Source organism: Anomaloglossus baeobatrachus, chromosome 2 (genome assembly GCF_048569485.1).
Source record: "Anomaloglossus baeobatrachus isolate aAnoBae1 chromosome 2, aAnoBae1.hap1, whole genome shotgun sequence".
Classification (NCBI taxonomy): Eukaryota; Metazoa; Chordata; class Amphibia; order Anura; family Aromobatidae; genus Anomaloglossus; species Anomaloglossus baeobatrachus.
Window position 1 is genome coordinate 342,546,440 of NC_134354.1, and position 61,193 is coordinate 342,607,632.

General features: G+C 41.4%; 14 non-coding genes across 14 annotated transcripts; all 14 read left to right on the forward strand.

Annotated features, from left to right (window-relative positions):
- The first annotated feature begins 19,427 nt into the window (after positions 1-19,427).
- Positions 19,428-19,500, forward strand: TRNAV-CAC (transfer RNA valine (anticodon CAC)). The gene has a single exon. It is a non-coding gene; the product is annotated as a tRNA-Val (tRNA).
- Positions 19,501-20,163: 663 nt separating this feature from the next.
- TRNAG-ACC (transfer RNA glycine (anticodon ACC)) lies at positions 20,164-20,236 on the forward strand. The gene has a single exon. It is a non-coding gene; the product is annotated as a tRNA-Gly (tRNA).
- A 4,341-nt stretch (positions 20,237-24,577) lies between these two features.
- Positions 24,578-24,650, forward strand: TRNAV-AAC (transfer RNA valine (anticodon AAC)). The gene has a single exon. It is a non-coding gene; the product is annotated as a tRNA-Val (tRNA).
- Positions 24,651-25,762: 1,112 nt separating this feature from the next.
- TRNAV-CAC (transfer RNA valine (anticodon CAC)) lies at positions 25,763-25,835 on the forward strand. The gene has a single exon. It is a non-coding gene; the product is annotated as a tRNA-Val (tRNA).
- A 3,536-nt stretch (positions 25,836-29,371) lies between these two features.
- TRNAV-AAC (transfer RNA valine (anticodon AAC)) lies at positions 29,372-29,444 on the forward strand. Its single transcript has one exon. It is a non-coding gene; the product is annotated as a tRNA-Val (tRNA).
- A 1,143-nt stretch (positions 29,445-30,587) lies between these two features.
- TRNAV-CAC (transfer RNA valine (anticodon CAC)) lies at positions 30,588-30,660 on the forward strand. Its single transcript has one exon. It is a non-coding gene; the product is annotated as a tRNA-Val (tRNA).
- A 415-nt stretch (positions 30,661-31,075) lies between these two features.
- On the forward strand, positions 31,076-31,148 carry TRNAV-AAC (transfer RNA valine (anticodon AAC)). Its single transcript has one exon. It is a non-coding gene; the product is annotated as a tRNA-Val (tRNA).
- A 1,157-nt stretch (positions 31,149-32,305) lies between these two features.
- On the forward strand, positions 32,306-32,378 carry TRNAV-CAC (transfer RNA valine (anticodon CAC)). Its single transcript has one exon. It is a non-coding gene; the product is annotated as a tRNA-Val (tRNA).
- A 1,630-nt stretch (positions 32,379-34,008) lies between these two features.
- Positions 34,009-34,081, forward strand: TRNAV-CAC (transfer RNA valine (anticodon CAC)). The gene has a single exon. It is a non-coding gene; the product is annotated as a tRNA-Val (tRNA).
- Positions 34,082-35,581: 1,500 nt separating this feature from the next.
- Positions 35,582-35,654, forward strand: TRNAV-AAC (transfer RNA valine (anticodon AAC)). The gene has a single exon. It is a non-coding gene; the product is annotated as a tRNA-Val (tRNA).
- A 921-nt stretch (positions 35,655-36,575) lies between these two features.
- TRNAV-CAC (transfer RNA valine (anticodon CAC)) lies at positions 36,576-36,648 on the forward strand. The gene has a single exon. It is a non-coding gene; the product is annotated as a tRNA-Val (tRNA).
- Positions 36,649-37,658: 1,010 nt separating this feature from the next.
- Positions 37,659-37,731, forward strand: TRNAV-CAC (transfer RNA valine (anticodon CAC)). Its single transcript has one exon. It is a non-coding gene; the product is annotated as a tRNA-Val (tRNA).
- Positions 37,732-38,395: 664 nt separating this feature from the next.
- On the forward strand, positions 38,396-38,468 carry TRNAV-AAC (transfer RNA valine (anticodon AAC)). Its single transcript has one exon. It is a non-coding gene; the product is annotated as a tRNA-Val (tRNA).
- A 1,395-nt stretch (positions 38,469-39,863) lies between these two features.
- On the forward strand, positions 39,864-39,936 carry TRNAV-AAC (transfer RNA valine (anticodon AAC)). Its single transcript has one exon. It is a non-coding gene; the product is annotated as a tRNA-Val (tRNA).
- Positions 39,937-61,193: the final 21,257 nt, after the last annotated feature.

The following is a 61,193-nucleotide window of genomic DNA, read 5'->3' on the forward strand; positions in this document are numbered from 1 at the left end:
TTTTTCCAAAAATTGGGCCACACAGACACCCACCCCATCAGTGGCAGCACTTGGGCCCTAGTTGCAAACAGGATGTTTTGATTTGCATCAAGCACATTCAAAAATACGCCATTCTTATCCGTCCCCAGGATGACACCGGGGTAGGTAGCAAAGTATTTCCTGATCCCAGCTCTGTTCATCTTGGCTTCTTTTAAAAACACATCAAGCAAGGGTTACTCCAAGCGGAGTCTCCCTTTTTTCCAAAAATTGGGCCACACAGACACCCACCCCATCAGTGGCAGCACTTGGGCCCTAGTTGCAAACAGGATGTTTTGATTTGCATCAAGCACATTCAAAAATACGCCATTCTTATCCGTCCCCAGGATGACACCGGGGTAGGTAGCAAAGTCTTTGCTGATCCCAGCTCTGTTCATCTTGGCTTCTTTTAAAAACACATCAAGCAAGGGTTACTCCAAGCGGAGTCTCCCTTTTTTTCCAAAAATTGGGCTACACAGACACCCACCCCATCAGTGGCAGCACTTGGGCCCTAGTTGCAAACAGGATGTTTTGATTTGCATCAAGCACATTCAAAAATACGCCATTCTTATCCGTCCCCAGGATGACACCGGGGTAGGTAGCAAAGTCTTTGCTGATCCCAGCTCTGTTCATCTTGGCTTCTTTTAAAAACACATCAAGCAAGGGTTACTCCAAGCGGAGTCTCCCTTTTTTCCAAAAATTGGGCCACACAGACACCCACCCCATCAGTGGCAGCACTTGGGCCCTAGTTGCAAACAGGATGTTTTGATTTGCATCAAGCACATTCAAAAATACGCCATTCTTATCCGTCCCCAGGATGACACCGGGGTAGGTAGCAAAGTCTTTGCTGATCCCAGCTCTGTTCATCTTGACTTCTTTTAAAAACACATCAAGCAAGGGTTACTCCAAGCGGAGTCTCCCTTTTTTTCCAAAAATTGGGCCACACAGACACCCACCCCATCAGTGGCAGCACTTGGGCCCTAGTTGCAAACAGGATGTTTTGATTTGCATCAAGCACATTCAAAAATACGCCATTCTTATCCGTCCCCAGGATGACACCGGGGTAGGTAGCAAAGTCTTTGCTGATCCCAGCTCTGTTCATCTTGGCTTCTTTTAAAAACACATCAAGCAAGGGTTACTCCAAGCGGAGTCTCCCTTTTTTCCAAAAATTGGGCCACACAGACACCCACCCCATCAGTGGCAGCACTTGGGCCCTAGTTGCAAATAGGATGTTTTGATTTGCATCAAGCACATTCAAAAATACGCCATTCTTATCCGTCCCCAGGATGACACCGGGGTAGGTAGCAAAGTCTTTGCTGATCCCAGCTCTGTTCATCTTGGCTTCTTTTAAAAACACATCAAGCAAGGGTTACTCCAAGCGGAGTCTCCCTTTTTTTCCAAAAATTGGGCCACACAGACACCCACCCCATTAGTGGCAGCACTTGGGCCCTAGTTGCAAACAGGATGTTTTGATTTGCATCAAGCACATTCAAAAATACGCCATTCTTATCCGTCCCCAGGATGACACCGGGGTAGGTAGCAAAGTCTTTGCTGATCCCAGCTCTGTTCATCTTGGCTTCTTTTAAAAACACATCAAGCAAGGGTTACTCCAAGCGGAGTCTCCCTTTTTTTCCAAAAATTGGGCCACACAGACACCCACCCCATCAGTGGCAGCACTTGGGCCCTAGTTGTACACTTCACAGCTACATTTGCATCAATCACATTCAAAAATACCCCATAATTAACCGTCCCCAGGATGACACCGGGGTAGGTAGCAAAGTCTTTGCTGACCCATGACTTGTTCATCTTGGCTTCTTTTAAAAACAATGTAAGCAAGGGTTACTCCAAGCGGAGTCTCCCTTTTTTCCAAAAATTGGGCCACACAGACACCCACCCCATCAGTGGCAGCACTTGGGCCCTAGTTGCAAACAGGATGTTTTGATTTGCATCAAGCACATTCCAAATCCACAAGCATTTACTCTCCCCAGGATGACACAGGGGTAGTAAATTCCTTCTGGATCCATGACTTGTTCATTTTGATGAACGTCAGTCTGTCCACATTGTCACTGGACAGACGCGTGCGCTTATCTGTCAGCACACACCCAGCAGCACTGAATACACGTTCAGAGACAACGCTGGCAGCTGGACACGACAGAATCTCCAAGGCGTAACTGGAGAGCTCTGGCCATTTTTCTATGTTTGAAGCCCAAAAGGAGCAAGGCTCCAGTTGCACAGTCATGGCATCGATGTTCATTTGGAGATACTCCTGTATCATCCTCTCCAGCCGTTGAGTATGTGTCAGACTTGTTGTCTCTGGTGGCCTTGCAAAAGAGGGTCTAAAAAAATTATGAAAAGATTCCATAAAATTGCTGTTACCGGCACCAGATACGGTCCTACTGGTACGGGTAGACTGGTGAAGATGACGAGACCGTCCCATGTTTGTCAAGTTACAACTGGGAGATTCCCTCCCTGCACCTGCACGGTTGTTTGGTGGAAAAGCCGAGCTAAGATCGAGTAACAGCTTCTGCTGATACTCCTGCATACGTGCGTCCCTTTCTATGGCTGGAATTATGTCACAAAATTTGGACTTGTACCGGGGATCTAATAGTGTGGCAATCCAGTAGTCATCATCACTTCTAATTTTGACAATACGACTGTCATGTTGGAGGTAGTGCAACAAAAAGGCACTCATGTGTCTTGCGCAGCCATGCGGACCAAGTCCACGCTGTGTTTGTGGCATAGAGGTGCTACCCGTTCTTTCTACCTCTGACATCTCCCCCCAACCTCTTTCAACTGAAATTTGACCAAGGTCTCCCTCATCCGCTGAGTCTTCCATGTGCATGGACAGTTCGTCCTCCATTTCTTCATGTTCTCCTGCACCTTGCTCAACATTTCGCCTGCTACTATGCGCCCTTGTCGATCCCTGTTCCCCATGGTCCCATGCCTGCTGCGTTGGTGATGATGAACGTCTGGACCTTGGTGATGTTGTTGTCCCTTGCACATATGAATCCTCCTGTAGTTCCTCCCCTTCATGTTGTCCCACCCCCTGACTCCGAATAGTGTTTAGCGTGTGCTCCAGCATGTAAATGACTGGAATCGTCATGCTGATAATGGCATTGTCAGAGCTAAACATATTCGTCGCCATGTCGAAACTGTGCAGAAGGGTGCATAAGTCCTTGATCTGAGACCACTCCATCAGGGTGATCTGCCCCACCTCTGCATCTCGTTGGCCCAGGCTATACGTCATGACGTATTGCACCAGGGCTCTGCGGTGCTGCCACAGTCGCTGTAACATGTGGAGAGTTGAATTCCAGCGTGTCGCCACATCGCATTTCAGGCGATGAACCGGCAGGCCGAAAGACTTCTGTAGCGATGCAAGTCGCTCAGCTGCGGCGCTTGAACGCCGGAAGTGAGCAGACAGTTTTCGTGCCCTGTTCAGAAGGCCATCTAGGCCGGGATAGTGTGTTAAAAATTGCTGCACGACAAGGTTCAACACGTGAGCCATACAAGGTACGTGTGTCACCTTGCCCAGGCGAAGGGCCGCACCCAGGTTTGCAGCATTGTCGCACACGGCCTTACCAGGCTGCAGGTTGAGTGGAGACAACCATTTATTAAACTCGGACCGCAGAGCTGACCACAACTCCTCAGCTGTGTGACTCTTATTACCAAGACATGTCAAGCTAAAGACCGCCTGATGCCGTTGCGCTCGGCTGCCAGCATAGTAATGAGGCGTGCGTGATTCCTTCTGCGCAGTGAGAACGCTGGTGGCCTGACCAGGCAGGCTTGGGGCGGAGGTGGAGGACCCAGATGAGGTGGAGGATGCAGAAGCTGTGGCGGAACTTGGACAGACAGAGGATTGACACACAAGTCGTGGGGACGGCAAGACTTGTGCAGCAGACCCTTCACCATCTATCACCATAGTTACCCAGTGCCCAGTCAGCGACATGTAACGTCCCTGTCCATGCTTACTGGTCCAAGTATCGGTGGTGAAATGCACCCGTTCACACACAGAGTTTCTCAAGGAAGCGGTGATGTTGTGTGCGACATGCTGGTGTAGCGCGGGCACACCTTTCTTAGAGAAGTAGTGGCGACTAGGCATCTGGTACTGGGGCACAGCGACAGACATAAGGTCTCTAAAATCCTGTGTGTCCACTAGGCAGAAAGGCAGCATTTCGGTAGCCAACAGCTTACAGAGGGATAGAGTCAACCTCTTAGCTTTGTCATGGGTCGGAGGAAGTGGCCTTTTATTTGACCACATCTGAGGGACAGAGATCTGGCTGCTGTGTGTAGACGGTGTTGAGTAGGGTGTCCCTGGAAAAATGCAGGTTTGTGAGGAAAGTGCAGGCGGAGACATGATGTTGCCTTCATCCAACGTTGGTGCTATCGATGTCTGAGAGAGCTGTACACACTCACTTGTTTCCCCTTCCAAACCAACTGACGACCTTACAAGCAAACTGCCTGTTGCGGTTACAGTGGTGGAAGTTTTGCGTGGAAAAACAGGTGTGACAGCTGTCCCCACAGTCCTAGAAGATGAAGAGCGCGCGGATGCACTGGAAGGGGCGGGCGGTGGATGGTTCGCTCCGCTAGCCGGCATTGCAGCACGGTGAGCTTCCCACCGGGACTTATGATATTTATTCATGTGACGATTCATGGAAGAAGTTGTCAAACTGCTGAGATTTTGACCTCTACTAACAGAATCATGACAAATGTTACATATCACATGAGTTGGGCGATCTTTTTCGATGTGAAAAAAGGCCCAGGCTAGGCAAGGCTTAGAGGCCATGCGACCTGTTGATCCACCCCGAATAATGCTCATAGGCAGAGTGGTGGCTGAGGATGCAGTTGTAGACGTGCTACCAGTGCTCCGACTCTGTCCAGGAAGGCGCAAGGTAACTTCGTCATCGGTTACATCATCCTCCACCGCCTCTGTTGACCTCCTCGAGTGCCTGACTGGGGGTTGACAGTAGGTGGGATCTAGAACGTCATCATCAATTGTTGTGTTCGCACTCCCCTCCCCCTCAGACCGAGCCTCTTCTTGCCCTGACCGAATATTTAAGTTGTCATCCCAATCGGGTATCTGCGTCTCATCTTCATCAGTATGTTCCTCATTGTCAATAACCACAGGTGTTACAGTTTGTGACAAAGGGTCAACATTATGCTCAGAAACTTGGTCCTCACGGCCTGAATCTGAGTCACAAAGGTTCTGGGCATCACTGCAGACCATTTCCTGTTCTGTACTCACTGTAGCTTGGGAGCAGACCTCTGATTCCCAGGCTATAGTGTGACTGAACAGCTCTGCAGACTCAGCCATCTCAGTTCCACCATACTGTGCAGGGCTGATGGAGACTTCAGAGCTGGGAGAAATCAAGTGTGATTGGGATGACAACTCAGAGGAATGGTGTTTTTTGGATGCGGTACTTGAAGTGGCTGAGAGGGCACTTGTTGGACCACTTGAGATCCATTCAAGCATTTTCCTTTTTTGCCCATCATCTACCTTTGTTCCTCTTGTTCGTGTCCGTAAAAAAGGGAGCACATCGGATTGTCCACAATAAGTAGTAGACATCTTACTTTTGCTAGTAGATGGTCTATCTTCAGCAGATGATAATGGAGCTTTGGCACCTTCCCCACTGACAAAACCTTTTTTGCCTTTTCCACCACGCCTCTTCCCCTTTCCACCAGCATCTGTCATTTTGCCACTCATGTTGATTGCGACAAGATTGTGGACTGAAAATGTGGTAGTAAAAATTGAGAGGTGGTGAAGATTGCAGTGGTGGTCTAGCTTTATTAACAGCAGAATAATAAAGAATAAATATCCCTGACAATGTAACTTAGTTATAATTCGTTGGAGTGTGCAACGCAGGCAGATGCGCTCTGCAAATGTCTTGGCACTAGTAGGACTATAGCAAAGTCCAATAGCCACGTATAGGATGCCACTAGGTACACTGAGTGTGCGCTAGTATAATGGCTTAGTTATAATTAGTTGGAGTGTGCAACGCAGGCAGACGTGCTGCAAATGTCTTGGCACTAGTGGGACTATAGCAAAGTCCAATAGCCACGTATAGGATGCCACTAGGTACACTGAGTGTGTGCTAGTATAATGGCTTAGTTATAATTAGTTGGAGTGTGCAACGCAGGCAGACGTGCTGCAAATGTCTTGGCACTAGTGGGACTATAGCAAAGTCCAATAGCCACGTATAGGATGCCACTAGGTACACTGAGTGTGTGCTAGTATAATGGCTTAGTTATAATTAGTTGGAGTGTGCAACGCAGGCAGACGTGCTGCAAATGTCTTGGCACTAGTGGGACTATAGCAAAGTCCAATAGCCACGTATAGGATGCCACTAGGTACACTGAGTGTGTGCTAGTATAATGGCTTAGTTATAATTAGTTGGAGTGTGCAACGCAGGCAGACGTGCTGCAAATGTCTTGGCACTAGTGGGACTATAGCAAAGTCCAATAGCCACGTATAGGATGCCACTAGGTACACTGAGTGTGTGCTAGTATAATGGCTTAGTTATAATTAGTTGGAGTGTGCAACGCAGGCAGACGTGCTGCAAATGTCTTGGCACTAGTGGGACTATAGCAAAGTCCAATAGCCACGTATAGGATGCCACTAGGTACACTGAGTGTGTGCTAGTATAATGGCTTAGTTATAATTAGTTGGAGTGTGCAACGCAGGCAGACGTGCTGCAAATGTCTTGGCACTAGTGGGACTATAGCAAAGTCCAATAGCCACGTATAGGATGCCACTAGGTACACTGAGTGTGTGCTAGTATAATGGCTTAGTTATAATTAGTTGGAGTGTGCAACGCAGGCAGACGTGCTGCAAATGTCTTGGCACTAGTGGGACTATAGCAAAGTCCAATAGCCACGTATAGGATGCCACTAGGTACACTGAGTGTGTGCTAGTATAATGGCTTAGTTATAATTAGTTGGAGTGTGCAACGCAGGCAGACGTGCAGCAAATGTCTTGGCACTAGTGGGACTATAGAAAAGTCCAATAGCCACGTATAGGATGCCACTAGGTACACTGAGTGTGTGCTAGTATAATGGCTTAGTTATAATTAGTTGGAGTGTGCAACGCAGGCAGACGTGCTGCAAATGTCTTGGCACTAGTGGGACTATAGCAAAGTCCAATAGCCACGTATAGGATGCCACTAGGTACACTGAGTGTGTGCTAGTATAATGGCTTAGTTATAATTAGTTGGAGTGTGCAACGCAGGCAGATGTGCTGCAAATGTCTTGGCACTAGTGGGACTATAGCAAAGTCCAATAGCCACGTATAGGATGCCACTAGGTACACTGAGTGTGTGCTAGTATAATGGCTTAGTTATAATTAGTTGGAGTGTGCAACGCAGGCAGACGTGCTGCAAATGTCTTGGCACTAGTGGGACTACAGCAAAGTCCAATAGCCACGTATAGGATGCCACTAGGTACACTGAGTGTGTGCTAGTATAATGGCTTAGTTATAATTAGTTGGAGTGTGCAACGCAGGCAGACGTGCTGCAAATGTCTTGGCACTAGTGGGACTATAGCAAAGTCCAATAGCCACGTATAGGATGCCACTAGGTACACTGAGTGTGTGCTAGTATAATGGCTTAGTTATAATTAGTTGGAGTGTGCAACGCAGGCAGACGTGCTGCAAATGTCTTGGCACTAGTGGGACTATAGCAAAGTCCAATAGCCACGTATAGGATGCCACTAGGTACACTGAGTGTGTGCTAGTATAATGGCTTAGTTATAATTAGTTGGAGTGTGCAACGCAGGCAGACGTGCTGCAAATGTCTTGGCACTAGTGGGACTATAGCAAAGTCCAATAGCCACGTATAGGATGCCACTAGGTACACTGAGTGTGTGCTAGTATAATGGCTTAGTTATAATTAGTTGGAGTGTGCAACGCAGGCAGACGTGCTGCAAATGTCTTGGCACTAGTGGGACTATAGCAAAGTCCAATAGCCACATATAGGATGCCACTAGGTACACTGAGTGTGTGCTAGTATAATGGCTTAGTTATAATTAGTTGGAGTGTGCAACGCAGGCAGACGTGCTGCAAATGTCTTGGCACTAGTGGGACTATAGCAAAGTCCAATAGCCACGTATAGGATGCCACTAGGTACACTGAGTGTGTGCTAGTATAATGGCTTAGTTATAATTAGTTGGAGTGTGCAACGCAGGCAGACGTGCTGCAAATGTCTTGGCACTAGTGGGACTATAGCAAAGTCCAATAGCCACGTATAGGATGCCACTAGGTACACTGAGTGTGTGCTAGTATAATGGCTTAGTTATAATTAGTTGGAGTGTGCAACGCAGGCAGACGTGCTGCAAATGTCTTGGCACTAGTGGGACTATAGCAAAGTCCAATAGCCACGTATAGGATGCCACTAGGTACACTGAGTGTGTGCTAGTATAATGGCTTAGTTATAATTAGTTGGAGTGTGCAACGCAGGCAGACGTGCTGCAAATGTCTTGGCACTAGTGGGACTATAGCAAAGTCCAATAGCCACGTATAGGATGCCACTAGGTACACTGAGTGTGTGCTAGTATAATGGCTTAGTTATAATTAGTTGGAGTGTGCAACGCAGGCAGACGTGCAGCAAATGTCTTGGCACTAGTGGGACTATAGCAAAGTCCAATAGCCACGTATAGGATGCCACTAGGTACACTGAGTGTGTGCTAGTATAATGGCTTAGTTATAATTAGTTGGAGTGTGCAACGCAGGCAGACGTGCTGCAAATGTCTTGGCACTAGTGGGACTATAGCAAAGTCCAATAGCCACGTATAGGATGCCACTAGGTACACTGAGTGTGTGCTAGTATAATGGCTTAGTTATAATTAGTTGGAGTGTGCAACGCAGGCAGACGTGCTGCAAATGTCTTGGCACTAGTGGGACTATAGCAAAGTCCAATAGCCACGTATAGGATGCCACTAGGTACACTGAGTGTGTGCTAGTATAATGGCTTAGTTATAATTAGTTGGAGTGTGCAACGCAGGCAGACGTGCTGCAAATGTCTTGGCACTAGTGGGACTACAGCAAAGTCCAATAGCCACGTATAGGATGCCACTAGGTACACTGAGTGTGTGCTAGTATAATGGCTTAATTATAATTAGTTGGAGTGTGCAACGCAGGCAGACGTGCTGCAAATGTCTTGGCACTAGTGGGACTATAGCAAAGTCCAATAGCCACGTATAGGATGCCACTAGGTACACTGAGTGTGTGCTAGTATAATGGCTTAGTTATAATTAGTTGGAGTGTGCAACGCAGGCAGACGTGCTGCAAATGTCTTGGCACTAGTGGGACTATAGCAAAGTCCAATAGCCACGTATAGGATGCCACTAGGTACACTGAGTGTGTGCTAGTATAATGGCTTAGTTATAATTAGTTGGAGTGTGCAACGCAGGCAGACGTGCTGCAAATGTCTTGGCACTAGTGGGACTATAGCAAAGTCCAATAGCCATGTATAGGATGCCACTAGGTACACTGAGTGTGTGCTAGTATAATGGCTTAGTTATAATTAGTTGGAGTGTGCAACGCAGGCAGACGTGCTGCAAATGTCTTGGCACTAGTGGGACTATAGCAAAGTCCAATAGCCACATATAGGATGCCACTAGGTACACTGAGTGTGTGCTAGTATAATGGCTTAGTTATAATTAGTTGGAGTGTGCAACGCAGGCAGACGTGCTGCAAATGTCTTGGCACTAGTGGGACTATAGCAAAGTCCAATAGCCACGTATAGGATGCCACTAGGTACACTGAGTGTGTGCTAGTATAATGGCTTAGTTATAATTAGTTGGAGTGTGCAACGCAGGCAGACGTGCTGCAAATGTCTTGGCACTAGTGGGACTATAGCAAAGTCCAATAGCCACGTATAGGATGCCACTAGGTACACTGAGTGTGTGCTAGTATAATGGCTTAGTTATAATTAGTTGGAGTGTGCAACGCAGGCAGACGTGCTGCAAATGTCTTGGCACTAGTGGGACTATAGCAAAGTCCAATAGCCACGTATAGGATGCCACTAGGTACACTGAGTGTGTGCTAGTATAATGGCTTAGTTATAATTAGTTGGAGTGTGCAACGCAGGCAGACGTGCTGCAAATGTCTTGGCACTAGTGGGACTATAGCAAAGTCCAATAGCCACGTATAGGATGCCACTAGGTACACTGAGTGTGTGCTAGTATAATGGCTTAGTTATAATTAGTTGGAGTGTGCAACGCAGGCAGACGTGCTGCAAATGTCTTGGCACTAGTGGGACTATAGCAAAGTCCAATAGCCACGTATAGGATGCCACTAGGTACACTGAGTGTGTGCTAGTATAATGGCTTAGTTATAATTAGTTGGAGTGTGCAACGCAGGCAGACGTGCTGCAAATGTCTTGGCACTAGTGGGACTATAACAAAGTCCAATAGCCACGTATAGGATGCCACTAGGTACACTGAGTGTGTGCTAGTATAATGGCTTAGTTATAATTAGTTGGAGTGTGCAACGCAGGCAGACGTGCTGCAAATGTCTTGGCACTAGTGGGACTATAGCAAAGTCCAATAGCCACGTATAGGATGCCACTAAAAAACACTTAGTGTGTGCAAGTATAATGGCTTAGTTATAATTAGTTGGAGTGTGCAACGCAGGCAGATGCGCTCTGCAAATGTCTTGGCACTAGTGGGACTATAGCAAAGTCCAATAGCCACGTATAGGATGCCACTAGGTACACTGAGTGTTTGCTAGTAAAATTGCTTAGTTTAAAAAAGTTGTAGTGTGCAATGCAGGCAGACGTGCTGCAAATGTCTTGGCACTAGTGGGACTATAGCAAAGTCCAATAGCCACGTATAGGATGCCACTAGGTACACTGAGTGTGTGCTAGTATAATGGCTTAGTTATAATTAGTTGGAGTGTGCAACGCAGGCAGACGTGCTGCAAATGTCTTGGCACTAGTGGGACTATAGCAAAGTCCAATAGCCACGTATAGGATGCCACTAGGTACACTGAGTGTGTGCTAGTATAATGGCTTAGTTATAATTAGTTGGAGTGTGCAACGCAGGCAGATGCGCTCTGCAAATGTCTTGGCACTAGTGGGACTATAGCAAAGTCCAATAGCCACGTATAGGATGCCACTAGGTACACTGAGTGTTTGCTAGTAAAATTGCTTAGTTTAAAAAAGTTGTAGTGTGCAATGCAGGCAGACGTGCTGCAAATGTCTTGGCACTAGTGGGACTATAGCAAAGTCCAATAGCCACGTATAGGATGCCACTAGGTACACTGAGTGTGTGCTAGTATAATGGCTTAGTTATAATTAGTTGGAGTGTGCAATGCAGGCAGACGTGCTGCAAATGTCTTGGCACTAGTGGGACTATAGCAAAGTCCAATAGCCACGTATAGGATGCCACTAGGTACACTGAGTGTGTGCTAGTATAATGGCTTAGTTATAATTAGTTGGAGTGTGCAACGCAGGCAGACGTGCTGCAAATGTCTTGGCACTAGTGGGACTATAGCAAAGTCCAATAGCCACGTATAGGATGCCACTAGGTACACTGAGTGTGTGCTAGTATAATGGCTTAGTTATAATTAGTTGGAGTGTGCAACGCAGGCAGACGTGCTGCAAATGTCTTGGCACTAGTGGGACTATAGCAAAGTCCAATAGCTACATATAGGATGCCACTAGGTACACTGAGTGTGTGCTAGTATAATGGCTTAGTTATAATTAGTTGGAGTGTGCAACGCAGGCAGACGTGCTGCAAATGTCTTGGCACTAGTGGGACTATAGCAAAGTCCAATAGCCACGTATAGGATGCCACTAGGTACACTGAGTGTGTGCTAGTATAATGGCTTAGTTATAATTAGTTGGAGTGTGCAACGCAGGCAGACGTGCTGCAAATGTCTTGGCACTAGTGGGACTATAGCAAAGTCCAATAGCCACGTATAGGATGCCACTAGGTACACTGAATGTTTGCTAGTATAATGGCTTACTTAGAATGAGTTGGAGTGTGCAGAGGACAAGAGGGTACAGTGGCAGGATTGTGGTGCTCTGGGTAGAGGAATGGAAGCCTGCCTTTCTATTCCCTCCTAATGGTGAAATGCAGGGAGGAAATCCCTGACCTGGGCTACACAGACGCTGTTGCTGTTTGCAGGACCTGTCACTTATGGCTCTCTGACCCTGCCGCTTTGAGCCCTTAAAAGGACTGCTAGAATGTGCTCTCCCTAAGCTGTCTAACGCTGTGTATGCAGCTCATACAGCTGTATCGGCTATAGGACTCAGGAGGACGGAGCTGCGACACTGATGTCTGACACCAAAGACGCAGAAGGCAGATAATGGCGTTCGTGAAGAAAATGTCCGGTTTTATAATGCAGGGACATGTGACATGCAGATCCTATCACACATGCCGTTGCTTCTCTGGCTCAAAGTCCACTTAGGTGTGTGTGTGTCTGTGATTGGCTGACATGCTGGCCCGCCCCACAAGACGCGCGCGCTTAGGGAAGGAAGACAAGAAAAAAAAAATGGCGATCGCCATTATAGAAACAGCAGTGATCTGAAGGCGCTGTTCACGCACACTATACACTGAAATGTGATAATAGTTTGATTCACAGAGTGACTTACACTATTACAGCAGAAACCAAGCTAGGATTTAGCTGTTTTTTGGCTGCTAGAACCGTTCTCGAACGTTTCTAGAACTATCGAGCTTTTGCAAAAAGCTCGAGTTCTAGTTCGATCTAGAACATGCCCCAAAATCACTCGAGCCGCGAACTGGAGAACCACGAACCACGAACCGCGCTCAACTCTACTGCTTAACACTGGTTCAATCCCCAGTAAAAGCAATCTGTTCTTGGTGTTGAAATAATACCCTATCAAACTACAATATATGAAGTTCTTGTATTTGTTTCCGAATGATGGGATGTTTTGGCTTCCATCACCAACAGAACTAAGAATTTTTTTTTTTTTGCAGGATTTCACAGGTTTCATAGTGTAGCTGTCATCACGTCTGCTTCACACGCAGAAGGTCCTGGGTTCAATCCCCAGTGAAAACAATCTGTTTTCGCTGTTGAAGTAATTTGCTGTCAACCTGTAATATATAAAATTCTTGGTTTCGTTGCCAAATGACAATACATTTTGGCTTCCATCACAAAGAGAACTACTATTTTGGGTTTCTTTTTTATTGTCCAGAAAACATAATCGCATATTATAAAAATCCTGTTTGTTTCAAAATATATAGCTTCCATAAATACAAAAGCTAACGACTAAACTGTGTAGAAAAAAGTAACACAATCAATGTAAACTTCAATTTAAGCAATATCCCTTTGTAGGAATAAAACTGGTAAAATATGTAATAAAAATTGTAAATGTTTCATTACCAAAAATACTTTCCTTCAGCAATAAAAAGGCCCCATCAGTCACAATTCTGCTCTGCTAGCCAATACACAGTAACTTTTCATCAGGTTTCATAGTGTAGTGGTCATCATTAGAGATGAGCGAACCGGTCGCGGTTCGGCTCGAGGTCGGTTCGTCAAACGTTCGACGAACCAAACTCGAACCAATAGGCTATAATGGGAGGCAATCACAAACACATAAAAATGCATTATAAATGTACACAAACAGTTAATAAACATTGCCATAACACTTACCGGTCCTCGCGATTTCTTCTGCACTCTGTCTCCTGTCGCTATTCCATCCGATGATCGCTGAATCCTCCCGGTGACGGCACTGCCAGCAGAGATGCAGGACCTATCATGACGTCAAAATAGCCATGTGACCAGTCACGTGGCTATTATCTCATTGGCTACAGACTGGTCACATGACTATGACACGTCATGTAGGACCTGCGAGTGCATCTCTCCGGTACACGGTGCACATATGTGTATCGCCGTGTACCGGCGACATGCTCTAGCACACGGTCGACTCCCCGTTCCGTTAGGGACCAGCTGACACAGCCGGTCATTAACGGAGATCACCGTTGCCATAGCAACGCAGTTAGCGGTGACGTCACCGCTAACCGCGGCTCCGAGAGCACCGTTGCTATGGTAACGCGTCTGTCAGCGTTACCGCTGTTACCGCTGACAGCCAGCAGCACTGATCTCTCACTGAGTGAAGGCTGCACGCTGCTTCCCGATTGTAGTGATAATTGTACTGAGGATGAGGTTCCCCAGCCCCAAGTGATGGGCTGGTGCACCTCATGCTCACTACAATCGTCACTACTACTACACTAGAAAGAAAGAAGACAAAAGAGCAGGATCGTGGAGGGCTGACAGGGGGTAATAAAGATGGAGTCTCTAATGTGTCTGTGTATTTATTTCTATTAAAGTATTTTTTCTCTGTGTGGTGTTTTTTTTTAACCCTTTATTGGAGATTCTTAATGGCCGGGTCAAACGTGCCTGACATTAAGAATCTCTGGCTTAATACTGGCTAGTAAAACAAAGCCAGTATTAACTCATGATTACCCAACAAGCCACCCGGCTCCAGGGCTGTTGGAAGAGTTGGATACAGCGCCAGATGATGGCGCTTCTATGAGAGCGCCATTTTCTGGGATGGCTGCGGACTGAAATCCGCAGCAGAGGCGCCCAGAAACCTCGGGCTAACCTGTGCTGCGGATTCCAATCCCCAGCTGCCTAGTTGTACCCGGCTGGACACAAAAATGGGGCGAAGCCCACGTCATTTGTTTTTTAATTATTTCATGAAATAAGTGAAATAATTAAAAAAAAACCGGGCTTCCCTATATTTTTCGTTCCCAGCCGGGTACAAATAGGCAACTGGGGGTTGGAGGCAGCCCGTGGCTGCCTGCTGTACCTGGCTAGCATACAAAAATATGGCGAAGCCCACGTCATTTTTTTGGTGGGCAAAAAAATTCTGCATACAGTCCTGGATGGAGTATGCTGAGCCTTGTAGTTCTGCAGCTGCTGTCTGCTCTTCTCCATACAGACAGACAGCAGCTGCAGAACTACAAGGCTCAGCATACTCCATCCAGGACTGTATGCAGAAGTTTTTTGCCCCCTGAAAAAATTATGTGGGCTTCGCCATATTTTTGTATGCTAGCCAGGTAAAGCAGGCAGGTACGGCTGCCCCCAACCCCCAGTTGCCTATTTGTACCCGGCTGGGAACCAAAAATAAAGGGAAGCCCTTTTTTTATTATTTCATGAATTTCATGAAATAATTAGAAAACAAATGACGTAGGCTTCGCCCCATTTTTGTGTCCAGCCAGGTACAACTAGGCAGCTGGAGATTGGAATCCGCAGCACAGGTTGGCCTGAGCTTTCTGGGCCCCACTGCTGCGAATTGCAGTCTGCAGCCGCCTCAGAAAATGGCATTTTCATAGAAGTGCCATCTTCTGGCGCTGTATCCAACTCTTCCAGCACCTGCCTGCTATACCTGGCTAGCATACAAAAATATGGCGAAGCTCACATCCTTTTTTTGTAGTTTTTTGGCAAAAAAAATAAAAAATGCTTCCCTGGATTTTCCATTGCCAGTGAAGGTAACACCAAGCAGTGGGGGTTAGCAGCCAGTAGCTGCTTGGATTACCCTTACCTAGCAATACAAAAAATGCAGCGGGAGCCCATATATATATTTTTTAATTATTTATTTAAATAACTAAAAATAAAATGGGCTTCCCTGTATTTTGATTGCTGGACATCACAGTGCTGTAAAAATAAATCTTTAAAAAAATGACGTAGCGCTCCGCGGTATTTTTGATTCTCAGCGCAGATAAAGCAGACAGCTATGGGTTGCCACCCCCATCTGCCTGCCGTTACCTTGGTTGGCAATCAAAATACAGGGAAGCCCATTAATTTTTTCTATTTAAAAAATAGTTAAAAAAAAAAATGACGTTGGGTCCCCCCATTTTTGATAGCCAGCTAGGGTAAAGCAGACGGCTGGAGCCTGAAAACCACAGCTGCCAGCTTTACCGTGGTTGGGGATCCAATGTGGAGGTCCCCTCAGGCTCTTTTTTATAATTATAAATATTAATAATTACACAATAAAAGTAGGGTCCCCCCCAAATTGGATCACCAGCCAAGGTAAAGCGGACAGCTGTGGTCTGGTATTCTCAGGGTGGGAAGGTCCATAGTTATTGGGCCTTCACAGTCTAAAAATAGCAGGCCACAGGCACCCCAGAAGTGGCGCATCCACTAGATGCGCCAATCCTGGCGCTTCACCCCAGCTCATCCCGTGCCCTGGTGCAGTGGCAAACGGGGTAATAAATCGGGTTGATACTAGCTGTAAAGTAACCTGAGATCAAGCCCAGCAGTTTGTGATGTCATGGCGTCTATTAGATTATCAACATCATAAACTGTCAGTACTAACAAAAAAAAAAAATCGACAAAAGAAATTTATTTGAAAAATCAGTCCCCAAAACATTTCCTCTTTCACCAATTTATTGTAAGAAAAAAAATAAAGGGGTCCCACGACGACTCTGGACCGTCTAGAATATGGGGGGGACACTTAGGGAACGTATCCCCCATTTTCTAGGAGTGCGGACCCTTCATGTGAGGAGTGTGGGTGCAATGAATCTGCACTCACTCTTCTCGGGTCCACAGCAGCAGAGTCCATGTCGTAATGGTTGCTACCAAAGCTGCAATGCCCTGCTCATGAGGTAAGGGCATGCCTAATCAGGAGAACTACTGTAGAGGAAGCTCTGCTCACTGGTATATAGGTGCTCAGAGGTAATAATAGATAAAATTAGTGAGTAACCTCGGCACTCTAAATCTCCCAGACTAAGTCAGTAAGTCACAACGGATAGTAATGCAAAATCACTCTTTATTGGTCCGTATTAAGAAAAAAATTTTTTTCATAAGCATATATGTTTTTGTCCAAAACAAGTTACAAATGACGTTTCGGCCTGAGCCTTCGTCAGATTGGACTTATCTGCATGTAATCATGAAAAATGACAATAATCAGTATCACATAAGAGTGAGAGAACAATAACATAAACTCGAACAATGTAGAGGTACAATTGGGATGCAGCAAAAAAAATGCAACACAGCAAGAAATGAAACACATGATACAAATGTCATAATACAGTACAAGGACAATATAGTAATGACAAATATGGGGTCAGAGTAGGTTTAGACAGCTCTGGTACGAAAGATGTCAATCATAAAGTAACATGTGCAGTAGGTGTAGAGCTACAGTATGCATGGCAGAGCTAATGGGTAGACCGACCATAGAAAAAGAACGGAGAAAAAGTGGAGAAAAAGTGGAGAAAAAATGGAGAGAAAAATGGAGAAAAAGTGGAGAAAAAGTGGAGAAAAAATGGAGAAAAAGTGGAGAAAAAGTGGAGAAAAAGTGGAGAAAAAGTGTAGAAAAAATGGAGAAAAAAGTGGAGAAAAAGTGGAGAAAAAGTGGAGAAAAAAATGGAGAACGAGTGGAGAAAAAGTGGAGAAAAAGTGGAGAAAAAGTGGAGAAAAAAATGGAGAAAAAATGGAGAAAAAGTGGAGAAAAAGTGGAGAAAAAAAAGTGGAGAAAAAGTGGAGAAAAAGTGGAGAAAAAGTGGAGAACAAAATGGAGAAAAAGTGGAGAAAAAGTGGAGAAAAAGTGGAGAAAAAGTGGAGCACCCTTTGGTGCCTTTCATGTGGCACTAAGGGGTGCTTAGCTTTGTATTTAGCCAAAAAAATGAAAAAAAAAATGACGTAGGGTTCCCCCTAGTTTTGTAGCCAGCTAGGGTAAAGCAGACGGCTGCAGCCTGCAGACCACAGCTGGCAACCTCACCTTGGCTGGTAATCCAAAACTGAGGGCACCCCACGCTGTTATTTTAAATTAAATAAATAATTAAAAAAAAAACACGTAGGGGTCCCCCAAAATTGGATCACCAGCCAAGGTAAAGCAGACAGCTGGGGCCTGATATTCTCAGACTAGGGAGGTCCATGGTTATTGGACTCTCCCCAGCCTAAAAATAGCAGGCCGCAGCCGCCCCAGAAGTGGTGCATCCATTAGATGCGCCAATCTTGGTGCTTCGCGCCAGCTCATCCTGCGCCCTGGTGCGGTGGCAAACGGGGTAATATATGGGGTTAATACCAGATGTGTAATGTCACCTGGCATCAAGGCCTGGGGTTGGTGAGGTCAGGCGTCTATCAGATACCCGACATCACCAACCCAGTCAGTAATAAAAAAAAATAGACTACAAACACATTTTTATTTGAAAAAACACTCCCCAAAACATTCCCTCTTTAACAAATTTATTAGAATGAAAAACAATTCCAGGTCTGGTGTAATCCAAGGGGTTGCCATGACGATCCACACTGTCCCAGTCAATGAAGAGCAGGATGTTCCCCATTGGCTGGGAGAGCAGTGCAGTGACCTGAGCTAACATCAATGGGTCAGCCCAGGTCACTGCAGGGCATAACAAGTGCTGCTGTCAGCGAGGTACATTACCTGCACTGATCTCCAGCACACTGACAGCCCCTGTCACTGAGTTCAATGACCGGCGCCTTCACACCAAGTATCGCGAGAGGCCCGTGACGTCACCACTAGTCAATCTCGGGTTGGAAGCGAGAGAAGGTGATGTGACAAGCAGCAGGCATGGAGGACAGTGACAGCGCTGAGGTCGGGATGGTGGGACTTCATCACCGCAGGTAAGCCGAGCGGGACCGTGTGTGTGTGTGTGTGTGTACGTGTGTACAATACATGCCGCGGGCAGGAGGGGGCGGAGCGAGCTGAGCGGGGAAGTGTGGGCTTCCTGCACGTAACTAGGATAAACATCGGGTTACTAACCAAAGCGCTTTGGTTGGATACCCGATGTTTATCTTGGTTACCAGCTTCTGGCAAGCTGCCAGCGATGGCTCTTGCACACTGTAGCTGTAAAAAGCCCTGCTTTTTGCTGCTAGAACCGTTCTCGAACGTATCTAGAACTATCGAGCTTTTGCAAAAAGCTCGAGTTCTAGTTTGATCTCGAACAGCCCCCAAAATCACTCGAGCCTAGAACTGGAGAACCTCGAACCTCGAACCGCGCTCAACTCAAGTCATCACGTCTGCTTAACACGCAAAAGGTCCTGAGTTTAATCCCCAGTAAAACCAATCTCTTCTTAGTGTTGAAATAATACCCTATCTAACTACAATATATGAAGTTCTTGGCTTTGTTGCCGAATAACGGGATGTTTTGGCTTCCATCACCAACAGATCTACGATTTTTTTTTTTTTGCCCTGGCGGTCAAAACTCGTCTCTAATTGCCATTGCTTTGCAGGATTTCACAGGTTTCATAGTGTAGTGGTAAGCACGTCTGCTTTACACGCAGAAGATCCTGGGTTCAAACCCCCGTGAAACCCATCTGTCCTTTGTGTTGAAATAATATCCTATCAACCTGCAATATATTAAGTACTTGGCTTTGTTGCCGAATAACAGGATGTTTTGGCTTCCATCACCAACAGAACTACGAATTATTTTTTTTTTCCCCTGGCGGTCAAAACTCGTTTTCAATTGCCATTGCTTTGCAGGATTTCACAGGTTTCATAGTGTAGTGGTCATCACGTCTGCTTCACACGCAGAAGGTCCTGGGTTCAATCCCCAGTGAAACCAATCTGTTTTCGCTGTTGAAGTAATTTGCTATCAACCTGTAATATATAAAATTCTTGGTTTCGTTGCCAAATGACAATACATTTTGGCTTCCATCACAAAGAGAACTACTATTTTGGGTTTCTTTTTTATTGTCCATTTTAGCAGAAAACATAATCCCATATTATAAAAATCCTGTTTGTTTAAAAATATATAGTTCCCATAAATACAAAAGCAAACGACTAAACTGTGTAGAAAAAAGTAACACATTCAATGTAAACTTCATTTTAAGCAATATCCCTTTGTAGGAATAAAACTGGTAAAATATGTAATAAAAATTGTAAATGTTTCATTACCAAAAATACTTTCCTTCAGCAATAAAAAGGCCCCGTCAGTCACAATTCTGCTCTGCTAGCCAATACACAGTAACTTTTCATCAGGTTTCATAGTGTAGTGGTCATCACGTCTGCTTAACACGCAGTAGGTCCTGGGTTCAATCCCCAGTGAAACCAATCTCTTCTTGGTGTTGAAATAATACCCTATCCAACTACAATATATGAAGTTCTTGGCTTTGTTGTTAAATAACAGGATGTTTTTGCTTCCATCACCAACAGAACTTTGAATTTTTTTTTTTTTCCCTGGCGGTCAAAATCGTCTCCAATTGCCATTGCTTTGCAGGATTTCACAGGTTTCATAGTGTAGTGGTCATCACGTCTGCTTACCATGCAGAAGGTCCTGGGTTCAATCCCCAGTGAAACCAATCTGTTCTTGGTGTTGAAATAATACCCTATGCAACTACAATATATGAAGTTCTTGGCATTGTTGCCGAATGACGGGATGTTTTGGCTTCCATCACCAATAGAACTACGAATTATTTTTTTTTTTCCCTGGTGGTCAAAACTCGTCTCTAATTGCCATTACTTTGCAGGATTTCACAGGTTTCAAAGTGAAGTAGTCATCACGTCTGCTTCACACGTAGAATGTCCTTGGTTCAATCCCCAGTAAAGACAAGCTGTTTTCGCTGTTGAAGTAATTTGCTATCAACCTGTAATATCTAAAATCCTTGCTTTCGTTGCCAAATGACAATACATTTTGGCTTCCATCACAAAGAACTACGATTTTGGCTTTCTTTTTTATTGACCATTTTAGCAGAAAACATAATCCCATATTATAAAAATCCTGTTTGTTTTAAAATATATAGTTCCCATAAATACAAAAGCAAACGACTAAACTGTGTAGAAAAAAGTAACACATTCAATGTAAACTTCAATTTAAGCAATATCCCTTTGTAGGAATAAAACTGGTAAAATATGTAATAAAAATTGGAAATGTTTCGTTACCAAAAATATTTTCCTTCAGCAATAAAAAGGCCCCGTCAGTCACAATTCTGCTCTGCTAGCCAAAACACAGTAACTTTTCATTAGTATTCATAGTGTAGTGGTCATCACGTCTGCTTAACACGCAGAAAGTCCTGGGTTTAATCCCCAGTAAAACCAGTCTGTTCTTGGTGTTGAAATAATACCCTATCCAACTACAATACATGAAGTTCTTGGCTTTGTTGCCGATTGACTGGATGTTTTAGCTTTCATAACCAACAGAACTACGAATTTTTTTTTTTTCCTGGCAGTCAAAACTCGTCTCTAATTGCCATTACTTTGCTGGATTTCACAGGTTTTAAAGTGTGGTGGTCATCAAGTCTGCTTCATATGCAGAACGTTCTGGATTCAATACCCAGTTAAACCAATCTGTTTTCGGTGTTGAAGTAATTTCCTATCAACCTGTAAAGTATGAAATTCTTGGTTTCGTTGCCAAATGACAATACATTTTGGCTTCTATCACAAGGAGAACTACGATTTTGGGTTTCTTTTTTATTGAACATTTTAGCAGAAAACATAATCCCATATTATAAAAAAACCTGTTTGTTTTAAAATATATAGTTCCCATAAATACAAAAGCAAACGACTAAACTATGTAGAAAAAAGTAACACATTCAATGTAAACTTCAATTTAAGCAATTTCCCTTTGTAGGAATAAAACTCGTAAAATATGTAATAAAAATTAGAAATGTTTCATTACCAAAAATACTTTCCTTCAGCAATAAAAAGGCCCCGTCAGTCACAATTCTGCTCTGCTAGCCAATACACAGTAACTTTTCATCAGGATTCATAGTGTAGTGGTCATCGTGGCTGCTTAACACGCAGAAGGTCCTGGGTTTAATCCCCAGTAAAAGCAATCTGTTCTTGGTGTTGAAATAATACCCTATCCAACTGCAATACATGAAGTTTCTGGCTTTGTTGCCGAATGACGGGAATGTTTTAGCTTCCATAACCAACAGAACTACGAATTTTTTTTTTTTCCTGGCAGTCAAATTTCGTCTCTAATTGCCATTCCTTTGCAGGAATCACAGGTTTTAAAGTGTGGTTGTCATCAAGTCTGCTTCATATGCAGAACGATCTGGGTTCAATACCCAGTGAAACCAATCTGTTTTCGGTGTTGAAGTAATTTCCTATCATCCTGTAAAGTATGAAATTTTTGGTTTTGTTGCCAAATGACAATACATTTTGGCTTCTATCACAATGAGAACTACGATTTTGGGTTTCTTTTTTATTGAACATTTTAGCAGAAAACATAATCCCATATTATAACAATCCTGTTTGTTTCAAAATTTATAGTTCCCATAAATACAAAAGCAAACGATTAAACTGTGTAGAAAAAAGTAACACATTCAATGTAAACTTCATTTTAAGCAATATCCCTTTGTAGGAATAAAACTGGTAAAATATGTAATAAAAATTGTAAATGTTTCATTACCAAAAAAACTTTTCTTCAGCAATAAAAAGGCCCCGTCAGTTACAATTCTGCTTTGCTTGCCAATACACAGTAACTTTCCAGAAGGTTTCATAGTGTAGTATTCATCACGTCTGCTTAACACTGGTTAAATCCCCAGTAAAAGCAATCTGTTCTTGATGTTGAAATAATACCCTATCAAACTACAATATATGAAGTTCTTGGCTTTGTTGCCGAATGATGGGATGTTTTGGCTTCCATCACCAACAGAACTAATAATTTATTTTTTTTCCCCTGGCGGTCAAAACTCGTCTCTAATTGCCATTACTTTGCAGGATTTCACAGGTTTCAAAGTGTAGTAGTCATCACATCTGCTTCACACGCAGAATGTCCTGGGTTCAATCCCCAGTAAAGACAAGCCGTTTTCGCTGTTGAAGTAATTTGCTATCAACCTGTAATATCTAAAATCCTTGCTTTCATTGCCAAATGACAATACATGTTGGCTTCCATCACAAAGAGAACTACTATTTTGGGTTTCTTTTTTATTGTCCATTTTAGCAGAAAACATAATCCCATATTATAAAAATCCTGTTTGTTTAAAAATATATAGTTCCCATAAATACAAAAGCAAACAACTAAACTGTGTAGAAAAAAGTAACACATTCAATGTAAACTTCAATTTAAGCAATATCCCTTTGTAGGAATAAAACTGGTAAAATATGTAATAAAAATTGTAAATGTTTCATTACCAAAAATACTTTCCTTCAGCAATAAAAAGGCCCTGTCAGTCACAATTCTGCTCTGCTAGCCAATACACAGTAACTTTTCATCAGGATTCATAGTGTAGTGGTCATCATGTCTGCTTAACACGTAGAAGGTCATCACGTCTGCTTAACACGCAGAAGGTACTGGGTTTAATCCCCAGTAAAACCAGTCTGTTCTTGGTGTTGAAATAATACCCTATCCAACTGCAATACATGAAGTTCTTGGCTTTGTTGCCGAATGACGGGATGTTTTAGCTTCCATAACCAACAGAACTACGAATTTTTTTTTTTCCTGGCAGTCAAATTTCGTCTCTAATTGCCATTACTTTGCAGGAACCACAGGTCTTAAAGTGAGGTGGTCATCAAGTCTGCTTCATATGCAGAACGTTCTGGGTTCAATACCCAGTGAAACCAATCTGTTTTCGGTGTTGAAGTAATTTCCTATTAACCTGTAAAGTATGAAATTCTTGGTTTCGTTGCCAAATGACAATACATTTTGGCTTCTATCACAAGGAGAACTACGATTTTGGGTTTCTTTTTTATTGAACATTTTAGCAGAAAACATAATCCCATATTATAACAATCCTGTTTGTTTCAAAATTTATAGTTCCCATAAATACAAAAGCAAACGTTTAAACTGTGTAGAAAAAAGTAACACATTCAATGTAAACTTCAATTTAAGCAATATCCCTTTGTAGGAATAAAACTGGTAAAATATGTAATAAAAATTGGAAATGTTTCATTACCAAAAACACTTTTCTTCAGCAATAAAAAGGCCCCATCAGTTACAATTCTGCTCTGCTTGCCAATACACAGTAACTTTCCAGAAGGTTTCATAGTGTAGTAGTCATCACGTCTGCTTAACACTGGTTCAATCCCCAGTAAAAGCAATCTGTTCTTGGTGTTGAAATAATACCCTATCAAACTACAATATATGAAGTTCTTGGCTTTGTTGCCGAATGATGGGATGTTTTGGCTTCCATCACCAACAGAACTAATAAGTTTTTTTCCCCTGGCGGTCAAAACTCGTTTTCAATTGCCATTGCTTCGCAGGATTTCACAGGTTTCATAGTGTAGTGGTCATCACGTCTGCTTCACCCGCAGAAGTTCCTGGGTTCAATCCCCAGTGAAACCAATCTGTTTTCGCTGTTGAAGTAATTTGCTATCAACCTGTAATATATAAAATTCTTGGTTTCGTTGCCAAATGACAATACATTTTGGCTTCCATCACAAAGAGAACTACTATTTTGGGTTTCTTTTTTATTGTCCATTTTAGCAGAAAACATAATCCCATATTATAAAAATCCTGTTTGTTTAAAAATATATAGTTCCCATAAATACAAAAGCAAATGACTAAACTGTGTAGAAAAAAGTAACACATTCAATGTAAACTTCAATTTAAGCAATATCCCTTTGTAGGAATAAAACTGGTAAAATATGTAATAAAAATTGTAAATGTTTCATTACCAAAAATACTTTCCTTCAGCAATAAAAAGGCCCCGTCAGTCACAATTCTGCTCTGCTAGCCAATACACAGTAACTTTTCAGCAGGTTTCATAGTGTAGTGGTCATCACGTCTGCTTAACACGCAGAAGGTCCTGGGTTCAATCCCCAGTGAAACCAATCTCTTCTTAGTGTTGAAATAATACCCTATCCAACTACAATATATGAATTTCTTGGCTTTGTTGCCGAATAACAGGATGTTTTGTCTTCCATCACCAACAGAACTTTGAATTTTTTTTTTTTTCCCTGGCGGTCAAAACTCGTCTCCAATTACCATTGCTTTGCAGGATTTCACAGGTTTCATAGTGTAGTGGTTATCACGTCTGCTTAACACGCAGAAGGTCATGGGTTCAATCCCCAGTGAAACCAGTCTCTTCTTGGTGTTGAAATAATACCCTATCCAACTGCAATACATGAAGTTCTTGGCTTTGTTGAGGAATGACGGGATGTTTTAGCTTCCATAACCAACGGAAGTACGAATTTTTTTTTTTTCCTGGCAGTCAAATTTCGTCTCTAATTGCCATTTTTTTGCAGGAATCACAGGTTTTAAAGTGTGGTGGTCATCAAGTCTGCTTCATATGCAGAATCTGTTTTCGGTGTTTAAGTAATTTCCTATCAACCTGTAAAGTATGAAATTCTTGGTTTCGTTGCCAAATGACAATACATTTTGGCTTCTATCACAAGGAGAACTACGATTTTGGGTTTCTTTTTTATTGAACATTTTAGCAGAAAACATAATCCCATATTATAACAATCCTGGTTGTTTCAAAATTCATAGTTCCCATAAATACAAAAGCAAACGATTAAACTGTGTAGAAAAAAGTAACACATTCAATGTAAACTTCAATTTAAGCAATATCCCTTTGTAGGAATAAAACTGGTAAAATATGTAATAAAAATTGTAAATGTTTCATTACCAAAAACACTTTTCTTCAGCAATAAAAAGGCCCCATCAGTTACAATTCTGCTCTGCTTGCCAATACACAGTAACTTTCCAGAAGGTTTCATAGTGTAGTAGTCATCACATCTGCTTAACACTGGTTCAATCCCCAGTAAAAGCAATCTGATCTTGGTGTTGAAATAATACCCTATCAAACTACAATATATGAAGTTCTTGGCTTTGTTGCCGAATGATGGGATGTTTTGGCTTCCATCACCAACAGAACTAATAACTTTTTTCCCCTGGCGGTCAAAACTCGTTTTCAATTGCCATTACTTTGCAGGATTTCACAGGTTTCATAGTGTAGTGGTCATCACGTCTGCTTCACACGCAGAAGGTCCTGGGTTCAATCCCCAGTGAAACCAATCTGTTTTTGCTGTTGAAGTAATTTGCTATCAACAGGATTTCACAGGTTTCATAGTGTAGTGGTCATCACGTCTGCTTAATACGCAGAAGGTCCTGGGTTTAATCTCCAGTAAAACCAGTCTGTTCTTGGTGTTGAAATAATACCCTATCCAACTGCAATACATGAAGTTCTTGGCTTTGTTGCCGAATGACGGGATGTTTTAGCTTCCATAACCAACAGAACTACGAATTTTTTTTTTTCCTGGCAGTCAAATTTCGTCTCTAATTGCCATTACTTTGCAGGAATCACAGGTTTTAAAGTGTGGTGGTCATCAAGTCTGCTTCATATGCAGAACGTTCTGGGTTCAATACGCAGTGAAACCAATCTGTTTTCGGTGTTGAAGTAATTTCTTATCAACCTGTAAAGTATGAAATTCTTGGTTTCGTTGCCAAATGACAATACATTTTGGCTTCTATCACAAGGAGAACTACGATTTTGGGTTTCTTTTTTATTGAACATTTTAGCAGAAAACATAATCCCATATTATAACAATCCTGTTTGTTTCAAAATTTATAGTTCCCATAAATACAAAAGCAAACGATTAAACTGTGTAGAAAAAAGTAACACATTCAATGTAATCTTCAATTTAAGCAATATCCCTTTGTAGGAATAAAACTGGTAAAATATGTAATAAAAATTGTAAATGTTTCATTACCAAAAACACTTTTCTTCAGCAATAAAAAGGCCCCATCAGTTACAATTCTGCTCTGCTTGCCAATACACAGTAACTTTCCAGAAGGTTTCATAGTGTAGTAGTCATCACATCTGCTTAACACTGGTTCAATCCCCAGTAAAAGCAATCTGATCTTGGTGTTGAAATAATACCCTATCAAACTACAATATATGAAGTTCTTGGCTTTGTTGCCGAATGATGGGATGTTTTGGCTTTCATCACCAACAGAACTAATAATTTTTTTTCCCCTGGCGGTCAAAACTAGTTTTCAATTGCCATTGCTTTGCAGGATTTCACAGGTTTCATAGTGTAGTGGTCATCACGTCTGCTTCACACGCAGAAGGTAATGGGTTCAATCCCCAGTGAAACCAATCCGTTTTCGCTGTTGAAGTAATTTGTTATCAACAGGATTTCACAGGTTTCATAGTGTAGTGGTCATCACGTCTGCTTAACACGCAGAAGGTCATGGGTTTAATCCCCAGTAAAACCAGTCTGTTCTTGGTGTTGAAATAATACCCTATCCAACTGCAATACATGAAGTTCTTGGCTTTGTTGCCGAATGACGGGATGTTTTAGCTTCCATCACCAACAGAACTACGAATTTTTTTTTTTTCCTGGCAGTCAAATTTCGTCTCTAATTGCCATTACTTTGCAGGAATCACAGGTTTTAAAGTGTGGTGGTCATCAAGTCTGCTTCATATGCAGAACGTTCTGGGTTCAATACCCAGTGAAACCAATCTGTTTTCGGTGTTGAAGTAATTTCCTATCAACCTGTAAAGTATGAAATTCTTGGTTTCGTTGCCAAATGACAATACATTTTGGCTTCTATCACAAGGAGAACTACGATTTTGGGTTTCTTTTTTATTGAACATTTTAGCAGAAAACATAATCCCATATTATAACAATCCTGTTTGTTTCAAAATTTATAGTTCCCATAAATACAAAAGCAAACGATTAAACTGTGTAGAAAAAAGTAACACATTCAATGTAATCTTCAATTTAAGCAATATCCCTTTGTAGGAATAAAACTGGTAAAATATGTAATAAAAATTGTAAATGTTTCATTACCAAAAACACTTTTCTTCAGCAATAAAAAGGCCCCATCATTTACAATTCTGCTCTGCTTGCCAATACACAGTAACTTTCCGGAAGGTTTCATAGTGTAGCAATCATCACGTCTGCTTAACACTGGTTCAATCCCCAGTAAAAGCAATCTGTTCTTAGTGTTGAAATAATACCCTATCAAACTACAATATATGAAGTTCTTGGCTTTGTTGCCGAATGATGGGATGTTTTGTCTTCCATCACCAACAGAACTAATAATTTTTTTCCCCTGGCTGTCAAAACTCGTTTTCAATTACCATTGCTTTGCAGGATTTCACAGGTTTCATAGTGTAGTGGTCATCACGTGTGCTTCACACGCAGAAGGTCCTGGGTTCAATCTTTTTTATTGAACATTTTAGCAGAAAACATAATCCCATATTATAACAATCCTGTTTGTTTCAAAATTTATAGTTCCCATAAATACAAAAGCAAACGATTAAACTGTGTATAAAAAAGTAACACATTCAATGTAATCTTCAATTTAAGCAATATCCCTTTGTAGGAATAAAACTGGTAAAATATGTAATAAAAATTGTAAATGTTTCATTACCAAAAACACTTTTCTTCAGCAATAAAAAGGCCCCGTCAGTTACAATTCTGCTCTGCTTGCCAATACATAGTAACTTTCCAGAAGGTTTCATAGTGTAGTAGTCATCACGTCTGCTTAACACTGGTTCAATCCCCAGTAAAAGCAATCTGTTCTTGGTGTTGAAATAATACCCTATCAAACTACAATATATGAAGTTCTTGGCTTTGTTGCCGAATGATAGTATGTTTTGGCTTCCATAACCAACAGAACTAATAATTTTTTTCCCCTGGCGGTCAAAACTCGTTTTCAATTGCCATTGCTTTGCAGGATTTCACAGGTTTCATAGTGTAGTGGTCCTCACGTCTGCTTCACATGAAGAAGGTCCTGGGTTCAATCCCCAGTGAAACCAATCTGTTTTTGCTGTTGAAGTAATTTGGTATCAACAGGATTTCACAGGTTTTATAGTGTAGTGGTCATCACGTCTGCTTAACACGCAGAAGGTCCTGGGTTTAATCCCCAGTAAAAACCAGTCTGTTCTTGGTGTTGAAATAATACCCTATCCAACTGCAATACATGAAGTTCTTGGCTTTGTTGCCGAATGACGGGATGTTTTAGCTTCCATAACAAACAGAACTACGAATTTTTTTTTTTCCTGGCAGTCAAATTTCGTCTCTAATTGCCATTACTTTGCAGGAATCACCGGTTTTAAAGTGTGGTGGTCATCAAGTTTGCTTCATATGCAGAACGTTCTGGGTTCAATACCCAGTGAAACCAATCTGTTTTCGCTGTTGAAGTAATTTGCTATCAACCTGTAATATATAAAATTCTTGGTTTCGTTGCCAAATGACAATACATTTTGGCTTCCATCACAAAGAGAACTACTATTTTGGGTTTCTTTTTTATTGTCCATTTTAGCAGAAAACATAATCCCAAATTATAAAAATCCTGTTTGTTTAAAAATATATAGTTCCCATCAATACAAAAGCAAACGACTAAACTGTGTAGAAAAAAGTAACACATTCAATGTAAACTTCAATTTAAGCAATATCCCTTTGTAGGAATAAAACTGGTAAAATATGTAATAAAAATTGTAAATGTTTCATTACCAAAAATACTTTCCTTCAGCAATAAAAAGGCCCCGTCAGTCACAATTCTGCTCTGCTAGCCAATACACAATAACTTTTCATCAGGTTTCATAGTGTAGTGGTCATCACGTCTGCTTAACATGCAGAAGGTCCTGGGTTCAATCCCCAGTGAAACCAATCTCTTCTTGGTGTTGAAATAATACCCTATCCAACTACAATATATGAATTTCTTGGCTTTGTTGCCGAATAACAGGATGTTTTGTCTTCCATCACCAACAGAACTTTGAATTTTTTTTTTTTTTCCCTGGCGGTCAAAACTCGTCTCCAATTGCCATTGCTTTGCAGGATTTTACAGGTTTCATAGTGTAAAGGTTATCACATCTGCTTAACACGCAGAAAGTCCTGGGTTCAATCCCCAGTGAAACCAGTCTCTTCTTGGTGTTGAAATAATACCCTATCCAGCTGCAATACATGAAGTTCTTGGCTTTGTTGCCGAATGACGGGATGTTTTAGCTTCCATAACCAACGGAACTACGAATTTTTTTTTTTTCCTGGCAGTCAAATTTCGTCTCTAATTGCCATTACTTTGCAGGAATCACAGGTTTTAAAGTGTGGTGGTCATCAAGTCTGCTTCATATGCAGAACGTTCTGGGTTCAATACCCAGTGAAACCAATCTGTTTTCGGTGTTGAAGTAATTTCCTATCAACCTGTAAAGTATGAAATTCTTGGTTTCGTTGCCAAATGACAATACATTTTGGCTTCTATCACAAGGAGAACTACGATTTTGGGTTTCTTTTTTATTGAACATTTTAGCAGAAAACATAATCCCATATTATAACAATCCTGTTTGTTTCAAAATTTATAGTTCCCATAAATACAAAGGCAAACGATTAAACTGTGTAGAAAAAAGTAACACATTCAATGTAAACTTCAATTTAAGCAATATCCCTTTGTAGGAATAAAACTGGTAAAATATGTAATAAAAATTGTAAATGTTTGATTACCAAAAATACTTTCCTTCAGCAATAAAAAGGCCCCATCAGTTACAATTCTGCTCTGCTTGCCAATACACAGTAACTTTCCCGAAGGTTTCATAGTGTAGCAATCATCACGTCTGCTTAACACTGGTTCAATCCCCAGTAAAAGCAATCTGTTCTTGGTGTTGAAATAATACCCTATCAAACTACAATATATGAAGTTCTTGGCTTTGTTGCCGAATGATGGGATGTTTTGGCTTCCATCACCAACAGAACTAATAATTTTTTTCCCCTGGCTGTCAAAACTCGTTTTCAATTGCCATTGCTTTGCAGGATTGCACAGGTTTCATAGTGTAGTGGTCATCACGTCTGCTTCACACGCAGAAGGTCCTGGGTTCAATCCCCAGTGAAACCAATCTGTTTTCGCTGTTGAAGTAATTTGCTATCAACCTGTAATATATAAAATTCTTGGTTTCGTTGCCAAATGACAATACATTTTGGCTTCCATCACAAAGAGAACTACTATTTTGGGTTTCTTTTTTATTGTCCATTTTAGCAGAAAACATAATCCCATATTATAAAAATCCTGTTTGTTTAAAAATATATAGTTCCCATTAATACAAAAGCAAACGACTAAACTGTGTAGAAAAAAGTAACACATTCAATGTAAACTTCAATTTAAGCAATATCCCTTTGTAGGAATAAAACTGGTAAAATATGTAATAAAAATTGTAAATGTTTCATTACCAAAAATACTTTCCTTCAGCAATAAAAAGGCCCCGTCAGTCACAATTCTGCTCTGCTAGCCAATACACAGTAACTTTTCATCAGGTTTCATAGTGTAGTGGTCAGCACGTCTGCTTAACACGCAGAAGGTCCTGGGTTCAATCCCCAGTGAAACCAATCTCTTCTTGGTGTTGAAATAATACCCTATCCAACTACAATATATGAATTTCTTGGCTTTGTTGCCGAATAACAGGATGTTTTGTCTTCCATCACCAACAGAACTTTGAATTTTTTTTTTTTTCCCTTGCGGTCAATACTCGTCTCCAATTGCCATTGCTTTGCAGGATTTCACAGGTTTCATAGTGTAGTGGTTATCACGTCTGCTCAACACGCAGAAGGTCGTCGGTTCAATCCCCAGTGAAACCAGTCTCTTCTTGGCGTTGAAACAATACCCTATCCAACTGCAATACTTGAAGTTCTTGGCTTTGTTGCCGAATGACGGGATATCTTAGCTTCCATAACCAACGGAACTACGAATTTTTTTTTTTTCCTGGCAGTCAAATTTCGTCTCTAATTGCCATTACTTTGCAGGAATCACAGGTTTTAAAGTGTGGTGGTCATCAAGTCTGCTTCATATGCAGAACGTTCTGGGTTCAATACCCAGTGAAACCAATCTGTTTTCGGTGTTGAAGTAGTTTCCTATCAACCTGTAAAGTATGAAATTCTTGGTTTCGTTGCCAAATGACAATACATTTTGGCTTCTATCACAAGGAGAACTATGATTTTGGGTTTCTTTTTTATTGAACATTTTAGCAGAAAACATAATCCCATATTATAACAATCCTGTTTGTTTCAAAATTTATAGTTCCCATAAATACAAAAGCAAACGATTAAACTGTGTAGAAAAAAGTAACACATTCAATGTAAACTTCAATTTAACCAATATCCCTTTGTAGGAATAAAACTGGTAAAATATGTAATAAAAATTGTAAATGTTTCATTACCAAAAATACTTTCCTTCAGCAATAAAAAGGCCCCGTCAGTCACAATTCTGCTCTGCTAGCCAATACACAGTAACTTTTCATTAAGATTCATAGTGTAGTGGTCATCACTTCTGCTTAACACGCAGAAAGTCCTGGGTTTAATCCCCAGTAAAAGCATTCTGTTCTTGGTGTTGAAATAATACCCTATCAAACTACAATATATGAAGTTCTTGGCTTTGTTGCCGAATGACGGGATGTTTTAGCTTCCATAACCAACAGAACTACGAATTTTTTTTTTTTCCTGGCAGTCAAAACTCGTTTTCAATTGCCATTGCTTTGCAGGATTTCACAGGTTTCATAGTGTAGTGGTCATCACGTCTGCTTCACACGCAGAAGGTCCTGGGTTCAATCCCCAGTGAAACCAATCTGTTTTTGCTGTTGAAGTAATTTCCTATCAACCTGTAATATATAAAATTCTTGGTTTCGTTGCCAAATGACAATACATTTTGGCTTCCATCACAAAGAGAACTACTATTTTGGGTTTCTTTTTTATTGTCCATTTTAGCAGAAAACATAATCCCATATTATAAAAATCCTGTTTGTTTAAAAATATATAGTTCCCATAAATACAAAAGCAAACGACTAAACTGTGTAGAAAAAAGTAACACATTCAATGTAAACTTCAATTTAAGCAATATCCCTTTGTAGGAATAAAACTGGTAAAATATGTAATAAAAATTGTAAATGTTTCATTACCAAAAATACTTTCCTTCAGCAATAAAAAGGCCCTGTCAGTCACAATTCTGCTCTGCTAGCCAATACACAGTAACTTTTCATCAAGATTCATAGTGTAGTGGTCAACATATCTGCTTAACACGTAGAAGGTCCTGGGTTTAATCCCCAGTAAAACCAGTCTGTTCTTGGTGTTGAAATAATACCCTATCAAACTACAATATATGAAGTTCTTGGCTTTGTTGCAGAATGATGGGATGTTTTGGCTCCCATCACCAACAGAACTAAGAATTATTTTTTTTTTCCCTGGCGGTCAAAACTCGTCTCCAATTGCCATTGTTTTGCAGGATTTCACAGGTTTCATAGTGTAGTGGTCATCACGTCTGCTTAACACGCAGAAGGTCCTGATTTCAATCCCCAGTGAAACCAGTCTCTTCTTGGTGTTGAAATAATACCCTATCCAACTGCAATACATGAAGTTCTTGGCTTTGTTGCCGAATGACGGGATGTTTTAGCTTCCATAACCAACAGAACTACGAATTTTATTTTTTTCCTGGCAGTCAAATTTTGTCTCTAATTGCCATTACTTTGCAGGAATCACAGGTTTTAAAGTGTGGTGGTCATCAAGTCTGCTTCATATGCAGAACGTTCTGGGTTCAATACCCAGTGAAACCAATCTGTTTTCGGTGTTGAAGTAATTTCCTATCAACCTGTAAGGTATGAAATTCTTGGTTTCGTTGCCAAATGACAATACATTTTGGCTTCTATCACAAGGAGAACTACGATTTTGCGTTTCTTTTTTATTGAACATTTTAGCAGAAAACATAATCCCATATTATAACAATCCTGTTTGTTTCAAAATTTATAGTTCCCATAAATACAAAAGCAAACGATTAAACTGTGTAGAAAAAAGTAACACATTCAATGTAAACTTCAATTTAAGCAATATCCCTTTGTAGGAATAAAACTGGTAAAATATGTAATAAAAATTGTAAATGTTTCATTACCAAAAACACTTTTCTTCAGCAATAAAAAGGCCCCATCAGTTACAATTCTGCTCTGCTTGCCAATACACAGTAACTTTCCAGAAGGTTTCATAGTGTAGTAGTCATCACATCTGCTAAACACTGGTTCAATCCTCAGTAAAAGCAATCTGTTCTTGGTGTTGAAATAATACCCTATCAAACTACAATATATGAAGTTCTTGGCTTTGTTGCCGAATGATGGGATGTTTTGGCTTCCATCACCAACAGAACTAATAATTTTTTTCCCCTGGCGGTCAAAACTCGTTTTCAATTGCCATTGCTTTGCATGCTTTCACAGGTTTCATAGTGTAGTGGTCATCACGTCTGCTTCACACGCAGAAGGTCCTGGGTTCAATCCCCAGTGAAATCAATCTGTTTTCGCTGTTGAAGTAATTTGCTATCAACAGTATTTCACAGGTTTCATAGTGTAGTGGTGATCACGTCTGCTTAACACGCAAAAGGTCCTGGGTTTAATCCCCAGTAAAACCAGTCTGTTCTTGGTGTTAAAATAATACCCTACCCAACTGCAATACATGAAGTTCTTGGCTTTGTTGCCGAATGACGGGATGTTTTAGCTTCCATAACCAACAGAACTACGAATTATTTTTTTTTCCTGGCAGTCAAATTTCGTTTCTAATTGCCATTACTTTGCAGGAATCACAGGTTTTAAAGTGTGGTGGTCATCAAGTCTGCTTCATATGCAGAACGTTCTGGGTTCAATACCCAGTGAAACCAATCTGTTTTCGGTGTTGAAGTAATTTCCTATCAACCTGTAAAGTATGAAATTCTTGGTTTCGTTGCCAAATGACAATACATTTTGGCTTCTATCACAAGGAGAACTACGATTTTGGGTTTCTTTTTTATTGAACATTTTAGCAGAAAACATAATCCCATATTATAACAATCCTGTTTGTTTCAAAATGTATAGTTCCCATAAATACAAAAGCAAACGATTAAACTGTGTAGAAAAAAGTAACACATTCAATGTAATCTTCAATTTAAGAAATATCCCTTTGTAGGAATAAAACTGGTAAAATATGTAATAAAAATTGTAAATGTTTCATTACCAAAAACACTTTTCTTCAGCAATAAAAAGGCCCCATCAGTTACAATTCTGCTCTGCTTGCCAATACACAGTAACTTTCCAGAAGGTTTCATAGTGTAGTAGTCATCACGTCTGCTTAACACTGGTTCAATCCCCAGTAAAAGCAATCTGTTCTTGGTGTTGGAATAATACCCTATCAAACTACAATATATGAAGTTCTTGGCTTTGTTGCCGAATGATGGGATGTTTTGGCTTCCATCACCAACAGAACTAATAATTTTTTTCCCCTGGCTGTCAAAACTCGTTTTCAATTGCCATTGCTTTGCAGGCTATCACAAGTTTCATAGTGTAGTGGTCATCATGTCTGCTTCACACGCAGAAGGTCCTGGGTTCAATCCCCAGTGAAACCAATCTGTTTTCGCTGTTGAAGAAATTTGCTATCAACCTGTAATATATAAAATTCTTGGTTTCGTTGCCAAATGACAATACATTTTGGCTTCCATCACAAAGAGAACTACTATTTTGGGTTTCTTTTTTATTGTCCATTTTAGCAGAAAACATAATCCCATATTATAAAAATCCTGTTTGTTTAAAAATATATAGTTCCCATAAATACAAAAGCAAACGACTAAACTGTGTAGAAAAAAGTAACACATTCAATGTAAACTTCAATTTAAGCAATATCCCTTTGTAGGAATAAAACTGGTAAAATATGTAATAAAAATTGTAAATGTTTCATTACCAAAAATACTTTCCTTCAGCAATAAAAAGGCCCTGTCAGTCACAATTCTGCTCTGCTAGCCAATACACAGTAACTTTTCATCAGGTTTCATAGTGTAGTGGTCATCACGTCTGCTTAACACGCAGAAGGTCCTGGGTTCAATCCCCAGTGAAACCAATCTCTTCTTGGTGTTGAAATCATACCCTATCCAACTACAATATATGAATTTCTTGGCTTTGTTGCCGAATAACAGGATGTTTTGTCTTCCATCACCAACAGAACTTTGAATTTTTTTTTTTTTCCCTGGCGGTCAAAACTCGTCTCCAATTGCCATTGCTTTGCAGGATTTCACAGGTTTCATAGTGTAGTGGTTATCACGTCTGCTTAACATGCAGCAGGTCCTGGGTTCAATCCCCAGTGAAACCAGTCTCTTCTTGGTGTTGAAATAATACCCTATCCAACTGCAATACATGAATTTCTTGGCTTTGTTGCCGAATGACGGGATGTTTTAGCTTCCATAACCAACGGAACTACGAATTTTTTTTTTTTCCTGGCAGTCAAATTTCGTCTCTAATTGCCATTACTTTGCAGGAATCACAGGTTTTAAAGTGTGGTGGTCATCAAGTCTGCTTCATATGCAGAACGTTCTGGGTTCAATACCCAGTGAAACCAATCTGTTTTCGGTGTTGAAGTAATTTCCTATCAACCTGTAAAGTATGAAATTCTTGGTTTTGTTTCCAAATGACAATACATTTTGGCTTCTATCACAAGGAGAACTACGATTTTGGGTTTCTTTTTTATTGAACATTTTAGCAGAAAACATAATCCCATATTATAACAATCCTGTTTGTTTCAAAATTTATAGTTCCCATAAATACAAAAGCAAACGATTAATGCTTAACACTGGTTCAATCCCCAGTAAAAGCAATCTGTTCTTGGTGTTGAAATAATACCCTATCAAACTACAATATATGAAGTTCTTGGCTTTGTTGCCGAATGATGGGATGTTTTGGCTTCCATCACCAACAGAACTAATAATTTTTTTCCCATGGCGGTCAAAACTCGTTTTCAATTGCCATTGCTTTGCAGGCTTTCACAGGTTTCATAGTGTAGTGGTCATCACGTCTGCTTCACACGCAGAAGGTCCTGGGTTCAATCCCCAGTGAAACCAATCCGTTTTCGCTGTTGAAGTAATTTGCTATCAACAGGATTTCACAGGTTTCATAGTGTAGTGGTCATCACGTCTACTTAACACGCAGAAGGTCCTGGGTTTAATCCCCAGTAAAACCAGTCTGTTCTTGGTGTTGAAATAATACCTTATCCAACTGCAATACATGAAGTTCTTGGCTTTGTTGCCGAATGACGGGATGTTTTAGCTTCCATAACCAACAGAACTACGAATTTTTTTTTTCCTGGCAGTCAAATTTCGTCTCTAATTGCCATTCCTTTGCAGGAATCACAGGTTTTAAAGTGTGGTGGTCATCAAGTCTGCTTCATATGCAGAACGTTCTGGGTTCAATACCCAGTGAAACCAATCTGTTTTCGGTGTTGAAGTAATTTCCTATCAACCTGTAAAGTATGAAATTCTTGGTTTCGTTGCCAAATGACTATACATTTTGGCTTCTATCACAAGGAGAACTACGATTTTGGGTTTCTTTTTTATTGAACATTTTAGCAGAAAACATAATCCCATATTATAACAATCCTGTTTGTTTCAAAAGTTATAGTTCCCATAAATACAAATGCAAACGATTAAACTGTGTAGAAAAAAGTAACACATTCAATGTAATCTTCAATTTAAGCAATATCCCTTTGTAGGAATAAAACTGGTAAAATATGTAATAAAAATTGTAAATGTTTCATTACCAAAAACACTTTTCTTCAGCAATAAAAAGGCTCCATCAGTTACAATTCTTCTCTGCTTGCCAATACACAGTAACTTTCCAGAAGGTTTCATAGTGTAGTAGTCATCACATCTGCTTAACACTGGTTCAATCCCCAGTAAAAGCAATCTGTTCTTGGTGTTGAAATAATACCCTATCAAACTACAATATATGAAGTTCTTGGCTTTGTTGCCGAATGATGGGATGTTTTGGCTTCCATCACCAACAGAACTAATAATTTTTTTCCCCTCGCTGTCAAAACTCGTTTTCAATTGCCATTGCTTTGCAGGATTTCACAGGTTTCATAGTGTAGTGGTCATCACATCTGCTTCACACGCAGAAGGTCCTGGGTTCAATCCCCAGTGAAACCAATCTGTTTTCGCTCTTGAAGTAATTTTCTATCAACCTGTAATATATAAAATTCTTGGTTTCGTTGCCAAATGACAATACATTTTGGCTTCCATCACAAAGAGAACTACTATTTTGGGTTTCTTTTTATTGTCCATTTTAACAGAAAACATAATCCCATATTATAAAAATCCTGTTTGTTTAAAAATATATAGTTCCCATAAATACAAAAGCAAACGACTAAACTGTGTAGAAAAAAGTAACCCATTCAATGTAAACTTCAATTTAAGCAATATCCCTTTGTAGGAATAAAACTGGTAAAATATGTAATAAAAATTGTAAATGTTTCATTACCAAAAATACTTTCCTTCAGCAATAAAAAGGCCCCGTCAGTCACAATTCTGCTCTGCTAGCCAATACACAGTAACTTTTCATCAGGTTTCATAGTGTAGTGGTCGTCACGTCTGCTTAACACGCAGAAGGTCCTGGGTTCAATCCCCAGTAAAACCAATCTCTTCTTAGTGTTGAAATAATACCCTATCCAACTACAATATATGAATTTCTTGGCTTTGTTGCCGAATAACAGGATGTTTTGTCTTCCATCACCAACAGAACTTTGAATTTTTTTTTTTTTTACCTGGCGGTCAAAACTCGTCTCCAATTGCCATTGCTTTGCAGGGTTTCACAGGTTTCATAGTGTAGTGGTTATCACGTCTGCTTAACACGCAGAAGGTCCTGGGTTCAATCCCCAGTGAAACCAGTCTCTTCTTGGTGTTGAAATAATACCCTATCCAGCTGCAATACATGAAGTTCTTGGCTTTGTTGCCGAATGACGGGATCTTTTAGCTTCCATAACCAACGGAACTACGAATTCTTTTTTTTTCCTGGCAGTCAAATTTCGTCTCTAATTGCCATTACTTTGCAGGAATCACAGGTTTTAAAGTGTGGTGGTCATCAAGTCTGCTTCATATGCAGAACGTTCTGGGTTCAATACCCAGTGAAACCAATCTGTTTTCGGTGTTGAAGTAATTTCCTATCAACCTGTAAAGTATGAAATTCTTGGTTTCGTTGCCAAATGACAATACATTTTGGCTTCTATCACAAGGAGAACTACGATTTTGGGTTTCTTTTTTATTGAACATTTTAGCAGAAAACATAATCCCATATTATAACAATCCTGTTTGTTTCAAAATTTATAGTTCCCATAAATACAAAGGCAAACGATTAAACTGTGTAGAAAAAAGTAACACATTCAATGTAAACTTCAATTTAAGCAATATCCCTTTGTAGGAATAAAACTGGTAAAATATGTAATAAAAATTGTAAATGTTTCATTACCAAAAATACTTTCCTTCAGCAATAAAAAGGCCCCGTCAGTCACAATTCTGCTCTGCTAGCCAATACACAGTAACTTTTCATTAAGATTCATAGTGTAGTGGTCATCACGTCTGCTTAACACGCAGAAAGTCCTGGGTTTAATCCCCAGTAAAAACCAGTCTGTTCTTGGTGTTGAAATAATTCCCTATCCAACTGCAATACATGAAGTTCTTGGCTTTGTTGCCGAATGACGGGATGTTTTAGCTTCCATAACAAACAGAACTACGAATTTTTTTTTTTCCTGGCAGTCAAATTTCGTCTCTAATTGCCATTACTTTGCAGGAATCACCGGTTTTAAAGTGTGGTGGTCATCAAGTTTGCTTCATATGCAGAACGTTCTGGGTTCAATACCCAGTGAAACCAATCTGTTTTCGCTGTTGAAGTAATTTGCTATCAACCTGTAATATATAAAATTCTTGGTTTCGTTGCCAAATGACAATACATTTTGGCTTCCATCACAAAGAGAACTACTATTTTGGGTTTCTTTTTTATTGTCCATTTTAGCAGAAAACATAATCCCATATTATAAAAATCCTGTTTGTTTAAAAATATATAGTTCCCATCAATACAAAAGCAAACGACTAAACTGTGTAGAAAAAAGTAACACATTCAATGTAAACTTCAATTTAAGCAATATCCCTTTGTAGGAATAAAACTGGTAAAATATGTAATAAAAATTGTAAATGTTTCATTACCAAAAATACTTTCCTTCAGCAATAAAAAGGCCCCGTCAGTCACAATTCTGCTCTGCTAGCCAATACACAGTAACTTTTCATCAGGTTTCATAGTGTAGTGGTCATCACGTCTGCTTAACATGCAGAAGGTCCTGGGTTCAATCCCCAGTGAAACCAATCTCTTCTTGGTGTTGAAATAATACCCTATCCAACTACAATATATGAATTTCTTGGCTTTGTTGCCGAATAACAGGATGTTTTGTCTTCCATCACCAACAGAACTTTGAATTTTTTTTTTTTTCCCTGGCGGTCAAAACTCGTCTCCAATTGCCATTGCTTTGCAGGATTTCACAGGTTTCATAGTGTAAAGGTTATCACATCTGCTTAACACGCAGAAGGTCCTGGGTTCAATCCCCAGTGAAACCAGTCTCTTCTTGGTGTTGAAATAATACCCTATCCAGCTGCAATACATGAAGTTCTTGGCTTTGTTGCCGAATGACGGGATGTTTTAGCTTCCATAACCAACGGAACTACGAATTTTTTTTTTTCCTGGCAGTCAAATTTCGTCTCTAATTGCCATTACTTTGCAGGAATCACCGGTTTTAAAGTGTGGTGGTCATCAAGTTTGCTTCATATGCAGAACGTTCTGGGTTCAATACCCAGTGAAACCAATCTGTTTTCGCTGTTGAAGTAATTTGCTATCAACCTGTAATATATAAAATTCTTGGTTTCGTTGCCAAATGACAATACATTTTGGCTTCTATCACAAGGAGAACTACGATTTTGGGTTTCTTTTTTATTGAACATTTTAGCAGAAAACATAATCCCATATTATAACAATCCTGTTTGTTTCAAAATTTATAGTTCCCATAAATACAAAGGCAAACGATTAAACTGTGTAGAAAAAAGTAACACATTCAATGTAAACTTCAATTTAAGCAATATCCCTTTGTAGGAATAAAACTGGTAAAATATGTAATAAAAATTGTAAATGTTTGATTACCAAAAATACTTTCCTTCAGCAATAAAAAGGCCCCATCAGTTACAATTCTGCTCTGCTTGCCAATACACAGTAACTTTCCGGAAGGTTTCATAGTGTAGCAATCATCACGTCTGCTTAACACTGGTTCAATCCCCAGTAAAAGCAATCTGTTCTTGGTGTTGAAATAATACCCTATCAAACTACAATATATGAAGTTCTTGGCTTTGTTGCCGAATGATGGAATGTTTTGGCTTCCATCACCAACAGAACTAATAATTTTTTTCCCCTGGCTGTCAAAACTTGTTTTCAATTGCCATTGCTTTGCAGGATTTCACAGGTTTCATAGTGTAGTGGTCATCACGTGTGCTTCACACGCAGAAGGTCCTGGGTTCAATCTTTTTTATTGAACATTTTAGCAGAAAACATAATCCCATATTATAACAATCCTGTTTGTTTCAAAATTTATAGTTCCCATAAATACAAAAGCAAACGATTAAACTGTGTAGAAAAAAGTAACACATTCAATGTAATCTTCAATTTAAGCAATATCCCTTTGTAGGAATAAAACTGGTAAAATATGTAATAAAAATTGTAAATGTTTCATTACCAAAAACACTTTTCTTCAGCAATAAAAAGGCCCCGTCAGTTACAATTCTGCTCTGCTTGCCAATACATAGTAACTTTCCAGAAGGTTTCATAGTGTAGTAGTCATCACGTCTGCTTAACACTGGTTCAATCCCCAGTAAAAGCAATCTGTCCTTGGTGTTGAAATAATACCCTATCAAACTACAATATATGAAGTTCTTGGCTTTGTTGCCGAATGATGGGATGTTTTGGCTTCCATCACCAACAGAACTAATAATTTTTTTCCCCTGGCTGTCAAAACTCGTTTTCAATTGCCATTGCTTTGCAGGATTTCACAGGTTTCATAGTGTAGTGGTCATCACGTGTGCTTCACACGCAGAAGATCCTGGGTTCAATCTTTTTTATTGAACATTTTAGCAGAAAACATAATCCCATATTATAACAATCCTGTTTGTTTCAAAATTTATAGTTCCCATAAATACAAAAGCAAACGATTAAACTGTGTAGAAAAAAGTAACACATTCAATGTAATCTTCAATTTAAGCAATATCCCTTTGTAGGAATAAAACTGGTAAAATATGTAATAAAAATTGTAAATGTTTCATTACCAAAAACACTTTTCTTCAGCAATAAAAAGGCCCCGTCAGTTACAATTCTGCTCTGCTTGCCAATAAATAGTAACTTTCCAGAAGGTTTCATAGTGTAGTAGTCATCACGTCTGCTTAACACTGGTTCAATCCCCAGTAAAAGCAATCTGTTCTTGGTGTTGAAATAATACCCTATCAAACTACAATATATGAAGTTCTTGGCTTTGTTGCCGAATGATGGGATGTTTTGGCTTCCATCACCAACAGAACTAATAATTTTTTTCCCCTGGCGGTCAAAACTCGTTTTCAATTGCCATTGCTTTGCAGGATTTCACAGGTTTCATAGTGTAGTGGTCCTCACGTCTGCTTCACACGCAGAATGTCCTGGGTTCAATCTCCAGTGAAACCAATCTGTTTTCGCTGTTGAAGTAATTTGGTATCAACAGGATTTCACAGGTTTTATAGTGTAGTGGTCATCACGTCTGCTTAACACGCAGAAGGTCCTGGGTTTAATCCCCAGTAAAAACCAGTCTGTTCTTGGTGTTGAAATAATACCCTATCCAACTGCAATACATGAAGTTCTTGGCTTTGTTGCTGAATGACGGGATGTTTTAGCTTCCATAACAAACAGAACTACGAATTTTTTTTTTCCTCGCAGTCAAATTTCGTCTCTAATTGCCATTACTTTGCAGGAATCACCGGTTTTAAAGTGTGGTGGTCATCAAGTTTGCTTCATATGCAGAACGTTCTGGGTTCAATACCCAGTAAAACCAATCTGTTTTCGCTGTTGAAGTAATTTGCTATCAACCTGTAATATATAAAATTCTTGGTTTCGTTGCCAAATGACAATACATTTTGGCTTCCATCACAAAGAGAACTACTATTTTGGGTTTCTTTTTTATTGTCCATTTTAGCAGAAAACATAATCCCATATTATAAAAATCCTGTTTGTTTAAAAATGTATAGTTTCCATAAATACAAAAGCAAACGACTAAACTGTGTAGAAAAAAGTAACACATTCAATGTAAACTTCAATTTAAGCAATATCCCTTTGTAGGAATAAAACTGGTAAAATATGTAATAAAAATTGTAAATGTTTCATTACCAAAAATACTTTCCTTCAGCAATAAAAAGGCCCCGTCAGTCACAATTCTGCTCTGCTAGCCAATACACAGTAACTTTTCATCAGGTTTCATAGTGTAGTGGTCATCACGGCTGCTTAACACGCAGAAGGTCCTGGGTTCAATCCCCAGTGAAACCAATCTCTTCTTGGTGTTGAAATAATACCCTATCCAACTACAATATATGAATTTCTTGGCTTTGTTGCCGAATAACAGGATGTTTTGTCTTCCATCACCAACAGAACTTTGAATTTTTTTTTTTTTCCCTGGCGGTCAAAACTCGTCTCCAATTGCCATAGCTTTGCAGGATTTCACAGGTTTCATAGTGTAAAGGTTATCACGTCTGCTTAACACGCAGAAGGTCCTGGGTTCAATCCCCAGTGAAACCAGTCTCTTCTTGGTGTTGAAATAATACCCTATCCAGCTGCAATACATGAAGTTCTTGGCTTTGTTGCCGAATGACGGGATGTTTTAGCTTCCATAACCAACGGAACTACGAATTTTTTTTTTTTCCTGGCAGTCAAATTTCGTCTCTAATTGCCATTACTTTGCAGGAATCACAGGTTTTAAAGTGTGGTGGTCATCAAGTCTGCTTCATATGCAGAACGTTCTGGGTTCAATACCCAGTGAAACCAATCTGTTTTCGGTGTTGAAGTAATTTCCTATCAACCTGTAAAGTATGAAATTCTTGGTTTCGTTGCCAAATGACAATACATTTTGGCTTCTATCACAAGGAGAACTACGATTTTGGGTTTCTTTTTTATTGAACATTTTAGCAGAAAACATAATCCCATATTATAACAATCCTGTTTGTTTCAAAATTTATAGTTCCCATAAATACAAAGGCAAACGATTAAACTGTGTAGAAAAAAGTAACACATTCAATGTAAACTTCAATTTAAGCAATATCCCTTTGTAGGAATAAAACTGGTAAAATATGTAATAAAAATTGTAAATGTTTCATTACCAAAAATACTTTCCTTCAGCAATAAAAAGGCCCCGTCAGTCACAATTCTGCTCTGCTAGCCAATACACAGTAACTTTTCATTAAGATTCATAGTGTAGTGGTCATCACGTCTGCTTAACACGCAGAAAGTCCTGGGTTTAATCCCCAGTAAAACCAGTCTGTTCTTGGTGTTGAAATAATACCTTATCCAACTACAATACATGAAGTTCTTGGCTTTGTTGCCGAATGACGGGATGTTTTAGCTTCCATAACCAACAGAACTACGAATTTTTTTTTTTTTCCCTGGCGGTCAAAACTCGTCTCCAATTGCCATTACTTTGCAGGATTTCACAGGTTTTAAAGTGTGGTGGTCATCAAGTCTGCTTCATATGCAGAACGTTCTGGATTCAATACCCAGTTAAACCAATCTGTTTTCGGTGTTGAAGTAATTTCCTATCAACCTGTAAAGTATGAAATTCTTGGTTTCGTTGCCAAATGACAATACATTTTGGCTTCTATCACAAGGAGAACTACGATTTTGGGTTTCTTTTTTATTGAACATTTTAGTAGAAAACATAATCCCATATTATAACAATCCTGTTTGTTTCAAAATTTATAGTTCCCATAAATACAAAAGCAAATGATTAAACTGTGTAGAAAAAAGTAACACATTCAATGTAATCTTCAATTTAAGCAATATCCCTTTGTAGGAATAAAACTGGTAAAATATGTAATAAAAATTGTAAATGTTTCATTACCAAAAACACTTTTCATCAGCAATAAAAAGGCCCCATCAGTTACAATTCTCCTCTGCTTGCCAATACACGGTAACTTTCCAGAAGGTTTCATAGTGTAGTAGTCATCACGTCTGCTTAACACTGGTTCAATCCCCAGTAAAAGCAATCTGTTCTTGGTGTTGAAATAATACCCTATCAAACTACAATATATGAAGTTCTTGGCTTTGTTGCCGAATGATGGGATGTTTTGGCTTCCATCATCAACAGAACTAATAATTTTTTTCCCCTGGCTGTCAAAACTCGTTTTCAATTGCCATTGCTTTGCAGGATTTCACAGGTTTCATAGTGTAGTGGTCATCACGTCTGCTTCACACGCAGAAGGTCCTGGGTTCAATCTTTTTTATTGAACATTTTAGCAGAAAACATAATCCCATATTATAACAATCCTGTTTGTTTCAAAATTTATAGTTCCCATAAATACAAAAGCAAACGATTAAACTGTGTAGAAAAAAGTAACACATTCAATGTAATCTTCAATTTAAGCAATATCCCTTTGTAGGAATAAAACTGGTAAAATATGTAATAAAAATTGGAAATGTTTCATTACCAAAAACACTTTTCTTCAGCAATAAAAAGGCCCCGTCAGTTACGATTCTGCTCTGCTTGCCAATACATAGTAACTTTCCAGAAGGTTTCATAGTGTAGTAGTCATCACGTCTGCTTAACACTGGTTCAATCCCCAGTAAAAGCAATCTGTTCTCGGTGTTGAAATAATACCCTATCAAACTACAATATATGAAGTTCTTGGCTTTGTTGCCGAATGATGGGATGTTTTGGCTTCCATCACCAACAGAACTAATATTTTTTTTCCCCTGGCGGTCAAAACTCGTTTTCAATTGCCATTGCTTTGCAGGATTTCACAGGTTTCATAGTGTAGTGGTCATCATGTCTGCTTCACACGCAGAAGGTCCTGGGTTCAATCCCCAGTGAAACCAATCTGTTTTCGCTGTTGAACTAATTTGCTATCAACAGGATTTCACAGGTTTTATAGTGTAGTGGTCATCACGTCTGCTTAACACGCAGAAGGTCCTGGGTTTAATCCCCAGTAAAAACCAGTCTGTTCTTGGTGTTGAAATAATACCCTATCCAACTGCAATACATGACGTTCTTGGCTTTGTTGCCGAATGACGGGATGTTTTAGCTTCCATAACCAACAGAACTACGAATTTTTTTTTTTCCTGGCAGTCAAATTTCGTCTCTAATTGCCATTCCTTTGCAGGAATCACAGGTTTTAAAGTGTGGTGGTCATCAAGTCTGCTTCATATGCAGAACGTTCTCGGTTCAATACCCAGTGAAACCAATCTTTTTTCGGTGTTGAAGTAACTTCCTATCAACCTGTAAAGTATGAAATTCTTGGTTTCGTTGCCAAATGACAATACATTTTGGCTTCTATCACAAGGAGAACTACGATTTTGGGTTTCTTTTTTATTGAACATTTTAGTAGAAAACATAATCCCATATTATAACAATCCTGTTTGTTTCAAAATTTATAGTTCCCATAAATACAAAAGCAAATGATTAAACTGTGTAGAAAAAAGTAACACATTCAATGTAATCTTCAATTTAAGCAATATCCCTTTGTAGGAATAAAACTGGTAAAATATGTAATAAAAATTTTAAATGTTTCATTACCAAAAACACTTTTCTTCAGCAATAAAAAGGCCCCATCAGTTACAATTCTGCTCTGCTTGCCAATACACAGTAACTTTCCAGAAGGTTTCATAGTGTAGTGGTCATCACGTCTGCTTAACACTGGTTCAATCCCCAGTAAAAGCAATCTGTTCTTGGTGTTGAAATAATACCCTATCAAACTACAATATATGAAGTTCTTGGCTTTGTTGCCGAATGATGGGATGTTTTGGCTTCCATCACCAACAGAACTAATAATTTTTTTCCCCTGGCTGTCAAAACTCGTTTTCAATTGCCATTGCTTTGCAGGATTTCACAGGTTTCATAGTGCAGTGGTCATCACGTCTGCTTCACACGCAGAAGGTCCTGGGTTCAATCTTTTTTATTGAACATTTTAGCAGAAAACATAATCCCATATTATAACAATCCTGTTTGTTTCAAAATTTATAGTTCCCATAAATACAAAAGCAAACGATTAAACTGTGTAGAAAAAAGTAACACATTCAATGTAATCTTCAATTTAAGCAATATCCCTTTGTAGGAATAAAACTGGTAAAATATGTAATAAAAATTGTAAATGTTTAATTACCAAAAACACTTTTCTTCAGCAATAAAAAGGCCCCGTCAGTTACGATTCTGCTCTGCTTGCCAATACATAGTAACTTTCCAGAAGGTTTCATAGTGTAGTAGTCATCACGTCTGCTTAACACTGGTTCAATCCCCAGTAAAAGCAATCTGTTCTCGGTGTTGAAATAATACCCTATCAAACTACAATATATGAAGTTCTTGGCTTTGTTGCCGAATGATGGGATGTTTTGGCTTCCATCACCAACAGAACTAATATTTTTTTTCCCCTGGCGGTCAAAACTCGTTTTCAATTGCCATTGCTTTGCAGGATTTCACAGGTTTCATAGTGTAGTGGTCATCATGTCTGCTTCACACGCAGAAGGTCCTGGGTTCAATCCCCAGTGAAACCAATCTGTTTTCGCTGTTGAAGTAATTTGCTATCAACAGGATTTCACAGGTTTTATAGTGTAGTGGTCATCACGTCTGCTTAACACGCAGAAGGTCCTGGGTTTAATCCCCAGTAAAAACCAGTCTGTTCTTGGTGTTGAAATAATACCCTATGCAACTACAATATATGAAGTTCTTGGCATTGTTGCCGAATGACGGGATGTTTTGGCTTCCATCACCAATAGAACTACGAATTATTTTTTTTTTCCCTGGTGGTCAAAACTCGTCTTTAATTGCCATTACTTTGCAGGATTTCACAGGTTTCAAAGTGAAGTAGTCATCACGTCTGCTTCACACGCAGAATGTCCTTGGTTCATACCCCAGTAACGACAAGCTGTTTTCGCTGTTGAAGTAATTTGCTATCAACCTGTAATATCTAAAATCCTTGCTTTCATTGCCAAATGACAATACATTTTGGCTTCCATCACAAAGAACTACGATTTTGGCTTTCTTTTTTTTTGACCATTTTAGCAGAAAACATAATCCCATATTATAAAAATCCTGTTTGTTTTAAAATATATAGTTCCCATAAATACAAAAGCAAACGACTAAACTGTGTAGAAAAAAGTAACACATTCAATGTAAACTTCAATTTAAGCAATATCCCTTTGTAGGAATAAAACTGGTAAAATATGTAATAAAAACTGTAAATGTTTCATTACCAAAAATATTTTTCTTCAGCAATAAAAAGGCCCCGTCAGTCACAATTCTGCTCTGCTAGCCAATACACAGTAACTTTTCATTAGTATTCATAGTGTAGTGGTCATCACGTCTGCTTAACACGCAGAAAGTCCTGGGTTTAATCCCCAGTAAAACCAGTCTGCTCTTGGTGTTGAAATAATACCCTATCCAACTACAATACATGAAGTTCTTGGCTTTGTTGCCGAATGACTGGATGTTTTAGCTTTCATAACCAACAGAACTACGAATTTTTTTTTTTCCTGGCAGTCAAAACTCGTCTCTAATTGCCATTACTTTGCAGGATTTCACAAGTTTTTAAAGTGTGGTGGTCATCAAGTCTGCTTCATATGCAGAACGTTCTGGATTCAATACCCAGTTAAACCAATCTGTTTTCGGTGTTGAAGTAATTTCCTATCAACCTGTAAAGTATGAAATTCTTGGTTTCGTTGCCAAATGACAATACATTTTGGCTTCTATCACAAGGAGAACTACGATTTTGGGTTTCTTTTTTATTGAACATTTTAGCAGAAAACATAATCCCATATTATAAAAAAACCTGTTTGTTTTAAAATATATAGTTCCCATAAATACAAAAGCAAACGACTAAACTATGTAGAAAAAAGTAACACATTCAATGTAAACTTCAATTTAAGCAATTTCCCTTTGTAGGAATAAAACTGGTAAAATATGTAATAAAAATTGGAAATGTTTCATTACCAAAAATACTTTCCTTTAGCAATAAAAAGGCCCCGTCAGTCACAATTCTGCTCTGCTAGCCAATACACAGTAACTTTTCATCAGGATTCATAGTGTAGTGGTCATCGTGTCTGCTTAACACGCAGAAGGTCCTGGGTTTAATCCCCAGTAAAAGCAATCTGTTCTTGGTGTTGAAATAATACCCTATCCAACTGCAATACATGAAGTTCCTGGCTTTGTTGCCGAATGACGGGAGGTTTTAGCTTCCATAACCAACAGAACTACGAATTTTTTTTTTTTTCCTGGCAGTCAAATTTCGTCTCTAATTGCCATTACTTTGCAGGAATCACAGGTTTTAAAGTGTGGTTATCATCAAGTCTGCTTCATATGCAGAACGTTCTGGGTTCAATACCCAGTGAAACCAATCTGTTTTCGGTGTTGAAGTAATTTCCTATCATCCTGTAAAGTATGAAATTTTTGGTTTCGTTGCCAAATGACAATACATTTTGGCTTCTATCACAATGAGAACTACGATTTTGGGTTTCTTTTTTATTGAACATTTTAGCAGAAAACATAATCCCATATTATAACAATCCTGTTTGTTTAAAAATTTATAGTTCCCATAAATACAAAAGCAAACGATTAAACTGTGTAGAAAAAAGTAACACATTCAATGTAAACCTCATTTTAAGAAATATCCCTTTGTAGGAATAAAATTGGTAAAATATGTAATAAAAATTGTAAATGTTTCATTACCAAAAACACTTTTCTTCAGCAATAAAAAGGCCCCGTCAGTTACAATTCTGCTCTGCTTGCCAATACACAGTAACTTTCCAGAAGGTTTCATAGTGTAGTAGTCATCACGTCTGCTTAACACTGGTTCAATCCCCAGTAAAAGCAATCTGCTCTTGATGTTGAAATAATACCCTATCAAACTACAATATATGAAGTTCTTGGCTTTGTTGCCGAATGATGGGATGTTTTGGCTTCCATCACCAACAGAACTAATAATTTATTTTTTTTCCCCTGGCGGTCAAAACTCTTCTCTAATTGCCATTACTTTGCAGGATTTCACAGATTTCAAAGTGTAGTAGTCATCACATCTGCTTCACACGCAGAATGTCCTGGGTTCAATCCCCAGTAAAGACAAGCCGTTTTCGCTGTTGAAGTAATTTGCTATCAACCTGTAAAGTATGAAATTTTTGCTTTCATTGCCAAATGACAATACATTTTGGCTTCCATCACAAAGAACTACGATTTTGGCTTTCTTTTTTATTGACCATTTTAGCAGAAAACATAATCCCATATTATAAAAATCCTGTTTGTTTTAAAATATATAGTTCCCATAAATACAAAAGCAAATGACTAAACTGTGTAGAAAAAAGTAACACATTCAATGTAAACTTCAATTTAAGCAATATCCCTTTGTAGGAATAAAACTTGTAAAATATGTAATAAAAATTGTAAATGTTTCATTACCAAAAATACTTTCCTTCAGCAATAAAAAGGCACCGTCAGTCACAATTCTGCTCTGCTAGCCAATACACAGAAACTTTTCATTAGTATTCATAGTGTAGTGGTCATCACGTCTGCTTAACACGCAGAAAGTCCTGGGTTTAATCCCCAGTAAAACCAGTCTGCTCTTGGTGTTGAAATAATACCCTATCCAACTACAATACATGAAGTTCTTGGCTTTGTTGCCGAATGACTGGATGTTTTAGCTTTCATAACCAACAGAACTACGAATTTTTTTTTTTCCTGGCAGTCAAAACTCGTCTCTAATTGCCATTACTTTGCAGGATTTCACAGGTTTTAAAGTGTGGTGGTCATCAAGTCTGCTTCATATACAGAACGTTCTGGAATCAATACCCAGTTAAACCAATCTGTTTTCCGTGTTGAAGTAATTTCCTATCAACCTGTAAAGTATGAAATTCTTGGTTTCGTTGCAAAAATGACAATACATTTTGGCTTCTATCACAAGGAGAACTACGATTTTGGGTTTCTTTTTTATTGAACATTTTAGCAGAAAACATAATCCCATATTATAAAAAATCCTGTTTGTTTTAAAATATATAGTTCCCATAAATACAAAAGCAAACGACTAAACTATGTAGAAAAAAGTAACACATTCAATGTAAACTTCAATTTAAGCAATATCCCTTTGTAGGAATAAAACTGGTAAAATATGTAATAAAAATTGTAAATGTTTCATTACCAAAAATACTTTCCTTCAGCAATAAAAAGGCCCCGTCAGTCACAATTCTGCTCTGCTAGCCAATACACAGTAACATTTCATCAGGTTTCATAGTGTAGTGGTCATCACGTCTGCTTAACACGCAGAAGGTCCTGGGTAGAGATGAGCGAACCGGTCCCGGTTCGGCTCGAGGTCGGTTCGCCGAACGGAGCTCCCGTTCGAGTTCGGCTCGTCGAACGTTCGACGAACCGAACTCGAACTGCATAGGAAACAATGGCAGGCAATCACAAACACAGAAAAACACCTAGAAAACACCCTCAAAGGTGTTTAAAAGGTGACAAACAACTCACAACACATGGGAAAGTGACAAGGACATATACTCATGTGAAAACAAAAGAGCTGGACAAGGGAAAAGAGGAGGACACACAGATATATGAGTATATGCAAGGAAACATCGATTCCATTATTGTGCAACTTGAGCCCTGCTCATTTTAGGCTTCCAATCTGGATAAATTGCCTGAGCTCGCCACGTACGCCTTGGGGATCTTGTCATGTCCTGCAGCCAGCGTTCTCTCGGAACCTGTCTTCAGTGCTGCTGGTGGTCTGCTGGCAGATAAGCACACGCGTCTGTCCACTGACAATGTGGACATGGCTCTCAGAGGACTTTTCTTCCCCTGGGTCAGCCAGGGGACGGGAAAGGCACGCGTATTTTTGAGAGTGCTTCATGCAAAGCATCTTTTTCTTTTTCAAAAGGGGGCTCAACCGATGCCAGTCAAGTGGGGTGTGTGTGGCCCAGTTAGTGGCAACGAAGGAGACTGTGGTTGGAGTCTTCTCGCTGTGTCTCTAAAAGAACCAAGATGAACAAGTCATGGCTCTCAGAGGACTTTTTTTCCCCTGGGTCAGCCAGGGGACGGGAAAAGCACGCGTATTTTTGAGAGTGCTTCATGCAAAGCATCTTTTTCTTTTTCAAAAGGGGGCTCAACCGATGCCAGTCAAGTGGGGTGTGTGTGGCCCAGTTAGTGGCAACGAAGGAGACTGTGGTTGGAGTCCCCTCGCTGTGTCTCTAAAAGAACCAAGATGAACAAGTCATGGCTCTCAGAGGACTTTTCTTCCCCTGGGTCAGCCAGGGGACGGGAAAGGCACGCGTATTTTTGAGAGTGCTTCATGCAAAGCATCTTTTTCTTTTTCAAAAGGGGGCTCAACTGATGCCAGTCAAGTGGGGTGTGTGTGGCCCAGTTAGTGGAAATGAGGGAGACTGTGGTTGGAGTCCCCTCGCTGTGTCTCTAAAAGAACCAAGATGAACAAGTCATGGCTCTCAGAGGACTTTTCTTCCCCTGGGTCAGCCAGGGGACGGGAAAGGCACGCGTATTTTTGAGAGTGCTTCATGCAAAGCATCTTTTTCTTTTTCAAAAGGGGGCTCAACCGATGCCAGTCAAGTGGGGTGTGTGTGGCCCAGTTAGTGGAAATGAGGGAGACTGTGGTTGGAGTCCCCTCGCTGTGTCTCTAAAAGAACCAAGATGAACAAGTCATGGCTCTCAGAGGACTTTTCTTCCCCTGGGTCAGCCAGGGGACGGGAAAGGCACGCGTATTTTTGAGAGTGCTTCATGCAAAGCATCTTTTTCTTTTTCAAAAGGGGGCTCAACCGATGCCAGTCAAGTGGGGTGTGTGTGGCCCAGTTAGTGGAAACGAGGGAGACTGTGGTTGGAGTCCCCTCGCTGTGTTTCTAAAAGACCCAAAATGAACAAATCATGGCTCTCAGAGGACTTTTCTTCCCCTGGGTCAGCCAGGGGACGGGAAAGGCACGCGTATTTTTGAGAGTGCTTCATGCAAAGCATCTTTTTCTTTTTCAAAAGGGGGCTCAACCGATGCCAGTCAAGTGGGGTGTGTGTGGCCCAGTTAGTGGAAATGAGGGAGACTGTGGTTGGAGTCCCCTCGCTGTGTTTCTAAAAGACCCAAAATGAACAAATCATGGCTCTCAGAGGACTTTTCTTTCCCTGGGTCAGCCAGGGGACGGGAAAGGCACGCGTATTTTTGAGAGTGCTTCATGCAAAGCATCTTTTTCTTTTTCAAAAGGGGACTCAACCGATGCCGGTCAAGTGGGGTGTGTGTGGCCCAGTTAGTGGAAACGAGGGAGACTGTGGTTGGAGTCCCCTCGCTGTGTCTCTAAAAGAACCAAGATGAACAAGTCATGGCTCTCAGAGGACTTTTCTTCCCCTGGGTCAGCCAGGGGACGGGAAAGGCACGCATATTTTTGAGAGTGCTTCATGCAAAGCATCTTTTTCTTTTTCAAAAGGGGGCTCAACCGATGCCAGTCAAGTGGGGTGTGTGTGGCCCAGTTAGTGGAAACGAGGGAGACTGTGGTTGGAGTCCCCTCGCTGTGTCTCTAAAAGAACCAAGATGAACAAGTCATGGCTCTCAGAGGACTTTTCTTCCCCTGGGTCAGCCAGGGGACGGGAAAGGCACGCGTATTTTTGAGAGTGCTTCATGCAAAGCATCTTTTTCTTTTTCAAAAGGGGGCTCAACCGATGCCAGTCAAGTGGGGTGTGTGTGGCCCAGTTAGTGGAAACGAAGGAGACTGTGGTTGGAGTCCCCTCGCTGTGTCTCTAAAAGAACCAAGATGAACAAGTCATGGCTCTCAGAGGACTTTTCTTCCCCTGGGTCAGCCAGGGGACGGGAAAGGCACGCGTATTTTTAGAGTGCTTCATGCAAAGCATCTATTTCTTTTTCAAAAGGGGGCTCAACCGATGCCAGTCAAGTGGGGTGTGTGTGGCCCAGTTAGTGGAAACGAGGGAGACTGTGGTTGGAGTCCCCTCGCTGTGTTTTACATGCTTTTAGAAGGGCATGACATGGCTTGGAGGTTGACTTTCATCATCTGCAAACTGTTGGCTACCAAAATGCTGCCTTTCCAACAAATGTGGTTATAGACAATGAGGAACATACTGATGAAGATGAGACGCAGATACCCGATTGGGATGACAACTTAAATATTCGGTCAGGGCAAGAAGAGGCTCTGTCTGAGGGGGAGGGGAGTGCAAACACAACAATTGATGATGAAGTCCTAGATCCCACCTACTGTCAACCCAAAGTCAGACACTCGAGGAGGTCAACAGAGGCGGTGGAGGAGGATGCAACCGACGTCGAAGTAACCTTGCGCCTTCCTGGACACAGTCGGAGCACTGGTAGCACGTCTACAACTGCATCCTCAGCCAACACTCTGCCTCTGAGCATTATTCGGGGTGGATCAACAGGTCGCATGGCCTCTAAGCCTTGCCTAGCCTGGTCCTTTTTTGACATAAAAAAAGATCGCCCTAATTATGTGATCTGTAACATTTGGCATGGTTATCTTAGTAGAGGTCAAAACCTCAGCAGTTTGACAACTTCTTCCATGAATCGTTACATGAATAAATATCATATGGCCTGGTGGGAAGCTCACCGTGCTGCAATGCGGCCTAGCGGAGCCAACCATCCACCGCCTGCCCCTTCCAGTGCATCCGCGCGCTCGTCATCTTCTAGGACTGTGGGGACAGCTGTCACACCTGTTTTTCCACCCACAACTTCCACCACTGTAACCGCAACAGGCAGTTTGCTTGGTAGGTCGTCAGTTGGTTTGGAAGGGGAAACAAGTGATTGTGTACAGCTCTCTCAAACATCGATAGCACCAACGTTGGATGAAGGCAACATCATGTCTCCGCCTGCACTTTCCTCACAAACCTGCATTTTTCCAGGGACACCCTACTCAACACCGTCTACACACAGCAGCCAGATCTCTGTCCCTCAGATGTGGTCAAATAAAAGGCCACTTCCTGCGACCCATGACAAAGCTAAGAGGTTGACTCTATCCCTCTGTAAGCTGTTGGCTACCGAAATGCTGCCTTTCCGCCTAGTGGACACACAGGATTTTAGAGACCTTATGTCTGTCGCTGTGCCCCAGTACCAGATGCCTAGTCGCCACTACTTCTCTAAGAAAGGTGTGCCCGCGCTACACCAGCATGTCACACACAACATCACCGCTTCCTTGAGAAACTCTGTGTGTGAACGGGTGCATTTCACCACCGATACTTGGACCAGTAAGCATGGACAGGGACGTTACATGTCGCTGACTGGCCACTGGGTAACTATGGTGATAGGTGTTGGTGAAGGGTCTGCTGCACAAGTCTTGCCGTCCACACGACTTGTGTGTCAATCCTCTGTCTGTCCAAGTTCCGCCACTGCTTCTGCATCCTCCACCTCATCTGGGTCCTCCACCTCCGCCCCAAGCCTGCCTGGTCAGGCCACCAGCGTTCTCACTGCGCAGAAGGAATCACGCAACCCTCATTACTATGCTGGTAGCAGAGCGCAACGGCATCAGGCGGTCTTTAGCTTGACATGTCTTGGGAATAAGAGTCACACAGCTGAGGAGTTGTGGTCAGCTCTGCGGTCCGAGTTTCATAAATGGTTGTCTCCACTCAACCTGCAGCCTGGTAAGGCCGTGTGCGACAATGCTGCAAACCTGGGTGCGGCACTTCGCCTGGGCAAGGTGACACACGTACCTTGTATGGCTCACGTGTTGAACCTTGTCGTCCAGCAATTTTTAACACACTATCCCGGCCTAGATGGCCTTCTGAACAGGGCACGAAAACTGTCTGCTCACTTCCGCCGTTCAAGCGCCGCAGCTGAGCGACTTGCATCGCTCCAGAAGTCTTTCGGCCTGCCGGTTCATCGCCTGAAATGCGATGTGGCGACACGCTGGAATTCAACTCTCCACATGTTACAGCGACTGTGGCAGCACCGCAGAGCCATGGTGCAATACGTCATGACGTATAGCCTGGGCCAACGAGATGCAGAGGTGGGGCAGATCACCCTGATGGAGTGATCTCAGATCAAGGACCTATGCACCCTTCTGCACAGTTTCGACATGGCGACGAATATGTTTAGCGCTGACAATGCCATTATCATCATGACGATTCCAGTCATTTACATGCTGGAGCACACGCTAAACACTATTCGGAGTCAGGGGGTGGGACAACAGGAAGGGGAGGAACTACAGGAGGATTCATATGCGCAAGACACAACAACATCACCAAGGTCCAGACGTTCATCATCACCAACGCGGCAGGCATGGGACCATGGGGGACAGGGATCAACAAGGGCGCATGGTAGCAGGAGAGATGTTGAGGAAGGTGCAGGAGGACATGAAGATATGGAGGACAAACTGTCCATGGACATGGAAGACTCAGCAGATGAGGGGGAGCTTGGTCAAGTTTCAGTTGAAAGAGGTTGGGGGGAGATGTCAGAGGAAGAAAGAACGGTTAGCACCTCTATGCCACAAACACAGCGTGGACTTGGTCCGCATGGCTGCGCAAGACACATGAGTGCCTTCTTGTTGCACTACCTCCAACATGACCCTCGTATTGTCAAAATTAGAAGTGATGATGACTACTAGCTTGCCACACTATTAGATCCCCGGTACAAGTCCAAATTTTGTGACATAATTCCACCCATAGAAAGGGACGCACGTATGCAGGAGTATCAGCAGAAGCTGTTACTCGATCTTAGCTCGGCTTTTCCACCAAACAACCGTGCAGGTGAAGGGAGTGATTCTTCCAGTTGGAACTTGACAAACATGGGACGGCCTCGTCATCTTCAACAGTCTACCCGTACCAGTAGGACCGGATCTGGTGCTGGTAACAGCAATTTTATGGAATCTTTTAATAATTTTTTTAGACCCTCCTTTGCAAGGCCACCAGAGACAACAAGTCTGACACATAGTCAACGGATGGAGAGGATGATACAGGAGTATCTCCAAATGAACATCGATGCAATGACTTTTCAAATGGAGCCTTGCTCCTTTTGGGCTTCAAATCTAGAAAAATGTCCAGAGCTCTCCAGTTACGCCTTGAAGATTTTGTCGTGTCCAGCTGCCAGCGTTGTCTCTGAACGTGTCTTCAGTGCTGCTGGGTCTGTGCTGACAGATAAGCGCACGCGTCTTTCCAGTGACAATGTGGACAGACTGACGTTCATCAAAATGAACAAGTCATGGATCCAGAATGAATTTACTACCCCTGTGTCATCCTGGGGAGAGTAAATGCTTGTGGATTTGGAATGTGCTTGATGCAAATCAAAACATCCTGTTTGCAACTAGGGCACAAGTGCTGCCACTGAATGGGTGGGTGTGTGTGGGGCACAATTTTTGGAAAAAAGGGAGGCTCCGCTTGGAGTAACCCTTGCTTACATTGTTTTTAAAAGGAGACAAGATGACCAAGTCATGGTTCAGCAAAGACTTTACCTACCTACCCCGGTGTCATGCTGGAGACGGTTAATTATGGCGTATTTTTGAATGTGCTTGATGCAAATCAAAACATCCTGTTTGCAGCTATGGCACAAGTGCTGCCACTGATGGGGTGTCTGTGTGCCCAAGTTTTGGAAAAAAGGTAGACTCCGCTTGGAGTAACCCTTGCTTGCTGTGTTTTTTAAAAATGATACAAGATGAACAGATCTGAAGGCAAGATGAAGGCAACATCATGTCTCCGCCTGCACTTTCCTCACAAACCTGCATTTTTCCAGGGACACCCTACTCAACACCGTCTACACACAGCAGCCAGATCTCTGTCCCTCAGATGTGGTCAAATAAAAGGCCACTTCCTGCGACCCATGACAAAGCTAAGAGGTTGACTCTATCCCTCTGTAAGCTGTTGGCTACCGAAATGCTGCCTTTCCGCATGGTGGACACACAGGATTTTAGAGACCTTATGTCTGTCACTGTGCCCCAGTATCAGATGCCCAGTCGCCACTACTTCTCTAAGAAAGGTGTGCCTGCGCTACACCAGCATGTCGCACACAACATCACCGCTTCCTTGAGAAACTCTGTGTGTGAACAGGTGCATTTCACCACCGATACTTGGACCAGTAAGCATGGATAGGGATGTTACATGTCGCTGACTGGGCACTGGCAAACTATGGTGAGAGATGGAGAAGGGTCTGCTGTACAAGTCTTGCCGTCCCCACGAGTTGTTTCAATCCTTGTTCTGTATGTAGAAGTTAATACACTGCTTCTGCCTCTTCAACCTCGTGTGGGTCCTCCACCTTGGCGCAAACCCTGTGTGGTCAGGCCACCCTTCCTTGCAACTGCGCACAAGGACTACCACACACCTCCTTACTATGCTGGCAGCAGAGCTCAATGCCATCAGGTGGTCAAAGTTTTACTTTGAAATGTATGGGAAATGTGAGTCACACCGCTATTCCAGAGAATAGTAGTCAGGCAGGGTCAAAACATTAATTGAGGAACAGGAACAGAATGGGACGGCCATGACTTAATCAGAAAACAAGCAGAGGTGAAATGCGGATCGGCCAACAAGGTACATAAACAGCAAGCAGGAAAAGTAGTCAGGTAACAAGCACACAAAATCATAAAACTGAACTGGGGGTAAAATTAACCAGAGGTTCATAGCTATGTCTGGCAGTGGTCTGCAGACAGGATGGGCATAAAAAAGGGTGTGGTGTCTTCACATTGGTTGTAGCTGAATGATGGTATTTCATCTGTGAGATACCCACCAGCTACATTCAGCCAGAGATTCTGCATCTGTCAAGGTAATGCAGCCCAGTGGGTGAGCATAACCTGCGTCCACCTGCGCCGCTGGCATCGACTCCTCTCCCATCATCAGCACTATGCATGAAAGGAACACGTTGTCACCTGGCGACTGGAGTACAAATTGCCGGAGCGGACTCCGTTGGTGACTTAACAGCCGTGTGCGGCAATGATGCAAACCTGGCTGCGGGCCATCCTCAGGGCAATGTGACACACGTGCCTTGTATGGCTCACGTGTTGAATCTGATTCTCCAGCAATTTTTAAAACACCATCACGGCCTACATGGCCTTGTGCAGCATGCACGCTCGCTATGTGCTCACTTCCATCGTGCGCACACAGCAGCTCCACAACTTTCATCACTCCGGAAGTCTTAGGGTCTGGCAGTTAAACGCCGGAAATGCGATGTTCCGACACGCAGGAATTGGAATCTGCACATGTTGCAGCATGTGTGGCAGCACCGCAGAGCCCTGCTGAAATACGGTATGACATATAGCCTGGGATAACTTGATCAAGAGGTGGTGCAGATCACGCTGCTGGAGTGGTGTCAGATCAAGGACCTATGCACCCTTCTACACAGTTCACAAATGTCGACGAAGATGTTTAGCACTGGCAATGTCATTCTCAGCGTGACAATTCTGGTCATCTACATGATGGAGCACACTGTAATTATTATTCGGAGTCAGGTGTTGGGACAAGAGGAAGGGGAGGAAGTACAGGAGGAGTCATATGCGGAAGGGATAACAAGATCTACGAGGTCCAGATGGTCAGCGGCACCTATGCGGCAGTCATGGTGAGGGAGAGGGATTAACAAGGGCGCATAGTATCAGCAAAAAGTGTTGATGAAAGTGCAGGAGCCCATGAAGAAATGGAGGACGAACTGGCGATGGGCATGGAAGACTCAGCAGATGAGTAAGAGCTTGCTCACATTTCGGTTGTGCGAGGTTGTGGGGAGAGGGCAGAGGAAGGAGGCACGATTCTCACCTCTCTGCCACCAACACACCAAGGACTTGGTCCTCCTGGATGCACAAGACACATGAGCGCCTTCTTGCTGCACTACCTACATAACCCTCGGATTGTATGAATTTGAAGTAATCCTGAATACTGGGTTGCCACACTGTTAGATCCCCGGTACAAGACAAAATTTGGCTAACTAATTCCTGCCATAGAAATAGACGCACGTATACAGGAGTATCTGCAGAATGTGGTACGCAATCTTAGATCTACTTTTCCACTAAACACCAGTGCTGCACAGAGTGAATCTCAACGCTTTGTCATGGATAGGAGGAAATGGTCTTTTACTTGTCTACATGGGAGGGACCGAGGGATGGCTGCTGTGCTGAGATGGCGTTGAGTACGGTGTCCCTGCACAGTTGCACTTTTGGTCATATCCCAAAATGAGTTGAAAAAGGACAGATGCTGTTGGAAAGGGGAACAGGTGTGTTGGAAAGGGGAAAAAAGTTTTGGTCCGTGGATTTGGTGGTTAAGCAACTGTAACATTTGCTGAAGAAACAACATCTGTTACAGTGGGACTGGCAGATTTGGATAAAGTGGTATATAATCTGTGACCGCTATATAACGAAAATTAATAAGAAAAGAAAGAGAAAGGTATATATCCCCATCAGCAGTCAGTGTCCACCGTGCTCCCAGTTGGAAAAGGAGAGGTTGGCAACTTGAAGGTTTGGTGGAGGATACAGAGCTGTGTGGCTATGAAACTAATAGTAGCCTGAACCGAGTTAGACGCCATTCGGATCTGGAGACTGTGAGCCCTGTTAGCGTCACAGGGTCCACATGCCCACCCAGCCCAGGAACTCCCTGTTAACAACACAGGGGCCATTGAGTACGCTGACCGTGTGCGTAGGGGCCACACCTGTGGACAGCAGGCGCATCAGCAGCAGCAGGCCTGTTAATGCCACTGGGCTGCACAAGCAGGACTGTTAGGACAGGAGCTGGTCTTAACCGTTCTGCGTTACCAACTGTGGTGGTGGCCTGCATCCACCACCCTATCCCTGCCTACCTCTGGCCTAAAGCCGCAATGGGTTCAACACATGGAGGTGTGCTCTTTCGGAGCATAATAGAAGACTGCGCACCTCCTTGTTGGCTCCAGCCCCTTTTATAACCTGGGTCCGCCCCAAACCAGGGTGAACCACAATGCACCTCCTGGAGACAAAAGTAGAGTGACACGTCATCAGTGGCATAACTAGCGTCCTATTTGGAAACGCAACTTCAATGATGACCTCATGGCTGCCATGACCCAAACACCTCACCAGTCATCGTCTGACCATCAATAATGCGGTGACAAGTCATAGGTTTGGGCCTCTGCAAGCCATTTGGGAGGACACCTGATGCCCTGTGGTCTATATGGGACCCCCACATCAGGGCCAGGGCCAAAGAGTTCATTACCGGACCTAGTCTCTGATGCAGGAAGTGCCTGAGCATGCTCAGTAGCATGAAATACAGTCTCTGAAAAAAGACTATCAGCTTTAGCATGGTGTCTAGGCACAAAACAGGACTTAGACCCGGCACGGAATGCAAGCACCTGTGCAAAGAGGCTTTTCACACTTAGTGTGGGAGCATGCGCTGTATCCCGAAACGAAGACTTAGCGTCAGGAATAACACAGTCAGGCTGAGCATACTCAC